Source organism: Lagenorhynchus albirostris, chromosome 4 (genome assembly GCF_949774975.1).
Source record: "Lagenorhynchus albirostris chromosome 4, mLagAlb1.1, whole genome shotgun sequence".
In the NCBI taxonomy this organism is placed as follows: domain Eukaryota; kingdom Metazoa; phylum Chordata; class Mammalia; order Artiodactyla; family Delphinidae; genus Lagenorhynchus; species Lagenorhynchus albirostris.
In genome coordinates, this window is record NC_083098.1 from 143,812,233 (window position 1) to 143,882,999 (window position 70,767).

Here is a 70,767-nt window from a genome sequence, read left to right on the forward strand (position 1 = left end):
GCCTACCTGCGGAACCGGAGCAAGCTGTGGGAGATGGATAGTATGCTCATCCAGATCAAGACGCAGGTGGAGGCCTCGGAGGAGAGCGCGCTCAACCATCTGCAGAACGCGGACGACGGAGTCGAGGGCAGAGGGACCAAACGGTGCGAGAAGGCGGAGGAGAAGGCCAAGGAGATCGCGAAGATGGCAGAGATGCTGGTGGAGCTGGTCCGGCGGATAGAGAAGAGCGAGTCGTCCTGAAGGAGGGTCGGCGGTAAGGCGGGGACCGGCGGGAGCCGCACGGAGGTCCCAGGCGTTGCCCGACGCTTGGGTCAGCTTCGGGGACATTTATTTACTAATGATCCGCGGGGGATGGGAGTTGGGAGAAGAGAATAAAAGCGTGCTCAATTTTCATTTTAGGAGGTGTTAGTGGGTACCGTTTATTTATTTTTGTTACGTCTCTGGTAATTTGGGGGAACACATTGGTTGGTTGGTTGGTTTTGACTTGTACGTGTTTGGTTGAAACCAAAGATCACGATCAATAGGATAACTGTAGGGTAATAAACAACAAAATCACGGTACAGGCCATTGAGCAGAGGGGGGTAGAAATACAGAATTGTCAGAGGGAAGGCCATTATTGGACGCTTCCAGATTTTGCTGGAAGACTGGAAGGGGTCAGGTGGCATGCCGAAGAGGTGGTGTCCTGCGAGGCTGAGTTTGTGAGGGTTTTCTCACTACCTAATGATGAGTTTCTCCCAATTGCACTTCAGGTTTACAGCCAGTGGATTCTGGTCAACTGATGGAGATTGGCTGACACCCTGGAGAAGCTGAAACCAGAGAGCCTTTTGTTTTCTCTTTTTTTCTCTGTCTACACTCTGTCCTCACACTACGTTTCTGCTATGGTCTGTGGTTAATGACCTCAGTATGAGTTTTGACTGTTAAATGTTTCTGTTTGGGGAGGTACCTTTGATTTGGAAAATGCTCTCACGAGAATTAGGGCCTAGATTGTAAGCTGTCGCAGCAGTCACATTTGTTCCTGGGCTTTCGTTATTTCTAAATTTTTGAGGTGCTTTGCTCTTTCTTGTGTGACCTGATAGCTCCCTGGAACTTTGGGTCTGTGTGTAACAGATGAGACTCAGTTGGAGTTCTCCGGCTCTGAAGGTGTTGAAGGAAATGCATTATTTCTGGAAGACGACTCCATGCAGCGATTGCCAACGAAGCTGAAGAACAGACCAGACTTCAATTGGGAATGAGGAGGGGGCTGATCTGGCTGGGACTGATGAACCAAAAGAAGGGCTGCGGGATGGTGGTGTGTTTGGGGACTTTAATTTCTATGTGAGACCAAAGGAGGAGAGATGTATTTTGTTCAAATTTTAGGTTGTATGCGGCACACTGATGTAACTTGTTTGGTCAGATTGTTTGGACAACGTAACTCAGCTTTATGTGACATGGAACCTAGACTAGGAGACGAGATAGGTCTTGGTATTCTGTGTAATGGATGTAATATCCTGATGCATTTCAGGGGATTCTGGACATAAAATGAAAGCGATATTTGCAAAGGCCCTTGAGGGTCTGGGGAAGAAAAACAAGGGCTGTCTGTTTTGGACCCTAAACTGCACAGGGACTAGGTGTCTTCAAGATTCATAAGTTGTCTAGCTGTAAGTTCATTTCAGTAGCAGACCTGACAAGTATTTGAGGTCAAAACCCTACCGTGTGTTTAAAAAAAATTTTACCATGTTAATAAAAGTATTCATTTGCTTGAAAAGACAAGGCTTAAAAGGTTATTGACTGAGAAATATTGTTTCTTTAAAAATGAAATTTTTCTCCTTGAATGTTATCTTCGTTAAATGGGGGGTGAATTTCTTATGGTTTTGGAGGCTCTCAGTAAGCCTTGATCATAGGGAAGGTTCATCTCTCGTGCTGCTGTGGAAACTGGCTGAGGAAAGAGCATGCAGTTGTCCCTCCTATCAGCAGTGGGTTGGTTCCAGGACCCCCCCCCCCTTCCCACAGATACCAAAATCCAGGGCTGCTCAAGTTCGTTATGTCAGATGACACAGTACAGTCGGCCCTCCAGTCCTCTGTGTCTACAGTTGAGCATCCCTCAGAACTTAACCTGTATGCTAATTTTCACCGTAAAGTCTGCTTCCTGGGAATCCAGCTGCTAGCAAGTGTGACACAGTAGTAACCATGTGTCTGTCCCAAGCTGGATACCATGTCTTAGAGCACTGAGTGGGGGAAGGCAAGGAAAGTATTTCAGAGCAAGTAACTGGTGACCTTGGCCTTGAAGGACGGGTACAGCTTCCAAGGAGGAGGAGAGAATGGGGGACATCCCACACATAGGGAACACTAGGAGAAAAAGCCAGCAGTGGGGAGGAGTGGATATGATGAATAAAGAACCAGGAAAAACAACCACCAAAAAAGCTACATTTGCCAAAAGTAGGACCTGTGCTAAGTAGACTACACTTCGTTCTTATTTCACTAGTTTTCTAGTAATTCTTTTTTTCTGTCTCAGGATACCACATTTCATTTGGTAATTTATTTTTAAAAGATGTAATACAAATGGCACAGAATTCAAAAGAAAAAAAAGTGATCCTGGGCTTTCCTGGTGGCGCAGTGGTTGAGAATCCGCCTGCTAATGCAGGGGACACGGGTTTGAGCCCTGGTCTGGGAGGATCCCACATGCCGTGGAGCAACTAGGCCTGTGAGCCACAAGTACTGAGCCTGCGTGTCTGGAGCCTGTGCTCCGCAACAAGAGAGGCCGCGACAGTGAGAGGCCCGCACACCGCGATGAAGAGTGGCCCCTGCTCGCCGCAACTAGAGAAAGCCCTCGCACAGAAACGAAGACCCAACACAGCAAAAATTAATTAATTAATAAACTACCCCCCACATCTTCTTAAAAAAAAAAAGTGATCCCCTCTTCTCCCTAGCATCCTAGGAAGACAGCCATTCACCAGTGCCTTGTATATCCTTGCAAATACTGTGTGTTTACACATGTACATATATAACTCTCCAATCTTTTTTGTACGTAAGTAGAAACACACCTGTGAATGTTCTTTTTTTTTTTCCCCACTTAAAACTATAGTTTGCAAGTTAACCCTAGCCGAACATCCAGACCTGCATTCTTTTTTTACTGGCTGCATGTCCTTCATTGTACTATAAGTATTCAGAGGTGATCCTTACACACCCAGAAGTGTTTGAGAACTATCGTCCTAGATTATTTTCACTCCTTAATTCCTCTTCTTGTGATTTCAGTAACAATTGCAATGCAGCCAACAATGCCCAATTTCCCCAGCTCCTGAAATCAGTCTCGGCTTGCTAGCAGTTGGAGGAGCGACTGAATCTTGTGTTTTCTAAGCAGAGAATGTGGTAAGGATCCATTCTGAGAGGCAGTCTTACCGGGCTGTATAATATTAAATTGAGTCTAGCTAGAGTTGCCAGCATTTTTATTACAGACCCATATGTCCCTCATGGGCCCCAGGCTCTCTCCGTGTCCTGGCTGTTCAGAGGTAGGTCATGGAAAGCTGTGCAGAAAGGCCTGTTGTGGTTCTTGGACAGGTCCCTGACACAGCAGAGGCCCCATGAAGCTGAGGTCTATCTTTGCTCCGATGTGACAAGTGTCCCCTTGTATCAAAGCGCTATTACAGAAAGAAGCACGGGGGCTGTGGGAGCGTGGAGGTCTGGGGAGGCACTCAGGAAGAGAGAAACCAGGTATTATGTAACAACCTCTGAAGAGATACGGATGGAGGCAAAGTGTGCAGAATGCTCAAAATCTGCCGGTCCCCCCCCTTGATCAGAATCGGGCCCGGGAGATCACAAAGTAGTGCTAAAGAGGCTTCTGCGTCTGGTTTCATCAGCTGAGATGACCCCTGGGAAGAAAGCCGATTTAACTCTAGTGGACACTACAGTAGGACTGGCAACAGCCACGGACACATTCACGTCTGGGGCCGGGGGCGTGGGGAGCATTAGTGAAAGTCTGACTCCAGGTGAAGGGAGGTGAGTCTAAAGTGTTTCTAACCTCGCCAGAGATAAAACCTCGGGAGTCCAGGGGGCTGGGAAACAGGAGACCTGGCCCCCAGGCAGCCTGCTCTCTGTGTGATCTTGGGCAGGTACTGGCTTGTCTCTGAGGTTCATTTCCAACCCTGGCATTCTGTATGACTTCTAGATAAAGCTCATCTGCGGTAAAAATGCCGGAGGTATCGTGAGTGCTGTTCACCAAATAAATTCCAATTCCTCATCTTTCACACGTCTAGTCAGATTGTACTCCCTTGCCCCCCGGTGGTGGTGGTGGTGGTGGTGGTGGTGGTGGTGGTGGTGGTGGTGGTGGTGGTGGTGGTGGTGGTGTGTGTGTGTGTGTGTGTGTGTGTGTGTCAGTCATTCTAGCCATGAATTGTGAGGGAAAGTAACATACAGTCACATCCAAGCCACAGCCTCCAACATGAGACCCTCCAAGGTTCTCTTCTGACACAGGGACCAACAACCTTCAAGATGGTGGTGCTCCTTGCCAACCAATGATGAACAGGCAGCACCAACAAGGAAAAACCTGCGTTGTTTTAAGTCACTGAGATCTGGGTATTTTTTGTTAGGATGACACAACCGAGACTGAGATGACTGATACTTTCATCCTTTTCCTATCCTGTGTTTGGATGAAAGGCTTGTCCTTCTCTCTGAGGCCTATATCCTCACTTTTCATCACATGTCCCACTAGCTCAGGGCATTGTCTGAAAAATGATCTTTCTTACTCATTCATTCGTAGCTGTTTGCTCTCCTCTGCCCTCTTTTTTTTTTTTTTTTTGTGGCCGCGCCGCATGGCAAGTGGGATCTTAGTTCCCCGACCAGGGATCAAACCCGAGCCCCTTGCATTGGAAGTACGGAGGACCCCCAGGGAAGCCCCTCCTCTGCCCTCTAATGACTCCAAGGCAAAAGAAAGCCCAAACTCACCCTTCCCCTTCCAGGCAGCAGATAAACAGGAGATTCCACCACCTTCCAGAGATAAGGGGGGATTTGTTATCTGCTTAACACTGTAGCCAGATAACTATAAATGCAAACAGGGCTTGCTTCAGTCGCTGCCCAAAGTAAGACCCTCCCCTGGTCACTTCTATTTTCCCCTTCTCTGATCCCCGTAATGCTCTGTAGTTCCTTTCTCCTCATTTATATCCCTATTCCTCCTTCCTTCAAACTCTCTGTGATTCACAAATCCTCCCATTCTGTTATTCCCAAACTCACCTGTATTTTTTGCCTCTTCAAAGAACGTTTCTTTACCACGTATAACAGTTGAGACTGGACTCCCCCAAGCCTTGGCCTTTCCTGCAGCCTCACTGGTGATGGTCCCTAGCAACTCCCAAATGATCAAGGGCTGCATTTTCTTTTAACATCTTTATTGGAGTATAATTGCTTTACAATGGTGTGTTAGTTTCTGCTGTATGACAAAGTGAATCAGCTAAACATATACATGTATCCCCATATCTCCTCCCTGTTGCGTCTCCCTCCCCCCCCACCCTTCCTATCCGGCCCCTCTAGGTGGTCACAAAGCACCGAGCTGATCTCCCTGTGCTATGCGGCTGCTTCCCACTAGCTATCTATTTTACATTGGGTAGTGTATATATGTCCATGCCACTCTCTCACTTCGTCCCAGCTTACCCTTCTCCCTCCCCGTGTCCTCAAGTCCATTCTCTACGTCTTTGTCTTTATTCCTGTCCTGCCCCTAGGTTCTTCAGAACCACTTGTTGGTTTTTTTTTAGATTCCATATATATGTGTTAGCATACGATATTTGTTTTTCTCTTTCTTACTTCACTCTGTATGACAGACTCTAGGTCCATCCACCTCACTAAAAATAACTCAATTTCGTTTCATTTTATGGCTGAGTAATATTCCATTGTATATATGTGCCACATCTTCTTTATCCATTCGTCTGTCGATGGACACGTAGGTCGCTTCCATCTCCTGGCTATTGTAAATAGAGCTGCAGTGAACATTGTGGTACATGACTCTTTTTGAATTATAGTTTTCTCAGGGTATATGCCCAGTAGTGGGATTGCTGGGTCGTATGGTAGTTCTATTTGTAGTTTTTTAAGGAAGCTCCATACTGTTCTCCATAGTGGCTGTATCAATTTACGTTCCCACCAATGGTGCAAGAGGGTTCCCTTTTCTCCACACCCTCTCCAGAATTTATTGTTTGTAGATTTTTTGATGATGGCCATTCTGACAGGTGTGAGGTGATACCTTATTGTAGTTTTTTGTTTTTTGTTTTTTTTTGCGGTACGCGGGCCTCTCACTGTTGTGGCCTCTCCCATTGCGGAGCACTGGCTCTGGACGCACATGGCTCAGCCGCCATGGCTCACGGGCCCAGCCGCTCCGCGGCATGTGGGGTCTTCCCAGACCGGGGCACGAACCCATGTCCCCTGCATCGGCAGGTGGACTCTCAATCACTGCGCCACCAGGGAAGCCCTCTTACTGTAGTTTTGATTTGCATTTCTCTAATGATTAGTGATGTTGAGCATCCTTTCATGTGTTTGTTGGCAGTCTGTATATCTTCTTTGGAGAAATGTCTACTTAGGTGTTCTGCCCATATTTGGATTGGGTTGTTTGTTTTTTTGATATTGAGTTGCATGAGCTGCTTGTATATTTTGGAGATTAATCCTTTGTCAGTTGATTTGTTTGCAAATATTTTCTCCTATTCTGAGGGTTGTCTTTTCATCTTGTTTATGGCCTCCTTTGCTGTGCAAAAGCTTTTAAATTTCATTAGGTCCCATTTGTTTATTTTTGTAAGGGCTGCATTTTTGACAGAGAGGAGTGGAGGGGAAATAAAAGGAAACAGGAGTAAGAGGTTGGGGTTGTGTTGAGGGCGTTATTGCAGCCATGACCGTGCACAGTAAGTGGATGCTGGGGAAGTGCAGAGCAGGGGAGCTGCAGGAGAAAGCCGTTCAAGGGAGCTGAGGGCCCAGTGAGGTTTTAAAAAGGGTGCCGGGCTTCCCTGGTGGCGCAGTGGTTAAGAGTCCGCCTGCCAGTGCAAGGGACACGGATTCGTGCCCCAGTCCGGGAGGATCCCACATGCCGCGGAGCGGCTAGGCCCGGGAGCCACAACTACTGAGTCTGCGCGTCTGGAGCCTGTGCTCCGCAACGGGAGAGGCCGTGACAGTGAGAGGCCCGCACACCGCGATGAAGCGAGGCCCCGCTCGCCACGACTGGAGAAAGCCCACGCACAGAAACAAAGACCCAACACAGCCAAAAATAAATAAATAAATTTACAAAGGGTGCCAGGGGCTGCCCTCGTGGTGCAGTGGTTAAGAATCCACCTGCCAATGCAGGGGACACGGGTTCGAGCCCTGGACCGGGAAGATCCCACATGCCGCGGAGCAACTAAGTCTGTGCACCACAACTACTGAACCTGCGCTCTAAAGCCCGCGAGCCACAACTACCGAGCCCACGTGCCACAACTACTGAAGCCCGCGCACCTAAAGCCCGTGCTCCGCAACAAGAGAAGCCACTGCGCTGAGAAGCACGTGCACCACAACGAAGAGTAGCTGCTGCTCGCCGCAACTAGAGAAAGCCTGCGCGCGGCAACGAAGACCCAGCACAGCCAAAAATAAATAAATTTATAAATAAATATACTTATTTAAAAAATAAAAAGGGTGGTTGCGACTGTAGTGAAAGCGATGGAAGGATGGGGTCAGAAAAGAGGAGGGCCGAGCAGGTACCGAGCAGATTGGGGGCAGTAACAAGCCCTAAGTCACCCTTGGGAATGAGTGGCCAAGGGGCATGGAGTTGCTTATTGGATATGAAGAGGCCAAGGACCTGGGGGCCCAGGTGTGGAATGGTGACCGTGTGAGCGTGGAACTCACCTAGGATGATGGCGGCAGGATATGGGGCGGGAGGAGAGCCAGGAGCCCCCTGGGAAAGCCTGCAATGAACAAGGAGAATCCAGTGGGTTGGGGGAGGGGTGTTGGAGGATGACAAAGGAAGAGGGCGTTCAGATGAGCAGCAAGGCTCCAAAGGCATGTCACGTTAGACAAGAGGGAGGACAAGGTAGTGTAGCCCCTGCCAGGGGAGGAGGCTGGCCCCAACTCCTGAGCATACGCGAGGAACGCAGGGAAATGAGCAGCTTTCCCTCCACAGGCCTGAGTACAAAGTTGGCCTAATTCTCCGTGGACAGTCCAGCAAGCAGCAAGGTGGGGTGGAGGGCGGGAAGCCGGGCACAAGCTAGCAATGGCTCACTAGCTCCTACAGGCCCAGGAGAGGGCTTGGGGGTGGAGAGCGTTATGGAAACTTGTCGTGAGATTTAGCACCCTAGGCTCTTACTTGCTTCATCCACGGGAGAAACAGGAGTGACAGGCACTGTAAGTTTAGTCCTGAACTTAGTCTCTGAAGGAGGATGGGCATGGCCTTGGCATGAACACCATGATTGAGCCAAAGAAGCAGCAGTTGAAGGTCGTCGCTCAACTGTGCTTCCTGAGTAGCTTCTTTGAAGGAGGTCAAAGAGGCCGCCACTACTGGTCGTTTGGGGTTGAAAATGGCAAGGACGTCTGCACCCCAACCTGAAACAGTTATAAGAGACGGCTCCAGAAGAAACTGTCTTCCAGATGAGATGAGACCGAGGCCCCAAGATCTTTTTCAAGCATCTCCTTTAAAGGTTCTTTCCCAGACAGTGAATGCCAGCCAAGCAGCAAAGACCAGATGATAACTGTCACCTCCCTATCAAAGCCACTTGTTCACATGGACACCACTGAGCTGAAAGAACCAGGAAGGACAGGGCACAGAGACCACTGAACAGAAAACCAGAGTCTTCATGAGATTTTTGTCTGTGATTACCGCACATTGGAGCTGACTGAAAGTAAACAGGAAGCATCGTAGGGTATTGAAGAAATGACATTGCCAAAGGAATTCCAGGCCAGGTGTGGCAAATCCTGCAGTTGTCCAGCGTCTGGAGGAACTCCTGAGTCTGGCGCTTGCAGCAGCAGGAAGCAGGCTTCCAGAGCTGCATTACCGGGACTTCCTTGGTGGTGCAGTGGTTAGGAATCCGCCTGCCAGGGCAGAGGACACGGGTTCAACCCCTGGTCCAGGAAGGTCCCACGTGCCACGGAGCAACTAAGCCCGTGAGCCACAACTACTGAGCCCACGTGCTGCAACTACTGAAGCCTGTGCACCTAGAGTCCGCACTCCGCAACAAGAGAAGCCACCACAAAAGAAAAAAAAAGAGAAGCCACCACAATGAGAAACCCGCGCACCGCAATGAAGAGTAACCCCCCTCTGGCTGCAACTAGAGAAAGCCCACACGCAGCAACAAAGACCCAACGCAGCCCCCAAAATTAAATAAATAAAATGAATAAATAAAAAAGTCTTCTAAAAAAAAAAAAAGCTGCGTTACCCCCAAAAGGGTACACTTCCCAGGGCATATTTCATACATGGCCTGGGAAGATGAGAGAAGGAAGAGACTCCCTTAGATGAAGTATGGGAAGCAAAAACCTTCTGAGGTTCTTAGTCTAGTTATGTTATAAAGTTGAGAGTGGCCCTGTGTGCTGGAACGCTTAAACAGGTCAGCTGCCGTCACCCCATTTTTTCACACAGTGCCCAGGAGACAGGCTTCCAACAGGCCACTCTGAAGCCAACCTTCTTTGGCAGGCAGGGAGTCTGTGAAGTCCCAGGCATTTAGGGCTGCGTGGGTGGGGCTGGGACAAGGTGGTGGTTAGGGGTGGACAAGTGGACGAGGCTCGGGGCCCGGCCCGCCCACCCGCAGCTTTAATCAGAGCAGTCCAGTATTTCTCTGTGTCCAGTAGTAGCTGCGTGGCCTGGGGCCCCAGCATCCCATGTGCCAGACGCCACAAGGCCTTGAGGTGTATTTGTCACTTAATCCTCACACCATCTAGGAGGTAGACAGATGGTATCCCTGTTTTAGAGATGAGCTCAGGTAATTTGCTCACGATCACAGAGTAAGTGACAAAGCCAGGACACAACTGGGCAACTCGAGTCCGAGCCCAAGTCCTTCATCTCTACCGGTTTGCCTCCCAACTGACATGGGGTTGCTCACACCCTCTCATTTTCTCTTTTCCTTCTATTTATCTCCCACGTTGGCCTCTGCACTTCCCCTCTGGCCCTCTCCAGTTCGTTCTCCACAGAGCGGCTGAGTGATCATGAAGTACACATCTTAGCATGTCAGTCCCCTGCTTAAAAACCTCAGTGGCCCCCATTTCTCTTGGGATAAAGGCCGAGGTCCTTACCCTGCTCCCTTCTCATCTCGGGCCACTCTCCTGTTTCTTCTCTGCTGTCAGCCACTCCGGTCTAGTTCAGGCCCTCAGGTGCTCTGTGCCCTCTCCCGCCCTGGGGTCTTTGCACACGCTGTGCCTCCGCTTGGACGGCTCCACGCCGTCCTTCCCCTACCCCTACACCTGTCCTAGGCGACTCCTGTTCACGCTTCAGAACGTAAATGTCTCTTCATGGAGAAACGTCACCTACTACTGTCTGAGAACATCAAGCCCCCAGGGGATATCCTCTCACAGATTGTCATGACTTTTTACGATAAACAGCATTTATCATGGTCTATGATGAATTATTTGTGGGATTATTTGATTAATATTTGCCTTTATGCTAGACTGTGAGTTCCTTGGGTTAAGGAGCTTCTTTGTCTTGTTAACAGTGTATTTCAAGCACATTGTCTGGTTTATATTAGATGCTCAATAAATATTTGGAGAATGGAAAAAAAAAAAGGAAGAGCCTCCCTGAGTAGTTCCCCTTAGAGAGCAAAAGCAGGAGGTGCTGCATGGGCTGAGCTGGGTCTTTGCCCTCCCGCCTGTGGACTTTAAGGGCTCCTGTCAGCTAGAGGTGCCATGTGCCTCCCATTCTTCCCTTTTCTGAATGCAAGTCGTATACAGATGTCTTGTACCAACTCCTAGGCAGGTGGTTTCCCCTAAAGGGAGCGATCCAAGAGAGACAGAGAAAGCACAGGTGAAAGCTGCAGTCTTTTTTTTTTTTTAATTGCACCAAGGGGCTTGTGGGATTTTATTTCCCCGACCAGGGATTGAACCCGCGCCCTGGGCAGTGAGAGCGCAGAGTCTAACCACTGGACCGCCAGGGAATTCCTGAAAAGCTGCAGTCTTTTGACAACTGGATATTACAAGTGAAATGTACCATCACTTCTTCTGTATTCCTTCAGCACGTCGGCCCACGCTCCAAGGAAGGGGAATCAAGTTCCCCCACCTGGGACTTCCCTGGCAGTCCATTGGTTAGGACTGGACGCTTCCACTGTAGGGGGTGTGGTTTCCATCCCTGGTCAGGGAACTAAGATCCCACAGCCAAAAAAAAAAAAGTTCCACCTCTGGACAAGGGAAGTAGCAAAGAATTTGCGGACATATTTTTAAAACCACCACTGATATTATCATTACATTCCAATGAAATGTTTTTGAAACATCATAGATTTGAAAGAATCTAAAGATAAATTATCAGCATTACTAGTAGAGGTTAGCAAGTTTTCTAGAAACAAAATCAATACCTAAAAGTCAGTAGTGTTTCTATTCACCAGAGGAAATATATTTTCTTTTTTTTTCTTTTTCTTTTTCTTTTCTTTCTTTTTTTTTTTTTTGGCTGCACCGCGCAGGGATCGTAGTTCCCTTACCAGGGATTTAACCCGGGCCGTCGTCAGTGAAGCCTTGGAGTTCTAACCACTGGACTGCCAGGGAATTCCCCAAAGAAATATATTTTCTAAAAGCTATCACTTGTAATACCCAAAAAGATTTTTTTATTTTTTCACTGAGGTACAGTTGATGTATAATACTGTGTTCGTTTCAGGTGTATAGCAAAGTGATTCGGTTACATATATATTTTTCAGATTCTTTTTCATTATAGGTTATTAAAACATATTAAATAGAGTTCCCTGTGCTATACAGTAAATCCTTGTTGCTTATCTATTTTATATAATATATAGTGGTGTGTATCTGTTAATCCCATACTCCTAATTTATCCCCCAACCCCACTTTTCTCCTTTGGTAACCATAAGTTGGTTTTCTATGTCTGTGGGTCTATTTCTGTTTTGTAAATAAATTCACTTATATTATTTTTTACATTCCACATATAAGTGATATCATTCGGTATTTGTCTCTCTCTGTCTGACTTACTTCTGAGTAAGTCTGGCTGAGTAGTATTCCATTGTGTATATGGACCACATCTTCTGTATCCGTTCTTCTGTCGATGGACATTTAAGTTGCTTCCTCATCTTGGCTATTGTAAATAGTGCTGCTATGAACATTGGGGTGCATGTACCTTTTTTGTATTAGAGTTTTTCTCCTTATATATGCCCAGGAATGGGATTGCTGGGTCATATGGTAACTCTATTTTTAGTTTTTTAAGGAACCTCCATACTGTTCTCCATAGTGGCTATACCAATCTACATTCCCACTAACAGTGTAGGAGGGGTCCTTTTTCTCCACACCCTCTCCAGCATTTGTTATTTGTAGACTTCTTGATGATGGCCATTCTGACTGGTGTGAAATGATACCTCATTGTAGTTTTGATTTGCATTTCTCTAATAATTAGCAATGTTGACCATCTTTTCATGTGAGTGTTGGCCATCTGCATGCCTTCTTCAGAGAAATGTCTATCTATGTCTTCTACCCATTTTTTGATTGGGTTGTTTGGTTTTTTGATGTTGAGCCGTATGAGCTGTTTGTATATTTTGGAAATTAATACTTTGATGGTTGCTTCATTTGCAAATATTTTCTCCCATTCTGCACGTTGTCTTTTAGTTTTGCTTATGGTTTCCTTTGCTGTGCAAAAGCTTCTAAGTTTGATAAGGTCCCATTTGTTTATTCAAAAAAAATTTTTTAATGGTGGATGATTTTCCTGTGGATACCATAATGGCCACAAACTGGGTGGCTTAGAATAATAGAAATTGATTCTCTCACAGTCCTGCAAGGTACTAGTCAGAAATAAAGGTGTTGGCAGGACCCTGTTCCCTCTGAAGCCTCTAGGAGAGAATCTTTTCTTGCCTCTTCCAGCGTCTGGTGATTGTTGGCAGTCCTTGGCCTTCCTTGACTTGTGGCTACATCAGTCCAATCTTTGTCTCTGTTGTCACACGACCATCTTCCCTGTGTTTCGGCATCTTTGCTTGGCCTTCACGTAAGGACACCCATCATGGATTTAGAGCCCACCCTAATCCAGTATGATCTCATCTTAACTAATTACATCTGCGAAGACCTATTTTCAATAAGGTCACATTCTGAGGGTCAGAGTGGACATGTATTTGGGGAAAGATCACTATTCAATCCAATACAAATGGTAAGTATGAAATTTTAACAAAATGGATGTAAAATCTTTATGCATAAAATTATAAAATTCTATTAAAACACAATGAGGAACAACTAAGTAGACTGAATTAGTATTGTACTTCTTCTCGAAATTGGTCCAATGAATCAATTCAATCCCCCAAAAATCTCATCAGGTGAGTCTGTTTGATCATTTGGGTCAAAATTTAAAAATTGATTCAAATTTTAGATGAACAACAAGCAAAAAAGTCAGGACGTTTCTGAAGAAGATTCAGGAAGGGAATCTGCCATATTTAACCAGATATCAATACTTACTATAAAGCTAATTTAGTAATTGTCAGTGTGATCATAGCCCAGAGATAAAGACCAATGGAACAAATACAGACACAAGGAAAAATAGAGACTTGATACATGACAGATGTTACAATGCAGACCAGAGGGAATGGATAAAGTATTCAGTAAACAGGGCTAGGCTAACTAGCTATACATGTGGAGAAAATTGCAATTAGATTCCTGCCTCAAACCTCATTTCCAGATGGATTATCCATAAATAAGAAAAACCAAACACTAAATATTTTAGAAGAAAATATAAAGGAACATTTTTATGACTTCAGGGTAGAGAAGGATTTCTTAAAATAAGACCCAAAGAAAGCATAAAAGGAAAGCTTTATATTTTGTCTTCATCAAAATTAAACTATTAACTTCTACAAGAATGTTTAGAGCAGCATTATTCATAATAGCCAAAAGATGGAAACAACCCAAATGGCCATCAATGGGGGAATGGATAAACAAATTGTGGTATATCCATGAAATATTATTCAGCCATAAGAAGGAATGAAGTACTGATACATGCGATAACTTGGATGAAACTTGAAAATATTATCTTAACTGAAAGAAGACAGCCACAAAAGGCCACATATTGTATGATTCCTTTTATATGAAATGACCAAAGTAGATTGAATTGTGTCCCCTAAAATTCATATGTTTATACATAAATCTGTTGCACTTCTTTACACTAACAATGAAATATCAGAAAGGGAAAGTAAAAAAAAAAAATCCCTTTTAAAATTGCATCAAAAAAGTAAAATACTTAGGAATAAACCTAACCAAAGAGGGGAAAGATGCTGAGAACTTGATAAAGGATTGATCAACATTGATAAAGGAAATTGAAGATGATTGAAAGAAATGGAAAGATATCCCATGCTCTTGGATTGCAAGATTTAATATTATTAAAATAGCCATACTACCCAAAACAATTTACAGATTTAATGTGATCCCTATCAAATTACCCATGACATTTCACAGAACTAGAACAAATAATCCTAAAGTTTATATGGAACCACAGAAGACCCAGCAATAGTGAGGAAAAAGAACAAAGCTGGAGGTATAACCCTCCCGGACTTCAGACAATACTACAAAGCTACAGTAATCAAAACAGCATGGCATTGGCACCAGAACAGACATGTGGATCAATGGAACAGAATAGAGAGACCAGAAATAAACCCACACACCTACAGTCAATTAATCTTAGACAAAGGTGGCAAGAATATACAATGGAGAAAAGACAGTCTCTTCAGCAAGTGGTGTTGAGAAAGCTGAACAGCTACATGTAAATCAATGAAGTTAGAACACTGCCTCACACCATACACAAAAATAAACTCAAAATGGCTTAAAGGCTTAAATATGAGACATGACACCATAAAAATCCTAGAAGACAACATAGGGAAAACATTCTCTGACATAAATCATAGCAATGTTTTCTTAGGTCAGTCTCCCAAGGCAATAGAAATAAAAGTAAAAATAAACAAATGGGACCTTATGAAACTTAAAAGCTTATGCACAGCAAAGGAAACCATACACAAAACAAAAACAACCTACAGACTGGGAGAAAATATTTGCAAACACTGTAACTGACAAGGGGCTAATTTCCAAAATATACAAACAGCTTATACAACTCAATATCAAAAAAAAAAAACCCAAATGAAAAATGGACAGAAGACCTAAATAGACATTTCTCCAAAGAAGACATACAGATGGCCAACAGGCACATGAAAAAATGCTTAACATCGCTAATTATTAGAGAAAAGCAATTCAAAACTACAATGAGGTTATCACCTCACACTGGTCAGAATGGCATCATAAAAAGTCTACAAATAAAAAATGCTGAAGAGGCTGTGGAGAAAAAGGGACCTTCCTACACTGTTAGTGGGAATGTAAATTGGTTCAGCCACTATGGAAAATGGTATGGAGGTTTCTTAAAAACACAAAAAATAGAGCTACCATATGATCCAGCAATCCCACTCCTAGGCATATATCCAGAGAAAACTCTAATTCAAAAAATACATTCACCCCAATGTTCATAGCAGCACTATTTACAATAGCCAAGACATGGAAACAACCTAAATGTCCATTGACAGATGAATGGATAAAGAAGTTGTGGTACATATATACAATGGAATATTACTCAGCCATAAAAAAGAATGAAATAATGCCATTTGCAGCAACATGGATGGACCTAGAGATTATCATACTGAGTGAAGTAAGTCAGACAGAGAAAGACAAATATCATGTGATATCATTTATATGTGGAATCTAAAAAAATGATACAAATGAACATATTTACAAAACAGAAACAGGGACTTCCCTGGTGGTCCAGTGGTTAAGACTCCGTGCTTCCACCTCAAGGGGCACAGTTTCGATCCCTAGAGGGGGAACTAAGATCCCACATGCCACGTGGCATGGCCAAAAAAAAACCAGAAACAAACTCACAGACATAGAAAACCAATTTATGCTTACCTGAGGGGAAAAGGGGGGAGGGATAAATTAGGAGTTTGGGATTAACAAGTACAAACTGTTTTATATAAAATAGAAAAACAACAAGGTCCTACTGTATAGCACAGGGAAATATATGCAATATCTTGTAATAAACTATAATGGAAAAGAATCTGAAAAATAAATAAATAAATAAAATTCATATGTTGAAACTGTAATCCCAAATGTGACTAAGACTTTGTCTAACATTTGGGCTGTTATAACAAAATACCACAGACTGGGTAGCTTATAAACAGCAGAAGTTTATTTCTCACAGTTCACAGATTTGAAAGAATCTAAAGCTAAATCTTCAGCATCAGTAGCAGAGTTTATCTAGGGTTCTAGAAATAAAATTGGATCAAAGTCCAAGATCAAGGTGCTAGCATGGTCAAGTTCTGCTGAGAGCTCTCTTCCTAGTGTATAGCCAATGTCTTCTCACTGAGTCCTCAGATGGTGGAAAGGGCTAGAGAGTCCTGAGGGGTCTCATTGATAATAGCATTAATCCCATTTATGGGGACTCCACCCTGCCAACTTTAACAATATAACAGCCAGTTATTTTATGAGCAAAACTGAGTTTATTGAGGAATAACCAGAGGAATTGCATTTGGTGTACCACAGGCAAATCCAGAGAACAAGGAAGAGGAAATTGCTTTTATAGGGAAAGAGGGATATCTGGGAGGGGCTATAATAACTAAAGAGTCCAGCGGAGGAGTTGGGAGTCCAATCCAAAGTATGGAGGCTTCTCATTGGTTGGGCTGCTATAGTCTCTGGTTGGCTGGGCTGTCCTCTGGTGGAGAGAAGTTTTCTTCCTGCTGGATAGTAAAGTAGGCAACACCTTCCTGTCTGAGATGTAGGCCTGTTTGGAGTTGTTGACAATGCATGGCCTGTCCTGACTCCAACTTCAGCTGAGGGTTCTTTAATGAATTCCACAACCCTCTTTACCTCCCAAAGGCCCACCTCCTAACACCATCACGTTGGAAGTTAAGATTTCAACATATGAATTTTGAGGAAGACACAAACATTCAGACCATAGTAGCCTTTAAAGAGGTAACTGAGGTTAAATGAGGTTGTAAGGGTGGGGTCCTAATCAAACATGACTGGTGTCCTCATAAGAAGAAGAAGAGATACCAAGGATGGTCATGCACAGAGAAAGGCCATGTGAGGACACAGGGAGAAGACGGCCATCTACAAGCCAAGGAGAGAGGACCCAGAGAAACCAACCTGTCCTCACCTTGATCTTGGACTGCCAGCTGCCAGAACTGTGAGAACATAAATTTCTGCCATTTAAACCATCCGTTCTGTACTATTCCATCGTGGCAGCCCCAGCAGACTAATACACACAATATATCCAGAATAGGTAAATCGATAGGGACAGAAAATAAATTAATGACTTCCAGGGGATGAGGGGAAGGGGAGTGTGGAGTGATTACTTAATGGGTAATGGGTGTTTTTCTGGGGTGATGAAAAAGCTTTAAAACTAGAGAGCTGTTGGTCACACAACATTGTGGATACACTAAACGTCACTGAATTCTACACTTTAAAGTGATTAATTGCATGTTACATGAATTGCACCTCAATTTTTTTTAAAGCTAAAGCATTAAAATTCACAGACTTCCCTGGTGGCGCAGTGGTTAAGGATCCGCCTGCCAATGCAGGGGTCACGGGTTCAAGTCCTGGTCCAGGAAGATCCCACATGCCGCGGAGAAACTAAGCCCGCGAGCCACAACTACTGAGCCCGCGCGCCTAGAGCCCATGCTCTGCAACAAGAGAAGCCGCTGCAATAAGGGGCCCGCACACCGCAACGAAGAGTAGCCTCCGCTCGCGGCAACTAGAGAAGGCCCGCGTGCAGCAACGAAGACCCAACGCAGCCAAAAATTAATTTAAAAAAATTCACAGACACAGAAAGCAGAATGGTGGCTGCCAGTGATTGGGGGAGGGGAATGGGGAGTTATTGGTTGATAGGTAGAGTTTCAATTTGGAAAGATGAAAAGTTCTGGAGATTGATGGTAGTAATGGTTGCACAACAATGTGAATATACTTAATGCCACTGAACTGCACACTTTTAAATGGTTAAAATGGTAGATTTTATGGTATCCATACTTTACCATAATTGTTTTCTAATGTTAAACTACAATCTTGTGTTTATCAAAGAAACCTTCATCAAAGTGAAAAGTTGAACCACATACTCTCTACTATCTTCTCAACTTTTCTGTAAAACAAAGTGTTCTAAAAAATAAAGTCTATTTTGAAAAAATAGTCAGGTCTCAATTGGGAGAAGATACTTGCAACACACATCTTAGCAAAAAAGGAGAGAGGGACTTCCCTGGTGATGCAGTGGATAAAATCCCACACTCCCAATGCAGGGGTCCAGGTTTAATACCTGGTCAGGGAACTAGATCCCACATGCAAGCCTCAACTGAGAGTTCACACGCCACAACTAAGGAGCCTGCCTGCCACAACGAGGACCTGGTGCAACTAACTAAATAAATAAATAAAAAGAGAGAGACACACGCAGACAAAGAGAGACACAGAGAGAGTCCAAAATGAATGAAAAGAGAGGTCAGAGGGGAATTCCCTGGTGGTCCAGTGGTTAGGACTCAGCACTTCCATTGCTGTGGGCCTGAGTTCAATCTCTGGTTGGGGAACTATGATCCCACAAGCCACTCAGTGCAGCCAAGAAAAAAAGAAGAAGAAAGAAAAAAGAGAGAGAGGTCAGAGGAGAATAAGGCAAGGGGATGGGTCTTTATTCCCTTTCCCCCACCCTTAGGCTCATGATCAACTTTCTTCTAACTTTCTATCAATGTTCTGCAGACTAAACTTCAAGCCCCACTTCCAACCAGACCCCTCCTGCACTGGTTTTCTGTTGCTACTGTAACAAACTACCACAATTTTAGCAGTTCAAAACAACAAAGTTTATTATCACAGTTCTGAAAGCCAGGAGTCCCAGTCAGCTTAGCAGGTTTTTCTGCTTTGGGTCTGACAAGGTCAAAAGCAAAGTGTTCGCTGACTGGCATCTTATCAGGAGGCTCTGGGAAGATTCTGCTTCCAGGCTCATTCAGGGTGTTGGCAGAATCTAGTTCCTAGGGGATGTAGGACTGAGGTCCCCATGTCTTTGCTGGCTGTCGGCTGGGGGTCACCCTCAGTTCCTAGAGGCCCCTCTCTTGTCCTTTTTAAACTCTCAGATTTTCAGTAATGGGCATTTTGGGACTTCCCTGCTGGCCAAGTGGTTAAGAATCTGCCTGCAAATGCAGGGGACACGGGTTCGATCCCTAGTCCTGGAAGATCCCACATGCCACAGAGCAATTAAGCCTGTGCACCGCAACTACTGAGCCTGTGCTCTAGAGCCCGAGAGCCACAACTACTGAGCCCATGTGCCACAACTACTGAAGCCTGCGCGCCTAGAGCCCGTGCTCCACAACAAGAGAAGCCACCGCAATGAGAAGCCCACGCACCACAATGAACAGTAGCCCCCGCTTACCACAACTAGAGAAAGCCCGTGCACAGCAGCAAAGACCCAACACAGCCAAAAAAAACAAAAAAACAAAAAGACACATGCACCCCAATGTTCACTGCAGCACTATTTACAATAGCCAGGTCATGGAGGCAACCTAAATGCCCTTTGGCAGACGAATGGATAAAGAAGATGTGGTACATATATACAATGGAATATTACTCAGCTATAAAAAGGAACGAAATTGGGTCATTTTTAGACACGTGGATGGATCTATAGACTGTCATGCCGAGTAAAGTTAAGTCAGGAAGAAAAAAACAAATATTGTATATTAACACATATATGTGGAACCTAGAAAAATGGTACAGATGAACCTGTTTCCAGGGCAGAAATAGAGACACAGATGTAGAGAACAAACGTATGGACACCAAAGGGGGAAGTGGCAGGGGGTGGTGGTGGTGGTGGGATGAATTGGGAGATTGGGATTGACATGTATACACTAATATGTATAAAATGGATAACTAGTAAGAACCTGCTGTATAAAAAAATTAATTAAATAAAACTAAAAAATTCAAAAAAAAAAAAAAGAGTTGTGAGTTCAGTTTTATTTGGGGACCTTACTGAGGACTATAGCCTGGGAAACAGTCTCTCAGATGGCTCTTAAGGATCTGCTCCAAAGAGGCAACAGAGGAGCCAGGCTATATACGAATTATTTTCCTGGAAAAAAAACATGTTTCAAATATCAAAAGATTACCACTAATCACAAAGAAAGAGACATCTCAAGTTAATGACTTCAGTGCTTTTCTGTGCATGGGAAGATGCAAGAATCTGAGGTGAATGAAATTTTTCCTTAGATACGTATCTGAACTATCTCGGGGCTGGTATGTCCAAAGCACAAAATCCTTTCTATTGTTCCATCCCGAATTCCTCTCAGGGCACACCACAGTGAGGTGAGGGGGCAACCACAGTGGCTAATGACTTGATCCTTGTATTAACAGAACTGGAATGGCAGACAATATTTTTTTTTGTTTACATGATCCACTGGAAAACTGAGGCCCAAGTCCACAGCACTTGTGCAAGCAGGGCACACACACACACACACACACACACAGAATCTTTTTTTTTAATGGATCATAAATTTTATTTCAAAATGTAAACGTCGCTAAACACGCATATACGTTAAAACAATAAAATTTACAATTTAGTTAATATTTTTTCTTTTTGCACAGGACATCATTACAATTTAGAATCTATGCCTTACAAAATACATACAAAGTTTTATCCGAGCAAGCCAAGGCCAGACTGGGAATAGTACAACTGTAATACTTCACTGTAGCGATCCAGGATAGACGAAACATGGCCTTCTGAAGCATGGTGTGGTGCTGGTTAAAAAACAACAACAAAAAGTTCCTACAGAAAAGGAAAACGTGTGCTGGATGCAAATGGTCTTGGACCCTTGGATTCTACCTTGGGATTTTGGCAAACAATTCCAGAGAAGCTCCATCAATGGCTTTGAGAGGAGGAGGGGCCCTTTGTGCAGAGTCCTGGGGCGGCCGAGACCCCGCGTGCACCCAGCCCACGCACACAGCCATCCCCGGCCCCCCAGGAGCCACAGCGGCCCGCGCCCGACAACCCCCAGCTGCTCAGGACAGTGACGCCTCCACCCCTCAGGGTCCTGGGCACTTGGCGCAAGGGACTCCCCAAGGCAAGGCGAGGCGAGGCGAGGGAGCAAAGCCTCCCACCCACACACCCAGACGGGCACCCGGACCCAGGAATGGACGCCTGCCCCCGGGTGTCTGAGCCACACTGGGAAGTGGCCCCAGGAGGGCAGGCTAGGGAGGGAGGGGTACGGCCTGGGACAGGTGCCCCAGGGCTGAGTGGGAGAGACGGCCTCCACCCAGATCTGTGGTTGCCCGGCAGGCATTCAGCTTGGTTCCCAAACGAGCACGTGCAGCAGCCTGTCGCCACGTCACTAGGAAGACGGCCCGAGCCCTGGGAGAAAGCTGCTCGTGCGGCCCCGCCGGCCTCCAGGCGTCCTGTGTCCCCGACAGGGAATGCGTGGGCACACGATCTTTAGTGTTACCGTGTCTAGGGGCCACGGGGCGAGAACACGAACTTATCACTCATCCCTGACACACAGGGTGCTTAGAGCTCTCCTCGCAGACATTAGTTTGGTAACGATTTCGTTTTAATAAACTCTCCCTGAGGACCCGCTCCGTGCCAGGTGGCTAGGGCTGAGGCGCCAAATCAACCTTTGCTTTGAGGAGTTCAGGGAGGTGGGGAAGACGGGTAGCCGGGGGCTTCGCAGCCCCTGGTCACAGTGTCTGGTGTAAGTACTTCTAGCGTGGAAAAATCACTATCACAACTCAAGAGTTAAAACCCATGCCCTCAAGACGCAAGGGAAAGCCCGTGACCGGGAAACGGGAAGGGCGGCGGCAACGGCACAACCGCCCCCTCCCGCGGGCACGCGCCAGCTCAGTGTTTCCACCCGGGGCGTGGCCGTAAAGGGGTCCCGGCGTGTCGTGAAAGGGGCTGCAAAGCAACAGAGCGTCGGTACACGGGGCGGGGGCCATTTTGGGTGTGGCTTTCGCGGCTTTCAGGCGAAAAGCAAAGCTTTATCAAAAACAAACGAAACTCAAAAACCTGTTGCCCGCTACAGCGGCGCTTCGCGGAGCTCAACCCCGCGCCCAGAGCTCGCTGTCGGCCGGCCGCCTTCCCGGGGGCGGTGAGCGGGCCCCGAGGCAGCGGGGCGGTGGCGGCGCGAGGCGGCCCGTAGACGCGAAGCTGGAACGTGCGCCCGACGACTCCTGGGAGAGGTTCCCAGGCCCCGCGCTCCACGCCTCCCGCCTGCCCGCCGGGGCGTCGCCGTTCGCGAGCGCGAGCACGTGCGCGCGCATCTGAAGGCGCGCCGGCTGCAGGAGAGGGAGGTGGGGGTCTCGGAGGCCCGCGCCCGGGACCCCGCCCGCAGTGCGGCGCCACGGCGGAAGAGAGGGTGATAAGCCTGTGCGAGGAGGTGGAGGAGGCGGAGGCGGCGGAGGCCGCGCTGACGGCGAGGAGGGCTGCGGACTGCACCGGCGGATGCACGGGAGCGGGTGTGACTGACGACGCGGGGGCGGGTGGGCCCCGGCCCGCGGGGGGAGGGGAGCCCGGCTCGCCCGGCATCGCAGCCTCCGCGCTGGGCGGCGGGGGCAGAACGAGGATAATACCCCGCTCAGCTTCTCGCTTAGATATCGTTTTATTTTTTTAACGTTGGCAATTAGAAGAAAATGATTTGATATGTTGTTGTGAACCGTAAAGATCCCTTCTAGTAAAATATTTGCAGAATGTGGACCAGCTCAGTCGCTGGGGTGAAAACTCCGGCCGTAGGGCCAAAAAAAGAAGAGGGGACGCCTTAGAGACCGGCTGCAATGCGCCTGCACCGTCTCAGATGACCTTAGGGCAAGGGGTCGCATTTTGCACGGGTGGTCGCGGTTTCTTGTTTGCCTCCTCGGTATGAGAGCCTTAGAATTTACGTCGTGTTGATGAACTTCCCCCGCTCGTACTCTCGATTATCAGCTGATGGACTCCGTTCAGCTGGTAAGGAGGATGACTGCGTGGAGAGGCCGAAACCAAGAGTCTTTCGTTTTCTCTCCCTACGTTTCTTTCTGCGTTTTCGCCCTGTTGGACACTAAATCTCCAGTACAAGTATGGTAGATGGTTTCAGTATTATATTGTCATATGTGGATTGTGACTGTTAGGTGCATTCAGCTTGGAAAAGACAGCTTTTAAGTAAATGCCGTTGCGTAAAGGAACAGGAACAGGGCCTAGATTGTAAACTGCTGTGTGGTCCTATTTTTGTTACTGTGATTTTATTGTATTTTTAAAGTTTGAAAGTGTACTGTTGTGCTTTGCTATTTTTTAATGCTCCCTGGAATTTGGGAGCCGAGAAAGAGACTTGAAGTCAGAGTTCTGCAAGAAAGAATGGGGCTTCCCTGGTGGTGCAGTGGTTGAGAGTCCGCCTGCCGATGCAGGGGACACGGGTTCGTGCCCCGGTCCGGGAAGATCCCACATGCCGCGGAGCGGCTGGGCCCGTGAGCCATGGCCGCTGAGCCTGCGCGTCCGGAGCCTGCGCTCCGCAACGGGGGAGGCCACAACAGTGAGAGGCCCGCGTACCGCAAAAAAAAAAAAAGAAAGAAAAAGGAAGGAAGAGACTACTTGACTGCAGCTGCCGAAGCAAGAACCCAAACCCCAATCAAGGGTGTGGATGCCGCTACTTCGGATAAGATTGAGAAGGCCCAGAGGGCTGTTGGGCACGTCGAGTGGTGGCGTGTGAATTTTGGGATTTTGCAGTCCAGCACATCAGCGGAGGGGAGCTGTGTTGCTTTGGTTTTGTTTCTTTGGTTTTTCAGAATTATAATTTTTCTGTGGCATGTTAACTGGTGTACGTCTTGTAACCTGTCTGGTGAGTAACCTGAAATGGGGGATGAGTTCTAGGTACTTCATGTGTTTGCTGACTTGGGGCTAAAATTATTTCATATAGTATAATTATGGTTTGAGGGGCTCCTCTGCAGAAGCCTGGCAGGGTTGGGGAGGAAAGCGTGGAGCTGGCCACGGTAGGCCCCAAACTGATAGTAGGAGGCATCTTCCAGGTTTAGGTGATGTCCAGGCTAGGTCATCAGAGCAGACGTCACAGGGATTGAGGTCAGAGCTCTAGCTTGTCATGATGAAGTTCATTGGCTCGGAAAAACAAATGCTGAAAGCCAGTTTTTAGAGTCTTTGTGCAAATGACCAAAGCCACTGAGTTGGTCAAGAAAAGTTGAGATATATAAACTTTTTTCAGAATGAAAGTGTCTCCTTGATTGTTGCCATTGTCAAAAGGAGGTCAGATACTTCTGATTTGGGAAATGTGTTCAAATTGAGTGTCCCCAGGTACTGGGGAACATCAGGGAACAAAGTGCTTGTACCCTTGGACCTCACATTCATAAGAAACTTAGAACAGTGCCTGACTGTAGTAAAGCAGGGGGAGAAATAACACCGATAGTGGTAAGTTCTGTAGAAAAAGCAAGAAGGGGGCTCTGGAAGATAGGGTGCTGGGGCCGCACTGCTGTCTTATAGAGGATGGTCAGGTGACATCTCTGATATAGTGACATCTGGGCAAAGATGGGTGTGTGGAATATACACAGGGCTATCTAGGGAAAGGACACTCCAGGCAGGCGGACAAGCAGGGCAGAGAGGCGAGGAACAGCCTGAGCCCCGAGTGCTGTGGGACAAGGCAGTAGACGGTGGGCAGAAGGAGCACTTTGGGAAGCAGTTTGAGGGTTTAACCAGAGGAGTGACAGGATCTGACCACATACGCAGAGGCTGTCCGGCTGCTGTGTTGAAAATTGATCACTGTGAGTAGAGCAAGGATGAGAGTGAGGGAAGCAGCCCACGGAGAGCTGGGGCACTTGGGGGCCGAGTGTTCGCTGCGGCGCGGGCACGTGTGTGGACTGCATCCCGAAGGCGGTGCAGATGGGATACGCTGAGGGCCTGGGTGTGGATGTGCGAGGATTCGACCATGGTTCTGGGCCTCATGGCCTGAGCGCCTGTTTAGGGCGGTCATGTCATTTGTCAAACCAAGGCAGTTTTGAAAGTGAAAGGTGTTGGGAGCTCCCTGGCAGGCCAGTGGTTAGGGCTCCAAGCTTTCACTGCAGAAAGCACGGGTTTGATCCCTGGTTGGGGAACTAAGACCCCACAGGCCACGAGGCACGGTGAAAAATGGGGAAAAAAGAAAAGAAAACAAAAGAGAGTGAAGGGTGGCCCTAGTAGTAATTAGTGTGGGATCATAAGTGTAAACCAGGACAGCTGAAAGCATCGAAGAGGTTTGGATACCCCGTGTTTATGCTGCGGTGGGAGCACTGAGGAGAGAGTCACCTGAGCATCGGGGAGTCTGAGGGAAAAAGCTTTCAGACCCAAGGACTCTTGGTCTGGGCCTGGAAGCATAGGCACAACTGCCCAGGCCCAGGGACTAAGGGTACAGTACTGACCCTGGGGTCCATAGGCAGGTAGAAGCGTGGCATGGTGGGGAGGGCTTTGGGGTGTTGTGAGAGAACAGGGAGGCAATGAGGGACATAGGAAGCGTGGCTGTGGAGGTCTTCATACGGCTTTGAAGAGTTTAAACTTGATTTTGTGTGTGTCCATGCTTCTCCACCTGGGGTCTTGTGTTCTGCGCTGTACCTAGATGCGCTGTAGGGTACCTGTTGCCAAGGAATGTATTGATGCATTCTGAATAGTCAACTTACTTGAATGTTTGACAGAAAAAGTATTTTTTTAATTTTTAAAATGACACACCACTGGCTAAGGACGTTTCCCACTCGGAGCTGCTTCTTGCCCTGTCCTGAGCCTCTGGAGCAATGCTGATATTCAAACTTAAAGTGCATCTGAACCCCTGGGGCCTTGTTAAAATGCAGATTCTAATCCTGTGGTTAAGGACCTGACTTAGGCATTTCTCACAAGCTCCCAAGTAATGGCATTGCTGCTGGTTCAGGTACCATGCTTCGGGTAGCAAGGCCTTCTGAAGTTAAGGGTGGTTTGCTGAAAACTTTTGAGAAGCAGAGTAATGGAGACCCATGGAAAGGTTTGAGTAGGTCAACAACACTTTCCTGTTTGTGATTTAGAAAATGCAAATATGGTCGCAGAAAATGGACAGGGCAGGGGTGTGCCGTGAAGGTGGAGGTGTCACTGCGGTAATTGCACAGAAGGGAAATGAGGGCCTGACCCACCTCCCGTGCCTGCTTGTGATGTCTGTCAGAATTGGAACTGCAGCCGCCAGTTTCAGATCCATCCCGCCACCCAAGTCTGTCATCCTTGCTTAGTGAAAGGGTGATTGTGTCTGGTGCCATGGGTTACCCAGTGAATAATACCCGGGACCATTGTGAACGCAGCCAAACAGGGCAGGGGGTGCTAGAGTTGAGGACTGAGGGTCTGCACGTGCCCTCTCTAGGGGGGGACCCTACCCTCCATGGTCCCTGTCCTGGCCAGACAGTGGATGACAGTGCAGCAGTGTCAAGTGGAAAAGGGCAGCTGGTGGAAATACGGGGAATTCTTTGTGAGTTCCTATATTTGATATGGTGTCTGTTGAGGCAAACATGCTTTTAATTCAAAGAAATACATTTCTTTTCTTTTCTTTTTTTTTTTTTTTGTGGTACGCGGGCCTCTCACTGTTGTGGCCTCTCCCGTTGCGGAGCACAGGCTCCGGACGCACAGGCCCAGCGGCCATGGCTCACGGGCCCAGCCGCTCCGCGGCATGTGGGATCTTCCCGGACCGGGGCACGAACCCGTGTCCCCTGCATCGGCAGGCAGACTCTCAACCACTGCGCCACCAGGGAAGTTCCATTTCCTTTCTTTAATAAGTGGTAATTGGGATTGTTACCTTTGCTTTCAGCAAACTCATGAAGGGGGAAATCAGTCTTAGGATATGAGTGGCATGGGATAGGTCAAATTCGAAGATCACTCAAGGGGCCAAAAGTGAAAACAGCATTGATCCTGTTTCTGCTGTTACCCCCTGAGCTGAGTTCCTATACCTGCTGGCCAGTAACAGGATATTGGGTGTGTGAAATGAGAAGCAAAAGTCCGTATGAACAAGAATCTACTTGGGATCAGGCACTTAACATACTTACCTCATTTTCACACATCTCAGGGATCATTTTATTATCCTTATTGTTCGGGTGGGGAAACTTGGGCTGAAAAAACTCTCAGGAACTTGCCCAGGAGCAGTGAACTGGCTGGCGCCCGAGCTATGTCCATAGCATCAGCTGGCGCCTGGCGCACCTCTGCCTCTTGTCTCAGCAACCTGCTCGTCAGCAGTTTTCTAAACGGCAGTCCACGATGCTGAGCGCTCTATAGAGGGATGCAGCAGTGAGCACGGGTTGGCCTCGAGGATGTTGGGAATAGGCTGTGATGGACCCCGTCTAGGCTGAGGAGAAGTGTGAGGAATCCCTGGCGCTCGGTGGGATTAGGGAGCCCAAATGCAGGCGTCCCTCCTTCTACTGAGGCCCCACGTTCCAGGTGTCTGCTGAGTCTCCAGCAGACACTGACCAGCTCGTTTCATAGAGTGCGTTCGCTTATGTATTTGTTCAGTTATTCATTCAGCAAATATTTTGCTGGCGATGTACTAGGTCCCCGGGACACCGCCAAGCAGTTGGTTCCCTAGTGAGAGTCACTGACCTGTTCATTCGCACACTGGAATGTACATGGGAGAGCTAATATGTGCTAGACATTGTAGCCCCAACTCTTCCACAGCTGCTGCCTTCAAAGAGCTTGTACCGTAGTGGGTGAGATGGCCAGTTTAACAGACCCTGCCACAGTGAGTGAGAAGTGCTGAGACTGAGCAAGTGGAGGGGGTGGGAAACAGGAAGGCAGCATTTAACCCAGCCAGGGCGTGGGGAAGGCTCTAGGTGATGCAAACTGTATGGAGAGGTGGGCAGGGGAGAGGAGAAGGTGTGTGGAAGGTTCCAATCTGACTGGCCCCCATCCTCTTAGTACAGAACTGCTGAGGCCTTTGCATCTGGGTGTTTCCTCAGCTAAGCTAGTCCCTTGGACAAAGGCATTTTGGGTCTTAGGCACCATGATGGTGAACTGGCGACAACTAGGTGCATGAAATTTGCACCTTGGGACCCAAGGGCAGTATCTGCTGTCTGAGCCCAGCAGGAGGGAAGATGCTCAGGGGACGAGCTCCTGACTCAGCTGACGGTACAGCAGACAGTGGGTGGTGCAGACGGCATGGGTTGGGGTCGGAGGGCCAGTTCCACTCTCGGCTCTGCCCCTTGCTTATTAATGTGTCACCTTGGACAAGTGACCGTCTCTTTCTGAGCCAAAAAAATGATGGTTTTGCACTGTCTTGTCTTTGAGCTTTCTTGGGGAGTTGGCATTCCATTTGTTCGAGATTCCTGTAAAGTAACCAGCCACCTCGTGGACAATGTTAGCCCTGCCCCCTGAGGCGGAGCTTGGAGAACAGGTGTCTCAGGCCCTTTCGTAGTCTCTCGGGAATTTATTTTTATGGTGCAGCTACACTGGGACTTCCAAATAGGTTCTGTATTTGGACTTAGAGTTTCGTTAGGTGGCAGAAGATGCCTGGGTTCCAGGGAGACCCTGAGACATTCTCTCCAACTGGAAAAAGGCTACTGGACAAATGCCACCCCACGGTCATCTGGTAATACCCATGACATCATTCTTGGTTAGTTAAAGGCATCCTGAACTTGGGGCGGGCTGCACAGTCATTCTTACCATTTATTCACTGTCCTGTACGTCACACCCATTTCACCCACATTCCTTACCTCCCACAGCCATAGTTGCATAAATACTCAGAGAAGAATGGACGAGAGTTCCTTAATGTGGCCCCTTAAATCATCCCTGTCTGATGTCCCAAGTCTTCTTACCTGCCTGAGCAGTCAGTCACGCAGGGAGAGGCTTTGTGGTGGTCACCTGCTCTAGTGGTGGATTTGTCCATCTCTCATTGTAGGTCTGTCAATGTTTTTTGGTTTTTTTTTTTAGTTTTTATATTTATTTTTTTGGCTGCGTTGGGTCTTCATTGCTGCGCGCAGGCTTTCTCTAGTTGCGGTGAGCTGGAGCTACTCATTGCGGTGGCTTCTCGTTGCAGAGCATAGGGTCTAGGCGCGCGGGCTTCAGTAGTTGTGGCGCACGGGCTGCAGTAGTTGCGGCGAACGGGGTCTACTTTTCGTTGCTGTGCGCGGGTTTCTCATTGCAGTGGCTTCTCTTGTTGCAGAGCAAGGCTCTAGGTGCATGGGCTTCAGTAGTTGTGGCCGCACGGGCTCCGTAGTTGTGGCTCACGGGCTCTAGGGCACAGGCTCCGTAGTTGTGAGCACATTTATCCACAAAAAGATATATTGAAGATGGGACTTTCTTGGTGGCTCACAACTACGGAGCCTGCGCTCTTGAGCCAAAACTACTGAGCCCATGTGCCACAACTACCGAAGCCCATGCCCCTAGAGCCCGTGCTCCGCAACAAGAGAAGCCACCGCAATGAGAAGCCTACGCACCACAACAAAAAGTGGCCCCCTCTCGCCGCAACTAGAGAAAGCCCTCATGCAGCACCGAAGATCCAGTGCAGCCAAAAATATAAATAAATAAATAAATTTATTTTAAAAAAGATATATAGAAGAATATTCATAGGAGCTTTTTATAATAGCCCTAAAGCTAAAACAACATAAATGCTTATCAGCCAGAGAATAAGTAAAACAAATAAATTGTAGTATATTCCTTCAATGGTAGATTAATTGTCTGTTGCTGCATAACAGATTACCCCCAAATTTAGCAGCTGAAAACAACAGATACCTATTATCTCACATAGTTTCAGCTTAGGACATTTAATTAGGCTGCAGTCATCACTGGGCTTGAATGGGGTTGAAGGATCCACTTCCTGTTGTTACTGGAAGGAGGCTGTTTTTTGCTGGCTGTTGGTTAAAGACCTCAATTCCTTGCTATGTAGTTTCTCAATAGATGTCCACAAGAAGTCAGAGCAAGTGATTTGAGAGAAAGAGATGAGACGGGCTGGGGCCTGGGACCCTTTGCTGCTGTGTGCACACCTGGGCAGACATCTCCAGCAACAAAATACAAAGAAAAGTAACTGCATGTCCTGCCAGTGCAGGGGACATGGGTTTGAGCCCTGGTTCGGGAAGCTCCCACATGCTGTGGAGCAACTAAGCCTGTGCGCCACAACTACTGAAGCCCACGCGCCTAGAGCCCGTGCTCTGCAACAAGAGAAGCCACCGCAGTGAGAAACCCAAGCACTGCAGTGAAGAGTAGCCCCCGCTCGCCGCAACTAGAGGAAGCCCGCGCGCAGCAACGAAGACCCAACGCAGCCAAAAATAATTAATTAATTAATTAATTTTAAAAAAAAGAAAACTGCATGCATGTGCAGTTGGGGCAAATTATGGACAACAAGATACAAAAAGACTGAAAACCCAACTGCCAATTCTGAAGAGCCGGGAGCAAAAGCAGGGCACCGAGCACGCCCCCTGCACTCAACCCCACCTAAGGGGTGGGCACACCTCCTAAGCCACGCCTCCAGCTGACCCCAGGACACACCTCTACCCTCACCCCATATAAGGAAGCAGCTCGCCCCCTGCCCCACCCCGGGGAGCGAGCAAGGGAACTTGTTACTTGTTCTCCCTACTGCTGCAGCAGAAACCTCAATAAAGCCTTGCCTGAATTTCTTATCTGGCCTCTTATCAATGTCTATAGATCAAGGAGGCCAAGAACCCTGGTGAGTAACAATAACACAACTCCTCTTACGACCTAATCCCTAAGTCACACACCACCACTTCTGCGTTTTTCTATTTATTATGAACAAGTCACTATGTCCAGTACACACTCAACAGGAAGGAATACGCAAGAGTGTGAACAACAAGAGATGGAGATCATTGGGGCTCATCTTGAAGGCTGGCTACCACAGTCTGCTCTCTGGCCCCTAACGATTCATGTCCCTCCAACATGCAAGCCGCACCCCCACCCAAAGGCCCCCAAAATTACACATCCTATTGTAGCCACATCTCCAAGTCCAGAATTTTGCTCTGTAGGTCAGATGTGGATGATCGTAGTTTCTTAGCTCCAGCACCTAGACTGCAGTGCTACTTGATCTGTAGAACTTTAAAGAGACAAGTTATATGCCCCTGACACATCCAATATACAGTTGTGAGACAGGCATAGGATAACCGTTACAAACATTCCTATTCACATAAGGGGTGAAATGGGAGGCACAAAGGAGTCACTGGGGCACAGTAATTCTGCAGTTCAGTCTCAAAGTCTACGAATAATTCTCCATGGCTCTCAACTCTATCATCTGGGCTCTTGGTTCCGCCCTTTGAATCATACTTCCTTTTTCATGATAGGTAGTATGTATTTACAGATGAGTAATTTCCTCAGCATGCTTCATGCTTCTAGAAATTTGGGGTGTCCAGAGGGGTTTCATTTTGTACCATCTCTGTCCCTTCTAGCTGCGGTGTTTCTTCTAATATGATGGTCTTAAAATACTTCATAGGTTTCCTTTGAATCTCATTGGGGTTCACTCTATTGGACCAAAGTCCCAAAGACCCTATTGTTTGAGAGTCTCTGAGAGGCACATCTTTAATCTCTTTAAAGAGTTGCTATTCTGGGGCTTCCCTGGTGGCGCAGTGGTTGAGAATCCGCCTGCCAATGCAGGGGACACAGGTTCGATCCCTGGTCCAGGAAGATCCCACATGCTGTGGAGCAACTAAGCCCGCAAGCCACAACTACTGAGCCTGCGTGCTGCAGCTACTGAAGCCCGTGCGCCTAAAGCCCGTGCTCCACAACAAGAGAAGCCACCACAGTAAGCTGCTCACCGCAACTAAGAGTAGCCCCCGCTCACTGCAACTAGAGAAAGCCTGCGTGCAGCAATGAAGACCCAACACAGCCAAAAATAAATAAAATAAAGTTTAAAAAAAAGAGTTGTTCTGACTGGTACTTTGAGCTGCCGTCTTTGATTTTTCTGAGTTTTTTAAAAAAGATTTTACAACATTTGCCTCTCTGTTTTCTAAGTTTTCCCCATTCAACCCATAATGATTGATCAACTGGAAAATGGGAGGAAATTTTTTAGACAAAGATGATGTTTTCTTATTTAATAAATTGGGCAATCAAAGGGGAGGGGGTTTGATGAATTACAATTACTTTTAGGGCAGGACAAGAAAAAATTTTTAAATACAGTTCTCTCTCTGCCTATGTGGGCCACTATCCCTCTTTAGTATGCATTGTGTATCTACATTTTACAGTAACAAGATTCCCTTAGAAGATGCAGGAGTGTCTGCTTGCCAAAAAAATAAAAAAGCAATTTTCTCCTGGCACTAGCGAGGTAGCTCCTTAGGAGAAAACATTCCTTTTCAATCCTGTAAGGCAGGGGTCCCCAACCCCACCGGTCCTTGGCCTGCTAGGAACCGGGCTGCACAGCAGGAGATGAGCGGCAGGCCAGTGAGCGAAGCTTCGCCTGCCGCTCGCCGTCGCTCGCGTTAGCACCTGAACCATCCCACGCCCCCGTCCGTCTCCCATGAAACCGGTCCCTGGTGCCCAAAATGTTGCAGACCGCTGCCGTTAGGGGTCATGATGACCCACTGCTTGCCTTGCACGTGCAGATCTGGGCTATGTAAACCGTCAATATGTTACTTTGATGTATAATCCTTTGTCTCAAAACCCTATAATTGTGCTTTGACTTCTAAAAGGTGGAACAGTTCTCAGAGCTTTCTGAAAGACTGTCTCCCAGGTTATAATCCTCAGGTTGGCTCAAATAAAATTTTCCATTTCTTTCTTTGATTGACTGTCGATTAAGAGGTATTGTACAGTCACAACTCCTTGTTTTTTTCTGGCAGTGCCCTGGATTTGATCTTTACTATAAAGCTATTTCTTAATTTTGTTTCTTTTTTAAAAAGATTTTTTTGATGTGGCCCATTTTTAAAGTCCTGTCACAATATTGCCTCTGTTCCACGCCTTGGCTTTTTTTTTTTTTTTTGGCCACAAGGCATGCGGGATCCCAGCTCCCCAACCAGGGATCGAACGCGCACCCCCTTCATTGGAAGGTGAAGTCTTAACCACTGGACCGCCAGGGAAGTCCCTAATTTTGTTTCTTTATTTTAGCCATCTGGAGAGGCTGAGAACTTTCAAAGTCATCAAGAATATCAAGGTTTGGGAATTCCCTGGCGGTCCAGTGGTTAGGACTCTGTCCTTCCATTGCAGGGGGCACAGGTTCGATCCCTGGTCGGGGAACTAAGATCCCACGAGTCGCGCGGCCAAAAAAAGAAAAAAATAAAGGTTTAATAGACCTTCCTTTTGCTTATCTCACTTCTCTTTCATTTAACTATAAACAGCAAGAAGAAACTAGGGACAGCAGCCGGGAGACCGTCATGGTTCCTGGACATGTTCTATATCTTGACCTGGTTGGAGGTTATGTGGTTGTATGGATATGTAAAAAATAATCAATGTGTACACTTAAGATACACAAACTTTATTGTATTCCCGTTACACGTTCTTATTTATTTATTTTTGGCTGCATTGGGTCTTCGTTGCTGCGCGTCGGCTTTCTCTAGTTGCAGCGAGCAGGGACTGCTCTTTGTTGCGGTGCACAGGCTTCTCATTGCGGTGGCTTCTCGTTGCAGAGCACGGGCTCTAGGCGCGCGGGCTTCAGTAGTTGTGGTATGTGTGATCAGCAGTTGTGGCTCGCGGGCTCTAGAGCGCAGACTCAGTAGTTGTGGCGCACGGGCTTAGTTGCTCCGCATCATGTTGGATCTTCCCGGACCAGGGCTCAATCCCGGGTCCCCTGGATTGGCAGGCGGATTCTTAACCACTGCGCCACCAGGCAAGTCCCAACACGTTGGGTTTTTTTTTTCCCCCAACACGTTCATGCTTTTTTCCGACACGCTCTGAGCGTGAGCACCTGTGCGCGGAGAGCGCCGCGCGCGTGCATGAGCGTTCCGAGGCTGGAAGCAGAGATGGGTGCGCGTGCACATGCGCGGGGCAGAGGAGGCCAGTAGCAAGGGCGGGTGTGCGTGCGTGTACGTGCTCGCGCAGAGGCTGGAAGTAGTGCTGCGTGCTCTGCGTGCGCATGCGCGCGCAGAGGCTGGAAGCGGGGCTGGTGTTCCGGGTCAGTTGCGAGACATGGAAGGTTTCGCGGAGGGCAGCAGGCTGCCGTGCGAGGGGCCGGCCGAGGAGGCCGAGCCCCAGGTGGCGGCCTGGAGCGGGGACAGCGGTAATGTGTCCCAGAGCCACAGCAGCGCGTCGGTGCCGTGGGAGGATGAGGGCCCGGAGTCGGGCGCGCCCAGCCGGGACTTGCCGCTGCTGCGCCGCGCCGCCTCGGGCTACGCCGCCTGCCTGCTGCCTGGCGCGGGGGCGCGGCCCGAGGTCGAGGAGCTGGACGCGAGCCTGGAGGACCTGCTCACCAGGGTGGACGAGTTTGTGGGCATGCTGGACATGCTGCGCGGCGACTCCTCCCACGTGGTCAGCGAGGGCGTGCCTTGCATTTACGCCAAGGCCACCGAGATGCGGAGAGTGTACAGCAAGATCGACCGGCTGGAGGCCTTCGTCGGGATGATCGGCGCCAGTGTAGCCAGGCTGGAGGAGCAGGTCTCCAGGGCGGAGGCCGAGCTGGGGACGTTCCCCAGTACGTTCAGGAAACTCCTGCGCACAATTAACGTGCCCTCCTTCTTCAACAAGGCGCCTTCCAGCAGGTCCCAGGGGACCAGCTACGAACCCCCTGTCGTGTTTCGAACCGAAGACCACTTTCCTTGTTGCAGCGAAAGATCTCAGGTCTGAGTCCGCGGGACAGCGCTGCCAGAGGACGGGTCTGAAATTCTCTCGGGTAGTAATCAAACCAGTTGAAAATCCTGTAACTAGACATACATGATGTTGGAGTATGGAATTGTAGAGTTTATTTTTTGCACACTTGATTTCTCAGTATCTTCATCATTTCACGAAGGATGTGTGATTTTCTACGTCTTCCAGTTCAAACTTGAAGCTTCAAAGCTGCTTGGTGGGGGGCATCGGGGAAGCAAAATGAATGAACTTACCTGGGCACTGTGGCAGAACCGTTATTTTTATGGATTTTACAGCTCAACTAACAGTATTACCTTTTCAAGATTTGTATATTTGTATACCCTTAGGAAAACTGAGCCTTTAAAGCCTTGTTAATTCGATCCTAATAGAGATTCAGTTTTCAATAGCTTACTTCTAGGATAGGTGGTAAGTTATTTAAAATTATATTAAACTTTCCATATAATGGATTGCAAACCGAAGGAAATTATACAATTTCTGAGAAAACGTATTGATTTATTGCAGCTCATTCTGAAGTTTTTTTGAAAGTATGACCTCACAGTCTAAGTTTGTCCATAGCAAACGTGTCTATATATGATTCCCAACGTTTGGTTTATAATTAAATATTAATAAAAAATTTAAATTTTATTGGAAAGGGTTTCCCTCTGAAAAGGACTGTACGTATTTTCCTTTTTGCTTGTTTGAAAATAGACACGTTGAGTATCTGATTTAAGGAGTGAAATAAAGAAAGTTCACAGGCCTTTCTCACCTTCTGAGATGGCCCATACTCTGTCTATGGAGTGTGTTTCTCTCTAAATAAATCCACTTCTTAAAAAAAAAAAAGTTCACAGCATTAAATATTTATTTCTTCTCAAAGTGAACAGTTAAATTATTTGTGTGGTAATATGACTGGTATTAGGATTTTGTTCTTTCACCCTGACCACGTGGAATCTTAAAGATCCCTTGCAGGTACAGCAGGCTTTGATCTTGATTTTAATCTGTTTTATAAGGTGGTCCTCCTAGGTAGTAGAACTCAAGCATCGAGCTTAGGTTGCTTTTGTGTCATTTATCATAGATCTTTGAGGTTTGTAAAGTAGGTGTATTCTCAGCTGTGCATCGTGAAAAATCTGATTGTGTAATCTCCGACCTTAGCTTTCATGGACCTTCTGTGTCACACATTTATATATATATATATATATTTTTTTAATTTATTTTATTTTTGGCTGCGTTGAGTCTTTGCTTCGCGCAAGCTTTCTCTAGTTTCGGCGAGCGGAGGCTACTCTTCATTGTGGTGCGCAGGCTTCTCATTGCCGTGGCTTCTCTTTTTGCAGAGCACGGGCTCTAGGTGCGTGAGCTCAGTAGCTGTGGCTCACGGGCTCTAGAGCGCAGGCTCAGTAGTTGTGGCGCACGGGCTTGGTTGCTCCGCGGCATGTGGGATCTTTCCAGACCAGGGCCTGAACCCGTGTCCCCTGCATTGGCAGGCGGATTCTTAACCACTGCGCCACCAGGGAAGCCCTGGAAGATAATTTACATCATTATCTGTGCACCTTATATCTAAGGGACCTTGGGTTCTGAAATTCTCTTAGTCGTTCGGTGTTGTTTCTGAGGTTTCTACTAGAGATTAGTGCAGGGCCTCATTGGGAGTGGGGACTGGAAGCTGGTTTGCATAGTACAAGACAGATGTTAGACCCAGGTCATCTTTCTGTCTCCAGAATGGAGGCTGGGGGGGCCAGGCACACCCCGCTCTGTTTGGCACTGCCCCCTTCACCTTCTCCTGGTTCCCTCCTCTCCCACCCCTGACCAGCTGGAGAGTTAAGAGGGCCCTTCTGGATCTCAGAAAACTGTCCTTCCACCTCTTATGAAGTCAGTAGCAAAGTTGGGAGGGAGGCCCCCAGTGCTGAGGCTGGGGGAGAGCGGGGTGTGTTGTCATTCTGGTGACTCCTGCAGACTGTCTGCTGCCGGGGTCTAGAGTTCCCCCACCTTCTAGAAGAATAAGCAGGGATGGGCATGGGGTCGCATAAAGGCTGAGAGGAGCACACCACCCGTCACCCTAGAGACGATTAGCTTTTTTTATTTTAATTTTAATTGGAGTCTCGTTGATGTACAATGTTGTGTTTCTGCTGTACAGCACAGTGAATCAGCTATACGTATACGTACAACCACTGTATTTTTTAGATTCTTTTCCCATATAGGTCATTACAGAGTATTGAGTAGAGTGCCCTGTGCAATTAGCTTGTTCTTCATTCCTACACCCAAGAGCACAGTAGCCACTTAGAGATTTCAGGAGTACCTAGGACATCCCCTCGTGCGTCCAAAGGCAGCCTCGGGCATACAGGAGTCACCCTGGAAGCACACATAAAATTGGGTGCTATTTATTCACACATAAAATTCACACATGTGGGACTTCCTTGGTGGCGCAGTGGCAAAGACTCCACGCTGCCAATGCAGGGGGTCCGGGTTCGATCCCTGGTCAGGGAACTAGATCCCACATGCATGCTGCAACTAACAGTTCGCATGCCACAACTAAGGAGCCCACATGCAGCAAGTAAGACCCGGAACAACCAAATAAAGAAATAAATAAAATTCACACGTGAAATAAGGTGGTTAAGTACCTTGTGGCTTTTTATCCTCCAAGCCAGAACTTTCAGGAATATGAGCCTTGGACCATATGTAAGGAGGTGTGTCCATCATGAACCTGAGAGTAGGGGTCCTGGAGTCACACAGCTCGGGACATACGAAGGACATACTGAGAGGAAAAAACTAATAATGGTCTGAACTTAAAGTTTTAAACTAGCTTAGCTAAACAGCTGTCAGAAGGGGCAGCATAGGAAGAGGTGAAGCGTTATTTCGTAAGGATTTCTTCCAGCTGCTGAAAGTGACTAAGGAGAAAGGTGGGCTCAGGGTGGCAGATGGGATCCACGTCACCAGCCGTCCTTGGCTGTGACACAAGTAACAAGCAAGTGCAGCGCAGCTGCAATTCTCAACTTGTTACTGACTTAGGAAGAGGTGGAAGGACAGTTTTCTGAGATCCAGAAGGGCCCTCTTAACTCTCCAGCTGGTCAGGGGTGGGAGAGGAGGGAACCAGGAGAAGGTGAAGGGGGCAGTGCCAAACAGAGCGGGGTGTGCCTGGCCCCCCCAGCCTCCATTCTGGAGACAGAAAAATGACCTTGGGCCAACATCTGTCCTGTCTGCCTCGTCACCCCTGCTTTCTTTACCAGGAACTTTGCCTCATGATCTCATGGCGGTATCACTTCTGAAGACTTTGCCTAGGAGTGATGTGCTGTGAATAGTAAGAGCGCACATCCAATTCATCAGTGTGCCTCCCAGCACCCCCGAAAACATCCTCAGTGCGTCCTCTGTGTCTGTCCCCACCGCCGCCCCGTCTCACCTGGGCCACTCAGCCCTCTCTTAAGTGGTTTCCTGCTTCCCCCATCCCCTCTCCAAGCCACTTTTCATATAGCACACAGCGGCACAAGGGATCTTTCCAGAAATCAAATATATTGAGTTTTGCCTGAAACGCCCATCAGTTTCTCTTGTTATGTTTGAATAAAATCCAAAGTCTGTCCTATGGCCGTCCAGGCCTGCAGGATCTGGCCCCTACGCCCTCACTGGTCCTGGGCCTCTCCCCTCTCACTCATTCACATCTCTCCAGCTTCACCTGGATCCTGGGAGATGCCCAGCGTGTTCCCCTCATAGCACTCACCACCACTGTGTCTGGGTCGTTATTAGATGGCTGTCGGCCCACGTCCAGGCGGGCATGGGCTCTGGCAGTCCCACTTCTCCTCGGATGTATTCTCACCGTGCCCGGCACACTCAGATACCTGTTGAATGAATGACTCACACTGGCGGAGAGGATGAACAGCTAGACGAGAGCCAGGCACCCCAAAAGGAATAGGAGGCAAAACAGATACAGTAACTCAATCCCATGTTTGCTGGGAAATCAATCACCACAGGTGGGCGGAGGACCCCAAGGGAAATAAGACGTGGTTCTTCTCCCAAGAGCTTGACGGCCAGTGGGAGACAAGGTCAGACACCAACCTAATCCAATCCAAATTTCATGGACGGAACTTGCTAAACCCGTACAAGCAATCCTGTGGGCTCCCGTGCCTCAGGGATATTGATATAGAACTTGCAGAGCTATCTAAAGAGACTCTGAAAAAGTCAAAAACTTAAAAACTATTTGTTAAAAAAAATATTTTACAAAGTGACCTAAATCCTTAGTCCCAGTAATAGAAAAGGAAATGCATTTCTTTTAGAATGAGAGATTTTTCGTTACGATTTTCATCCTCAAAGGGGAGGGGTCAGTCTGTGGTCACATGAGACCCTGGAGCCAGAGGAAGGGAATAACCGGAACTGTCGCCCCTGTAACTAAGGGATTGCCCTCGGCTGCAGGAGCAGCTCCTTTCCAGCAGAGGGAGCTGTGGGAACAGGAACAGCCGCCTGAAAGCAGCTGGTCCAGCCCAGCCTTCGGGAAATAAACACACCAGCACCGGGCAGTCAGAGCCACCAGGCCCTGTCTGCCCAAGGGGCTCACAGTGTGAGGACCACAGCTGTACTCCAAGGCACTGCTGGCTGCTTTTCTTGCCCGGGGCATGGGAGGGTGGACGTGGTAGCTGAGGGCAATGCCCCTCACCCTGCTTGCTGTCCTCGCAGCTCTTCTCTCTACCGTGCTGGGTGCAGGGTAGGCACTCCAAACGTGTCTGCTGGATGAATGAAAGGGGACAGACAGGAGGATGAGCAAGACGCAGAGAACCAGGAGGGCGGAAATGGCGAGGGCCACATCCTTCAGGCTCCTCCGATGTTAATTCAGCTCCTTGTCCTGGCAAAACCAGAAAAACGAGTTCAGTCTTTTCTTGGAAAAAAAAAAAAAGCAGACCCCCCCCCCACACACACACGTTACCTTCCTTCCCCCTCACCCCCAAATATCCGTCACTTTCTAGATTGTGAAAATGCTTACCCATAGACTTTCTTAATAGCACATTGTTCCCTGTGACATTATTAATTGAGACAGGAACCAGCAGGATGGAAGGTTTGGGGGGGTGATGTGCTATTAGTGATGTCACGATTCTCAGTAGTTTGGGGCACCTGAGTTTCAGGTGTCAGCACTATTGCTTTATAAGATTGTTCAGGAAGGCATCTGAGTTGTGAAGGTAAGTGTTCTTTTATTTTTGTTAACTGATTTTTTAGTTCAATCATTGTTTTTATTCTTTTTTCCAAAAAAAAATTGTGGTGAAATACACATAATATAAATCTACCATCGTAACCACTTTTCAGTGTCCAGTTCAGTGGCATTAAGTACTTTCACACTGCTGTGCAGCCGTCGCCACCATGCATCTCCACAACTCTTCATTTTGCAAAACAGAAACTCTGTCCCCATGAAACACCTCTGCACTCCCTCCCCTCCCCCAGCCCCTGGTGGCCACCATTACAGTTTCTGTCTCTGGACTTGACTGCTCTAAGGAAGGACCTCATACGAGCGCATTCACATAAGTATTTGTCTTTTTGCGACTGGCTTGTTTCACTGAGCATAATGTCTTCAAGTTTCATTCCTGTTGTAGTGTGTGACAGGATTTCCTTCCTTTCTAAGGCTAAATCATATTCCATTGTATGGGTAGACCACGCTTTGCTTATCCATCCATCTGTTTTTTTGTTTTTGTTTTTGGCCATGCCGTGTGACTTGCGGGATCTTAGTTCCCCAACCAGGGATCGAACCCGAGCTCACAGCAGTGAAAGTGTTACCGAGTCCAGCAGGCCAATAAATCGGGAGATGAGGTGATGAGGCAAACGGAATATGACTTTATTTGGAAAGCCGGCAGACTGAGAAGATGGCAGACTAATGTCTCCAAAACACCATCTTCTCAGGGTTTGGATGCCAGTTTCTTTTAGAGAACAGACAGGGAGAGGAGGTGGGGAAGTAAAGTAAGAAGACCGTAAGTCTCGCAAATACCTCCTAGAAGGGCCAGCTTCGGGGAGGGGTGTGTTAATTTCATCTTTCTTGCAGCCATGCACAGGTGGACAGGCTCAGGACGCTTCCCTGACCAAAGGCACTTTGGTTTAACATTCAGACAGAGTGGCAGGGTTCCCCGAAGCAGGCCATTATGTAGAGGCTGTATCCTTTTAGCGAACAAAAGCAACGGGAAGCAAAGGTGAAAGTAAAGAAGCAGATCCAACATGGAGTCAGGATTGGCTCTTTCCTGTTACAAAAACACCAAGTCCTAAGCACTGGGCCTCCGGGGAATTCCTGATAGCCATCCACCTGTCGATGGGCACTTGGGCGGCTTCCACCTTTTGGCCATCGTGAATAACACTGCTATGAACATGGGGGTATAAATATCTCTTTGAGATCCTGTTTTCGATCTTGCGGGGTAAGTACCTGGAAGTAGAACTGCTGGATCACATGGTGGTTCTATTTTCAGTTTTTTTGAGGAACCACCATGCTGTTTCCCACCCAGCTGTTCTATTGACATCCCCACCATCAGTGCACGAGGGTTCCAGTTCCTGCACATCCTCACCGACACTTGTTCTGACAGTGGCCATCCTGATGGCGTGAGGTGGTGAGGAGGTAAAGTTTTCTCAGGGTAGATGGTGATGGTGATGATGGGGAAGCGCCACCAGGGAATAACAACCACCGTAGCGGGCGCTCCGTGCGCCTGTCTTCCTGTTCACCTTCTCCCCCACCACCCAGGGGGAGGAGTGATTTATCAGGGTACTGTGTGCGAGCCTCGGGCACCCCTGGTTCATTTCTCAGCTGGGTGGAGTTACGGAATTACAGCCATTCTGACCGGAGTGAGGTGATTATTTTTTTTTTTTTTTTTGGCCGTACGCGGGCCTCTCACTGCTGTGGCCTCTCCCGTTGCGGAGCACAGGCTCCGGACGCGCTGGCTCAGCGGCCATGGCTCACGGGCCCAGCCGCTCCGCGGCATGTGGGATCTTCCCGGACCGGGGCACAAACCCACGTCCCGTGCATCGGCAGGCGGACTCTCAACCACTGCGCCACCAGGGAAGCCCCGCTCACTGTGATTTTTTTTTTTTTTTTCCTCACTGTGATTTTGATTTGCATTTCCCTGGTGACTAGTGATACTGAGCATCTTTTCGTGTCCCTGTTGGCCATCTGTGCTTTACTCTGGATTTTCTCTTCTTTTTCTAAAAGCTGAAATGATTGATTTTAGATGTCTTCTAATACATTCAATTCTATAAATTTCCCTCTGAGAACTGCTTTCATTGCATCCCACAAACTGTAGTAAGTTGCATTTTCACTCTCATTTAGTTCAAAATCTTTTAACATTTCTCTTGAGATTTCTTCTTTGACTCACGTGTTATTTAGAAGAGTGTTGTTTAATCTCCAAGTATCTTGGGCTTTTCCTACTATCTTTCTGTTACTGATTTCTAGTTTAATTCCATTGAGATCTGAGAGTATACATTATATGATCTGTATTCTCTTATTTTTTTAATCTTTAAATTTTTATTTATTTATTTTTCTAGCCACACTGCACAGCTTGCAGGATCTTAATTCCCCGACCAGGGATCGAACCCATTCCCCCCTGCAGTGGAAGCATAGAGTCCTAACCGATGGACCGCCAGGGAATTCCCAATCTGTATTTTAAATTTAAGGTGTATTTTGTGGTCTATCTTGGTGAAAGTTCCATGTGAACTTGAGAAGAGTGTATATTCTGCTGTTGTTGGATGAAGTACTCCTAGCATTTTTATTTTGAAGTAGTTTTAGACTTGCAGAGAAGTTGCAAAAATAATTCAGAGAACTCTCCTGTGCCCTTCACCCAGCTCCCCCAGTGACAGCATCTTACAAAACCATAATGCGGTGGCCAAGACCTGGAAAACACTGGCATGATACTACTAACTAAACCACAGACCTTACTTGGATTTCTCCTGTTTTTCCATGCACTTACTTTTCTCTTTGTATATAGTTCTATGAATTTTATTGCACATAGATTTGTGTAACCACCACCCCAACCAGGACACAGAACTGCTCCATCATTCCAAAAAAATCCCCTTATGCTATTCCCTATGGCCATGCCCCCCCATCCCAACCCCTGCAACCACTGATCTGCTCTCCACAGTACCATATATACACACACACACACACACACACACACACACACAGTTGTTGTTAATTTTGAGAGTGTTATGTAAATGGAATCACAGCATGTGCTCTTTTGACGGTGGCTTTGTCCACACTGCACAAGCCCCTGAGCTCCACCCAGGCTGTGTCCAGAGTTCATTCCTTTTGGTCTCATGAGTCTAAGACAGAGACTTGACCCCTTTCCTCTCCCCCAGGTTCCAGGCTCTGTGCTGGCTGGATGCCCTGCTCCAGGCACCAGAACCCTGGGCTCTGTGGCCTCAACTCCCAGGGGCCCTGGCCAGCGATTCCCTTCTGCCTCTCTCCACATTCCACAGCCAGCATAGACTCTACCAGCTGAGGACCCAGAGGTGATCCCCACTTTTCAGATGGGGAGCAGAAGCACAGAGAAGATGTCATTCGCTTCTGATCTGGCTGTGAGCGGAGGTGCCCTGCATACTGGAAAAGCACTCCAGCCACGCCCCCGTCCCCCCACTCCCGGGATGGCCCAGGATGGAGAAGGCCTCTGGCAGGTGATACCGTCCATGCTGAGACCTGAACCAGGAGAGGGAGACAGCCCGAGCGTGATGGGGAGCAGAGCAGGGAACAGGGAACAACAAGGGGTGGCACCAGTGCCTCGGTGAGGTTTCGAGTGAGGACGGAGACGAAGGCCCTGGTGTCGGGTGTTTCTCCCCTGCGTGTGGGGATTCCACTTCCTGGCCATTTGTCCTGACTTTCGCTGGATAAACCTGGGACAGTGACAGTGGAGCTCACCCAGGACCCTTGCACAGAGAGAGAGGACAGAAGGCCACACTCTTTCAGGTGGAGGTACACGCACGTGTGCGTGTCTGCGCATGTGCATGTGTGTGTTGAGACGCAGTCCCCTGCATACTGAAGTATAGAGGACTGTGAGGGCTGTGGGAGACCCAGCCACGGGGAGCGAGAGGCTGAATCTCCAGAAGGCAGGGAATGGCAAACAACGGGTCGTACAGTGAAGCGTCTGAGTGACTGGTTCAAGGGCCAGACTGCGTGGGTTCAAATCCCAGCTCCACCACTTTGCAGCTGTCTTCCCCTGGGAAACAGTTTCCCCATCTATAAAATGTCAATGATCATACTCATAAAGGATCACGTGAGGATTCAATGAGCTAATCGATTTTCTGGCCCGTAGTTAGCACTTCAGGAGGGCAGGACTTACATTTCCTGGAAGGGAGCAGGGAGGGGACCTGCTCTCGGCCACACCCAGCTACGTCAAGGCTCCGACTCCAGGGTGCTTTCTGCATCTCAGTGTTCCCATTGTATTTTATACTTTTTTATGTTTCCTCCCAGTCTTAGAATCAGCTGGGATAAAAAAAAGTACTCACTGCTGGATGAAAATGCATGGATAAGAGCTGGCCCACTCCTTTCAGACTCTCCTAGCCTTTGAGATGATTGAGGCCCAGAGAAGTCAAGGAAAGTATCTAAGGTCACACAGCCTATTCATTAGTGGCAAAAATGGAAGTTGGACCCAGGCAGGCTGGTTCCAGCATCTGAGCTCTTAGCCACGCCCCTGGATGGTCTCATTTCTACAGGCAATTCTTTATTCATTCACTCAACAAACACTGTTTTGAGTTCATAACACGTGCTGGGTGCTGGTCTGGGCATGGAGGACACAGATGTGAATAAGACCCAGTTCCTGACCTCAAGGGACAGTGAGGAGAGAGACAGCTAAAGAGTCATCTAGGTTGTCACATGAAAAAACTTGGCCTTCTATATGAGGTCCGGGGTTGGGGTGGGCAGTCAGGGAAGGCTCCCTGGAGGAGGTGATGACTGAGCTGAACCTTGCCGGATGAGTAGAAGAGAGAGATTTGACGGGAAGGGCAGTCCTGGCAGAGGGAACAGCAAGTGCAAACACACAGAGACAGAGACAGAGAGAGCATGTAATACAGTGGGGTCATAATTGTGCAATCAACTTATGATAATTCAGTTTGGCAAACTGCATTTTACATTCTTAAAAGAAAAAGAAGTAGGCTAAGCACGAGATGGGAGCAAGGAGCCTGCAGCTGGGCTGTTGGTCTGGCTCCCACAGGGCTGCAGAACTTGGGCCTCTTGTTCTGCTGATGCTGGACTTAAAGTGGTGGGAACCTCTGGGCTCTTGACAATTTGAGGTTGAGGGGGAGGATGGGGGTGGGTGGGGCCTCCCAAGCCACTTCAAAGACTGTGGCCTTTATCCTGGGGACCACGGGAGTCACTGATGGCTTCCTCAAATAAGTCAGAGTGGACTTTAACCCTGTGACCATTCGGTCACCCCACGGCCACTCAGCAGGTCCAGTCTGTACCACACTACCTCTAGTGGAGATCTCTAAGGATGTCACTGATGGGAGGGTCACCAGGATGACCGAGACTGACGACATAAATGTGCGCTGACCCCACTCTACGGAACCTGCCGAGGTTCAAGAGTTTGCCCGCTGGTCCAGGAGAGGCAGGGTCAGCCCCGCCCCCGCTCCCCCCCCCCCCCCCCCCCCGCCCCGTCCCCCCCACCGCCGTCCACACCGGCTCTCAGGCCTCGGCTCCTGGACATGCCGCCTCTGGCCACTAGGGGCCAGTGTCCTGCAGTGGAACTGGCGTCCCACATGTGAGGGCCTTGAGCGAGTACCCTGGGCCTCAGTTTCCTCTTCTGGAAGCTGCAGCGGGGCTATGTGGGCTCAACAGAGCAGCAGAAACGTCCTGAGAACCTGCTGGGGGCTGGCCCTGGATCTTCCTAAATGACCTTCCCTACATAGCTCCCACCAAGCAGTCGGGGGGGGTCCATGCCCCCCACCCCTTGGAGCGCCCCTCCACCTGTTTTTTGGCTGATGGCATGTGGGATCTTCGTTCCCCCACCAGGGACGGAACCCGCACCCCCTTTAGTGGAAGTGCAGAATCCTAACCACTGGACCGCCAAGGAAGTCCCAGACCGCCTACATCTTGAAGTGGGTGCTGCCCCCCCTGCTAGCCCACGTGGAGGGCCCACTGGACAGCCAGCATCGACCGCGCGACCTGAACAAACCTCCAGGTGACCCCAGCTGAGGCCCCAGACAAGCCCAAACTCCCAGCCCACGGAATCTGTGAATTTAAGAAGTGGTGGTTTCAGGCCACGAAGTCTTGGGGTAATTTGTTCCACAGCCAGAGTAATGGGACCCCCATCCTACCCTTGGGAGGGGAGCAGCCCAGGAGTGGGACAGCAGAGTCACCCATCCCCACTGTGACCAGCACTGGGCAGGGGAAGTGCAAGGGCCTGGGGGCCGGGCGGAGGGGACGGAACCCTCCCCCTCCCCCTCCCCCTCCCCCCTCCCGGTGGAGCTGCCGCGGCAAGGATGCCGGCAGAGAGTCCGCAGGAGCACAGGCAGGGAGAGGTTCCTGAGAGTGCCAAGTCCAAAGTCGGGGGAGGCGGGAGGTGAGGGAGAGAAGGGGCGGGCCCAGCGGCCTTGGAATTTGTCCCCAGGAAGCTCTAAACAAGGCGAAGGGCGGGGCGGACTGGGGTGGATTTGATTGAGAGACTCTCTGAGGACGGGAGAGGGAGTGGGGGGAGTGGGGGAGGGTCCCGGTCAGAGGCCAGTGAACTGTGAGGTTACAGCCCCATAAACACTGGATCCCCCTTCCCAGGTAGGTGGGTCTGCCTTAGGATGGGGACATTCTGCAGGCTCCCCCCTCCCCTCCCCCCTCTCTCCCTTCCCTCCGCCCCCCAGGCTCCGTTCCGTTTCCTGCCCAGCAGCCTTCCAGGGGCTGACCCAGCTCCCCAGACCCTTGACCCCATGAAGGAAATGCCCCAGACTGAAGCAGGCGCTCTGTTCTGGTCACTGACAGGGGGCACTTAGAGGGTACTTTTCCCCGACAGTTGCAGGGAGTAAGCCCACCCCGCGCGTCGTCCTGACCAAGTCGGATTTCTGAATGCCCCCTGGAACAACCAGACACACACACACACACACGCGTGCGCGCGCACACACGCACCCCATGGTGGTGAAATACATGGGTACAGGGCTCAGACAGGCCTGGGTTCCATCCCTGTCCATCATTTACCAGCTGTGAACCCGGCCAAGTCCCAGACCCTCTCTGACCCTCAGTTTCCTCGTCTGCAGAGTGGGGTTTCTAAAGGCAACTGTTTCATGGGATTGTTGAAGAGCACCTGAGCCCCGGGGCACAGAGGCCCTCACGTGGTCGGCATTATTCACCAGCCAGCACCTTTCAAGTAAGGATTTTAGAAATTCTCTCTGAGCTAGCGGAGGGAGGAGGAGGTGTTGCCGAAGTATCAGCTCCCCTGGGCACCGGGCCGAACAGAAATAGAGACAAGGATTTTGGAGGAAGAGAGAGATGGCTTTATTTTTCTGCCAGGCAGAAGGGAAGACACAGCAGGCTAGCGCCTCCAGAGCTGTGCCCCCCCTCCTTGGGAATCAATTACATGTGAGGCTCGCAGTCCGGGGGTCTGTGATAAGGATCAAAGTAGTGAAGGTCTTGCATTCTTCCTTTCCTTTGCATTATTTCAAAAGAGTCATAGCTGGCGTCACAGCCCCATTAACACTGGATCCCCCTTCCCAGGTAGGCGGGTCTGCCTTAGGGTGAGGGGATTACCATACAATATAGCGTGGTAATGATTACCATACAGTATAACCTAAGAAGATTTATTACACATTTGACAACACTTCCCATGTAATTTTTTTTTTTTTTGCGGTACGCGGGCCTCTCACCGCTGTGGCCTCTTCCGTTGCGGAGCACAGGCTCCGGACGCGCAGGCTCAGAGGCCATGGCTCACGGGCCCAGCCGCTCCGCGGTAATTGGGGTCCGACAGTCTGGTAATTGCGTCCGCTTGCCTCTGGTTTATTGGCCGGTGACCTTGTTTCTGAAATGCAAAAACTGTAGGGGGTGATTTCTTACGAGGGGCATGTAGAATGTAAGTGCCCGGACATAATAAGGTTAGGGGGTGAGAGGCACGGGATGTAACTCACACAGAGTTAGGGGTGATGGGTACCGAATGTGAATTGCACAGTGTCAGGGAGTGAGGTTAGCTTTCTAAAGTACAAATCTAGTTACTACAAATTAGTGACAGTTAAAGTAAACCAAGGCGTGATTAACTCTTTCAGGCCAGGTTATGTTTCTTCTCTAGCCTATTCACTGTTCCCTTTATTTTCCTTGTTCTCAGGGGAGGGAAAACTTCATTTCTATTTTTGCTGCAACAAATTCCCCACTGCTGGTTCATTCCCTCCATATCAATGGAGGAAGGGAAGCGGGCGTCGTTCCTGTCTGGCTGAGGACAAAACTTCAGTTTTGCTCCACTTGACAAACACCAGCTGTCCGGCCCAGGGGCCCACCTATCTCCTATTTCAAATCCCCCCCTGAGAGACGTGAACCCCAAGAAATCTTTACTGGGAGGATGAGGGACGACGGTCTGTCTTCTGTCGCTTCCTCAGGCTGGCAAGGGGTTCGTAGACCCTACCTACTTGGGGTCACAGAGCTCTCGCCCTGTCTTATTAAGGGCCCCAGGGTGACTTCTGTTGTTGTTTTGGCAGCATCTGTTCTGAGAAATGGCTGGAATCTTTGCGTCATCATTATCTTGATGTGAACCTATTGTAATCTGGAAGAGACAGAACTTAGCAAGTAGTTTAAAAAGACAGAGGCCAAAGATTAATAAAAGAACCATTGTAGCTGGGGGCCCAAGCAGGATGAAGAGCCATGGAACGTTTGGTAGTAATTTTGATCCTGATCTAGATAGAGACAGCGCTTGTGTTACCCTGTCTAAAGGAATGCAGTCATTTGGTGATATATATATAATTCTGTGTCCTCTTCTATTAGCCCATTGTGGTTGATGTAGGTGTGACAGACCCTGTTAGAAGTATTTGGAGGCGTGACAACCTAAACGTTAATAGACAAAATAGATCTCATTTCTTTTTAGGAGAATAAGCCTGAAACCCAGTCTAGGCCTGGTGCTTTGGGGAGACTTGTAGCCAGGTAGCCGGTTATCTAGTTTCATCAAAGTAGGTTTTAACCTTTGTTGTGGTATTAACATATAGATAACAGGAGCTATTGGTCACTACATATGTGTTTTCTCTTTTTGTTAACATATGATCTAAAGCAATTTTATCGTCTAAAAGTGTAATAGCTACAAGAGGAGACCTTTAAGAAGTAAGGTTGCAGTTACCAGCTGTCAGCAGACATTGTTTTGAAATTGGCCGGTGGCATCCCATATCTAAAACAGCTCAGAAAACTCAAGTTCTTAGCAATAAAAGGACTTGCCTAAAATCACACCATAGTGTCACCGTTAATGGTGTCAGTGTTTCTCTGGGTATGAGAAGATGCAAGAACTGGGGCTCGTAAAATCTTCTCCTGAAATTATTTAACTATCTCAAGGCCTGTCCTGTCAGTTTTTCCCAGCGCACAGAGTCCCTCGTTTCAGCTCTTCACCCGGAAGTCCTTGTAGAGGGTGTTGAAGGTCACCAGCTACAACAGCTCATGATTTAATCCTTGTAGACGTAGATGGCAAGTGCCGGTTTTCAGTCAGCAGGGCCCCTTTATGGTCGTAATTTCAACCATGGTTTGGGGCATTTCCTGACCATTTTGTCCCATGGTGTTAGGAATGCGCCTTCCCAGGTCTGGTGAAGATTTTGCTGATAAGCCATTCCATGGGCTATTACTGGCCTAGGCCTTTACTAGTATCCAGAAGTCTCTGGACCACCTGTCTTCCTAGTCTCTTATGGTCCAGGACAATACTCCCTCTTGTTGCTTCTTCTCATATCTAGAGTTAGACTGTTGCAATCATTGATCTCATATGGAACTCTATATCATCATTTTATCAGAGGCCCAGTCACACACTTGGTAACACAAGAAACAATCATTCTTTTTTGAAATAGGCAGAATACAAATAACATAGCTGGCAGTATTCATAAAGTCATAAGGAAGAAGTCAGCCAAGAACTTCCATTAGGGGCAGCCCAGTATATCCCAGGTCGTCTGACTTAGTCTGTGCTGTACCAATCCCTATTCCTCAGGGAAATTATATATTGGCAGTGTCCACAAGGTACTCAGCCCAGTTTTTCAGCGTTACTAGACTGATTATCCTTAGTATGATTGAATTGTTCCCAGCCTTTAGAGGAGCCTTTAACCTTAAATTACCATAGCCTGGTGTTAATTACATAAATACATCCCATAATTTTATTCCTCGGCTGAAATTTTGCTTGTTGCTCTGATTGAACTTTGAGTAATAGAGGAAAATGCATACGTATCGTCAGGGTCAGAGCAGGTGTTATTAATTGGTCAGGTGAGGGGATCTCATCCAGTCATATCAGTAGTGGCCTGAACATGACTATAATTTTCCTTTTAAGATAAATTTCCTAAGAGGCAGCCAATTAGAGCCTTGGAGTGGAGAAGTCCACTCAGGTAACCCAGAAGTACTAGACATAGGTAATTGGCCACAAACCCAACAACTGGATTGATTTTTAAAACTAGCATAGGGGCTTCCCTGGTGGCGCAGTGGTTGAGAGTCTGCCTGCCGATGCAGGGGACGCGGGTTTGTGCCCCGGTCCGGGAAGATCCCACATGCCGCGGAGCGGCTGGGCCCGTGCGCCATAGCCCCTGAGCCTGCGCATCCGGAGCCTGTGCTCCGCAACGGGAGGGGCCACAGCGGTGAGAGGCCCGCGCACCGCAAAAACAACAACAACAACAAAAACTGTCATAGCATCGTGCCTATGATAGAAAAACATTTGATTCATATGCAAAGGTCCAAGAAGTGAAGAAAACATTATAAATGAGCGTATGAGTCAGGTCCAGGATCTTGGGGAAGCTGTCTACTTCTGATGTTGTCTTTTTCTCATCCTCGCGTGAGTGTAGTTTCTCCTCTGTTTGAGCATTGTTTTAAGGTGATTTTGAGGTCAGCCATCCTCTCCATGGGCCAGTCCAGTGCAGGGGCCCTTTGTGAGTGGAAATTAATCCAAGAGTTAATTCCCTTTAGTTTTACTGTGTATGAGCTAGTTAAGAGTACCTGATAAGGGTGCTTCCATCCAGTCTGGAGATAGTCCTTTAAATTATGTCTTTTCCAGTATGTATAATCCCCTGGTTGTAGGTCGTGGGGTATCTGATCTTCATCCAAAGAAAAATGACGGAGATAAGCTTTAGAAACAAACTTAGAGCGCCCTTTAATAATTCAATTAAACTTTTTAGCAATAGAACATAACTGCAAGGAACTATCTGGGAAGGGAGTCTCGGTAAACACAGACCTTAATGAACAAACCTAGAATTTAATATTCAGTAAAACATAATTGATTTTCTTCATTGTGAGGGCATTAACCCCGCAGCCAGGGAAGGCTTTATCCCATCAAATAAAAAATGAGGTTTATCAGGGAGCCGGAAAAAGCCAGGCAGCCCTCTTGGATTTTCCATAGCCCTGACTGTTTGATTGACAGCTATTGTTTACCCATTTTAAATTCCCTGATTTAGGAGTAGACTGTTGTCATGTTTAAGGACAGTCAGGATGGCAAAAGTCTGACAATGAGAGGTTAATTTTTGTAGAAGCAGAATGAATTTTATCTACGGGTGCCAAGATCTTCATAGATCATTGTGAGATAGTACTTATTTACTTTACCTAAGTAACAAAAGATTTTAAAAGCAAATGTGAATCACTTAAAGGCAAAGAAATTTACATAGTCTGTTATTAAAGCAGCATCCCAAGAAAGCTTTGTTCTCTAACAGAGAGAGAGAACCAAATTTCAGTCTGGTCTCAATAAACTTGGCCTGATGATTTCTACAACTGTAATGTATCATACAGGCTTTTTGCTTCCTGAAACTTTTATAAGGAGTCTCAGACTGAACTTTTAAAAGACCTCTCAGGAAAGTCCCACCAAAGGCTTGTCACAGATTTCGCTTACCAGATATAGGTGAATTCCTCCCTTTTCAAGGTTCCGAAAATACCTTGAGATTTCTGTACCTGTTAGTGAGGTAGCCTTCCTAATTTATCTGATAAAGGTGCTGGGGACCTAAGAGTTTCCAATCTCTGGAGGGAGCAAATAGAGAGAAAAGATAAATGTTTTAATTTTACCCGTAGGTGTAAATTACCAAATTGTTGTAAACCACAAGTAGCTTGAGGAGAAGAGCTTCTTTATATCCAGTTTAGCATTATGGGCTGAAAGTCAGAAACTTGTATTTATCCAAAAGTTCTTTTTATAAATCTTCTTGAAGAAGAAGCATCTTTGCAAAAGCTTCAGAGTGAAACTGTGTCTCTAATGACAAAAGACTTATGGCAAGTTTAAAACTCTGATTACAATGTAATTTACAAGGTAACTTGGTTACTGTTGTGACATATGATGCTTAAGATAATAACTAGAATTATGACTGATAACATTTTACCAGGACATCAGAATATTTTTGAAACTCCATATGATTTCTAGAATATCTATATTAGTAACAATTACCATACAATATAACCTAAGAAGATTTATTACACATTTGACAACACTTCCCGTGTAATTTTAACATACCAAATGAACATAATTAGTGTAACATCTCTCTTTGGGATGTTTCAGAGACTGTTTGAAGCACCCCAAAGTTAGCTAGAGGTCAAAGAAACTTCATTACAATTTGATTTGGGAAGTTTTATCAAAAACACAAAAGGGTTTAGAACACTCAGTCAGAGAAGATCATACATCGCTGTGAAACGATTGCTTTTCACTTACCCAAAGGACAATAAAAGATTTAAAGGCAAATATCGAACTGATCACTTAAAAGGTAAAGAAGCTTAAAATCTGTCATCCAAGGCAGTTCAACACCTTAAGAAAACTTGTACCATGCATAAAACTCTTTTCCCAGGGTCCACTTTCCACAAACCTTTTTTATCACTTTCTGTATCCATCACTTTATTTTCCCATTCAGAAACAGCCACCTGTAAATCAGACCTGCTTCCTTTTCCCTTAATAAAATGCAATTCCATTGCTCATACCTTCTTTACTAAAAACACACATCCTACTTTCCTTAAGCAACCATGAACTGTCCTTTATATCAGCACTCTGTAGACCAGTAAACGTACATCCAAATAATATTTAAAGAATGTGTTTTCTTATAGAAAATATCTCAGTGTGGCACCAAACACATTTTTTAATAGTTCTAAACCTTTTGTTTCTCTGTACAAGGAAGCCGAGGTTCAGTAATTAATGTTTCAGTATCTTATTTTATTTGGAAATGGCCTAGTTATTTAATAACTTGCATCCTTTAACTTAATTTAGCACAACTCTAAATTTTCAAGTTGTCAGATATCTGGAGAGGTCATTTTTAAGTAAATATTCCTAAAACGTAAGTATTCCTAAAAAGTTCACCCAAAGCTCTTATCTCATTTGCAATTTTTTTTTCTTAAAAGTTTCTTCACATCGAGTTATTTTCACTGCTGACAAATTTGTAACAGATATAATAAGATCTTATTTAGTTTATATTAACCTAGGCACAATAAAAGTATTATCCTTAATGTTGATGGCTCTAAAGACATGTCTATATTAATTAGATTAACAAACATTAATACCAGGTATTTTTAATATTGAGTAATTCCCAGGTCACGTGAACCTGACATTTAATTTTTTTTGTATTTAGAATTGTTTGATTTGTAAGTGCTTTTCTTTTAAGCCAATTAAATAGAGCTCATTTACAAATTATCCCCAGCAATATTATCCAAAGACAGAAACATATACTGAGACATACACAGGTATCCAGACAGACAGAGATCTCATAGTTTCCACTTGAGATTTAAAATGTCTCTTTGCCTCTTTTTTTTTTCTTGGCTTGAAGTTCTACTAATTAACCCAAGGCGGAAGTCTCAGGCAAAGTGGGCTTTGTTTGTAGCTCAAGGACATGATAACAGTTAACTTCAAGCTTTGTCCTAGGCGTATTTTTGTTCTCTCAGGGTCAGAATTTTGGAGAAAAGTATTTTAACAAGCTAGCTTTTTCTAACTGCACATGCAAAAAGGACTGGTTTTGCAATTTTAAGAAAAGCTTTATTTGAACCAGTTTTCTCCAGAGTCTGAAGAATATTGTGGCCATACTGTCAAAAATCATCTTTCTCTTCCTGTGGTCATGGTTGCACAGCTAAAATTTAAACCAGAGAGTGCTCAAATTGGCTCTGATAACAGGAGCAGACTGGCTGATAAACTTGTCCCAGCAGGGATTGTCCTTCTGGGGAGGTGCGGTCTTAGTTTGATCAGAAGAATCTGGGGGTGAGGGAATTTGCAGGACTGGGGAAACCTTCCCACTCCCCTGAGAGTTGGGAGAAGTTAGAAGAGGATCCTTTAGAATGTCAGGAGAGTTTCGTTTCTTTTCTTTTCTTTTCTGATTCCTCAGGCTTTTGATTATGGGGCCACCTACAGCAGGATTATAATAAAAGGGGCATAAAGTCCTGAACATAAGGGAACCTCAGTCCATTTTTCCCATCCCATGGCCATAAAGATCTAATTGTAGGAGACCCATTTTCAGGCCATTTCCTTTGTCATTGGATCATAGCTATAGGTGGACCAGTCATTTAAAATTTTCCCTAAGTGTTCCCAGGTGGGTGGAACCTTAGAGGAAGCGCTTCCCATTTTGGCTCGAGCAGTTGGTAACAGACATTTGATATTAGCACGCTCAAATCAAAACAAACCTTCACCTCATCAGCTGGAAGTCACACATAAAACATAAACCATAAAAGGAAACAGCAAAGGGATGCTCAAAAAAGAAAAAGAGAATCATATGGCGGAGACCCGCCCAAACGTGATTTGAGTCCCACTCGACCTGGACCGTTGCCCCAAGGCGGCGTCTTACATCAAATCTCCCTTTGCAGGGAGCATTCCACATCAGGATTTCCCTTTGCACGAAATCCTCAAATTGGTACCTTAGTTCCCCTTAAGGGGACCGTCGAAGGTCACGGAGCGCAGTCCGGGAGACTCACCGTAGGTGCTGACGGGTGCGTCGCGACTTCCCTACGTCCTCTTTCTGACCCTCCAATATTCAGTGTTTTCTCGGAGTGGAAGTCCAGGCCGGCGCGGCCAAGAGAAGAGAAGGTGTCCTCAAGGCAAAATGAGCCTCGGCAGCTGCTAGGTCAGCCTCTCCCCCGTTCTCCGCCGCAGCCGACAGGCCGGGTGTGATGGGGCACAGCCCTGCGGCAGGGAGTCCCTGACGATCTGGCCTCAGAGAAATCCTCCAACCCTCCGCTCTCCCGAAGGAGCCTGGCGTGCAGAGAGATCCCCGAGCTTCCGATCAAGCCAAGGGGCCCTGCGGGGCTGCCTGTACGCGAGCAGACCCCGGACGAGCCCCCATTTTGTTGCCGAAGCATCAGCTTCCCTGTGCACCGAGGCCGAACCGAAATACAGAGACAGGGATTTTGGAGGAAGAGAGAGATGGCTTTATTTTTCTGCCAGGCAGAAGGGAAGACAGCAGGCTAGCGCCTCCAGAGCTGTGCCCCCCCTCCTTGGGAATCAGGGAAGGTTTTATATGTGAGGCTCGCAGTCCGGGGTCTATGATAAGGATCAAAGTAGCGAAGGTCTTGCATTCTTCCTTTCCTTTGCATTATTTCAAAACAGTCATAGCTGGCGTCAGGCCACCCCGGTAATTGGGGTCCGGCAGTCTGATAATTGTGTCCGTTTGCCTCTGGTTTATTGGCCAGTGACCTTGTTTCTGAAATGCAAAAACTATAGGGGGTGATTTCTTTTCTTTTTTTTTATAAATAACAATGGAATTTATTTATTCTTTTTACATCTTTATTGGAGTATAATTGCTTTACTATGGTGTGTTAGTTTCTGCTTTATAACAAAGTGAATCAGTTATATATATACATATGTTCCCATATCTCTTCCCTCTTGCGTCTCCCTCCCTCCCACCCTCCCTATCCCACCCCTAGGGGGTGATTTCTTACGAGGGGCATATAGAATGTAAGTGCCCGGACATAATAAGGTTAGGGGGTGAGAGGCGCGGGATGTAACTCACACAGAGTTAGGGGTGATGGGTACCGAATGTAAATTACGTAGGGTCAGGGAGTGAGGTTAGCTTCCTAAAGTACAAATCTAGTTACTACAAATTAGCAACAGTTAAAGTAAACCGAGGGGTGATTAACTCTTTCAGGCTAGGTTATGTTTCTTCTCTCGCCTGTTCGCTGTTCCCTTTGCTTTAGTTGCTCTCTAGAGAAGGAAGAAAAGTCTCACTTCTATTTACATTGCAACATGATTAACTCTTTCAGGCCAGGTTATGTTTCTTCTCTAGCCTGTTCATTGTTCCCTTTATCTTCCTTGTTCTCAGGGAAGGGAAGACTTCACTTCTCTTTTTGCTGCAACAGAGGGAAGGGAGCCAGGCGTGTGTGTGTGTGTGTGTGTGTGTGTGTGTGTGTGTGTGTGTGTGTGTGAACCCCCCTGTGGATCATAAATGTGGACTCGCTGTGTCTATACTCGCCTGTGGCTCTGTGTCCAGTCCCCACCCCTGTGAAGCCTCGGGAAGGTTGCAGATGGACAGCCCGGCGTGTCCTCCGTTTCAGGCCGTGCCGGGCCTCCCTGTAATAAAGACCTGTTTCTTCCTGGCCGCGCACTTGGCCTGGAGACTGAGGGTTCACTGAGCAATTCTGAGCTCCCGCCTGCCCGCCCCGGACACACTCGGGCCTTCTGTTTGCCCACAGCGGCCTGTGGGACGCTCACAATGCGGCCCTGTTCTCCCCTCCGCTCAGCCGCCGCCCCTCCGGGCTCTCTGGGAGGAGGCTGTGCACGCTGGGGGAGGCTGCCGTTACCGGTTTCCAGGAAGACACGCGCGCGCGCGCTGTGTGTGGCTGGAGACAGGGCACCTCCCCGTTGGCAGCCCCTTGGAATTAGGGGGTGATTTGTTAAGGGCAAAACACGTGTTCCTCAGGCAGGGCCGCCGGTCAGCTCGCTCAAGGGCAGGCTTCCCTCTGCTGAGCCCGGCACGTGCTGAGCCCACTCGGACACTGGGCCTCGGCATGGGCTGTTCCTCTGATCTTCGCGGGGCTGCCTCTCGGTCGCCTGCAAGCCTGAGCTTAAGCGGTTCCTCCTTGGGTTGGGATCTGCCGCCATTGACCGCTGTCTGTCTCGCGGCCCTGTTGGATTTCCCCCAAATATTTAGCATCTCTCTTGTCCCTCGAGAGGGTGAGCTTCGCGGATCACAGAGCTGTCTTGTTCATGCGCGTCCCCAAAGTGCAGCACAGTGCCTGGCTCAAGAAGGCCACAGTCGAATCTAAACTATGACACAGATGAACCTATCTACGAAACGTAGGGAAGAGTCTTGTGGTTGCCAAGGGGGAGGGGGTTCGGGGAGGGATGGAGTGGGAGTTTGGGATGAGCAGATGCAAACTATTGTATAGAGAATGGGTCAACAACAAGGTCCTACTGTAGAGCCCAGGGAGCTATGTTTAATATCCTGGGATAAACCATACTGGAAAAGAATATGAAAAAGAATATATATATTTGTATAACTGAATCACTTTGTTGTATAGCAGAAATTCACACATTGTACATCAACTATACTTCACTAAAATTAAAAAAAAGAAAAAGGCCGCAGTCAAGATTTACTAGATGAACGAATGAATAAACCAACCACCCTATTGAGAAATCAACCTATGAGTCAGAGAGGCCAGGATTCAATGGATCAATTACTGCGTTAATGAGATCAGGGCACACAGGCAGGAATCCTTGCCTGATACGTCTGTCTTTAATCGTCTGATCTTCCCCACTTCACCTCTAAGCCCTTCCAGGGCAGTGGAGGGGCCAGGGGATGGCACAGAGGCACAGATGGAGCTAAAGCCATGAGAGAAGGAGACAGGCAGGAAAAGAGGCCGGTGCTTCCCTGGAGGCGCCGGGACTGGGAATGGGGCTCTTAAGGGAGGGCTGGTCAGGGAAGGCTCCCTGGGGGAGGTGAGATAATCCCTGGGTGGAATCCCAAGAGAGATACTGCCGTTCAGCAGGGGGTGGGAGCTGTGTGGCTCTAGCCTTGGGCTCAGCAGGGTTGGTGCAAGAATGAGGCCTGGATTTGCTCTGCACGGTCTCAAGAAAACCAGGGTCAGTGGAGGACGCCCAGGAGGACCCATTTCATTTCAACACAGGGGGACTTGTCCCAGGACAGAGCCATGCAAAGATGGAATGAACTGTCAGAGAAAGGAATGAGCTCTCTGTCCCTGGAGGTATGTAAAGCTACATAAGGAGAGGAGGGAGGGGTTAGCCTAGGCAGAAAAGCTGCAAAATCTGTTGTAATCCAGAGAATCTACAGATCTATAATAGAAACCTGTCTAATACAGGCAGAGGAGGTATTTATCAGGTAATAACCGTACACTACTAATATAAATACGCATACAGATGATCATTACAGGTTTTTTTACTTTTTTAATAATGGAAAACATCCTGTCTCCTAAATTCCACCTTTTGAAAGTTATCTTTATGCAATCAGCATGTGTGTATTCAGGCCCTTGGCTGTAAGAATGCTCAATGCAGTATTGTTTGCAACAGAGGAAAAATTGGAGACAGCCTGAAAGTTCATTTATATGTTCATTTTCTGTCTCCCTCTAGATTGAGCTCCAAGAGGGTGGGCCCTTGTCTGTCTCATTCACTGCTCTATCTGTCATATCTAGTGGGTATACGAGATACAATGCAATCTTTTTTTTTTAAGTTTTGTATTCTTTGATGAGAGGGAGGGAAAGGGAGAGTGGGAGAGAGAAATGCAAGAAGTGCATCAAAATGTTAACAGCGATTGTTCCTGGGAGATGGAATTAAATTTTGTTTTATGCTTTGTTGTACTATCTACAAAAAACATGTATTATGTTTATAATGTGAAAAAACTTTAAGTAAAAATAGAATGACATCAGGGTAAAAAAAATTGCTTCATTTGCTGAGCTCTGAGAATAGATTTTTAAAGCCAAACTGAATCGCGTAAGACTATCAGAGCGTCCCTGGTGGCAGCCTTTTGCCATCTGGCTAGGATAACACGAGAACAATCCAACTCATCTGGGTGGGGAAGAAAATAATTTGCAGTTTCGCAGTGGCCGCCCCTAAAACCATGCCCTCCTCCCAAGGTGGCTTTTTTTTTTTTTTTTTTTTTGCGGTACGCGTGCCTCTCACTGTTGTGGCCTCTCCCATTGCGGAGCACAGGCTCCGGATGCGCAGGCTCAGCGGCCATGGCTCACGGGCCCAGCCGCTCCGCGGCATGTGGGATCTTCCCGGACCGGGGCACGAACCCACGTCCCCTGCATCAGCAGGCGGACTCTCAACCACTGCGCCACCAGGGAAGCCCCCAAGGTGGCTTTTTTATAACCTCCTTTGGGTGTAGACTTGACATTTATCTGTGCAAACAAGGCATCCATGCTGTTTGGGTATTCCAAAGCACTTCTGTTCAAGGCAGATAACAAAACACAGATAACTCCACTAACAGGTCTCTGCCTTCGAATTTGTCTTCCAAAACAAGCAAGCTCTCTCACTGTTTGGGGAGAAACCAACCTGTTTTGAATTGTTCAAGACTGTGAGATGGCCCTCTCCATTTCTCCAGGGCCAGAGGGATTAGCTTCCACGCAGGGCGCTCAGAAGGATGGCGGTCACCCGCTGGAAGTCACCATCACCACTTACCATCCGGGAAGGTACAGAGCCCCCTATCGCTGGAGGTGTACCAGCCAAGGCGGGGAAACCCCTTGTCAGGGCCATTATGTAGGGAATTCGAGGGTCAGGTTAGGGGCCGTGCCAAGGGCTGAATTGTGTTTCCTCCAAATCCAGATGCTGCAGCCCTAACCCCCTGTACCACAGAATGTGACTTTAAAGAGGTGATCAAGTTAAAATGAGGTCACTAGGGTGGGCCTTAAGCCAATAGGACTAGTGTCCTCATAAGAAGAGATTAGGACCCAGACACACACACAGAGAAGGTGATACGGAGACACAGGGAGAAGAGAGGCTTCACCTTGATCTTGGACTTCCAGCCTCCAAAACTGTGAGCACATGAGTTTCTGTTGTTTAAGCCCTGTCTCTGTGGTCCTGTGTTATGGCAGCCCTGGCAGAGAGGGTACTAGTGTCTCCACTGTCCGGGTGAGAGAGCCATGCTGGTGGGGCAGGGGGAGGGCGAAGTGATACGCCCAGGGTCCCACAGCTACTGGCAAGTCCAGATTCTAGTCCAGGCAGACCTGCCCCAAGTCTTTCTGCTGTACTTGTGATTCGCCATGACGGACGCCCTGGCAGGACTTTGTACAAGATTCTAGAACTGTCTAGAGGAGGAAGGGGACTCGGGGACACCCAGGGAAGCCTTCCTAAAAGAGGTGTCGCTTAAACCAGGCTTGGAGGAAGAAACCCTCAGCAGGAGAGAGGAGGAGGCTGTCATCCTCCAGGACAGCACAGAACCTCCTGCCAATCCCGGGGCTCGGCTCCCGGGAGCGTGTGCATGTGCTAGCACGTGACAGGATGTCCTGTCACGTTGCACAGAGAGAAGCATGTGCAGACACCACCCACCCCGGCAGTGGGCTCCCAGGTTCTGACTCCTGGAAAGAGACCTGGTTCTAATCGCAGCCCTGCCTCTTTCTGGCTGTGTGCTCTCAGAGGAGTTATACAGCCTGTCTGAAAAAACTGTGGAAAGTAAACGCCCTTCACAGGATGCATTCATTCCTCAGGTGTGTATTTCTCGTGCACCTGCTGTGCGCCAGGCGCTGCTGTAGGCACTAAGGAAAGAACAGGGGACAGAGTACTGCTCCGGACCTATCATTCTAGCCAAGGACCCACAGGGAGGAGGGGAATGTAGCCACGTGGCCAGGGAGGCCTCTCTGCAGAGGGGCACTCTGCAGAAGTCTGTGGGTGGAGACAAGAAACAGCGATGAGGGCGCGGTGCTCACCGCCGGCCTGCATCCGTGCTGTTATTTCTAGACACGCCCCCTCTTCCTGCCGCTGCAGCTTCCGTCCGGCCACTCCTAGGATCGACCATCCCAAGCGCCTCTCCAAACCACCTGCTACTTTCTTGACATCAAATCCAAGAAACAAGCCCTCCTCTTGGCTTAAACCTGAAGTGCTAGTGACCAGAAGGGACCTCAGAAAGGACCGCACGTCTCTCTCACCTCCAATGAGCTCCTCGTTTGCCCCGACCTGGGGACCGAGGGCCCCTGTCTGGTGTCCCTGCTGTTGAAGAGATGGCTTCCCAGGGAGCTGGCACCCCATATTGGAGGGAGGCTGAGGCAGCCAGCCGGCTCTGATGAGCCCTGCTCAGATCCAAGGGCTGGTTCCCCTGCCAGGGTGACAGAGCCATTCCCGCAGCTGGGGGTGTGCAGAGTCCTCCAGGGGAAGCTGGAACCAGGCCAGTCAAGGAGAGGCAGGCAAAGGAGCCCACTAGCTCTCTCTGGGTTCTCACTTTTCTTTCAAAGCCTCCAGCCCATTGCCCGGGGTGGCGGGGTGGGGGGCAAGGTGCACTCAGCCTGCTGGAAAAGTCCAGGCTTCCTCCTTGCCAGCTGCCTCCTTCTTGGAGAAGCCTCCGTGCTTGGAAAAGCCAGGGTGCGCAGAGCCCGGTGGGACCTGAAGATCAAACCTACCAAGGCCTTTCCCTGTTTTTACATCAAGTTGTTTGGGAACTTTTGGTTGTTGAGTTGTAATAGTTCTTTATATAGTCTGGATTTTAATTTCTTATCAGATGTATGATCTGCAAATATTTTCTTCCATGCGTTGTCTTTTCACTCTGTTGATGGTGTCCTTTGATGCATAAAAGTTTTTAATCTTGATAAAGTCCAATGTACCTATTTTTTCTTTTGTTGTCTGTGCTTTTGGTGTCATATCCAAGAAATCATTGCCAAATCCAATGTCATAAAGCTTTTCCCCAACGTTCTCTTCTAAGCGTTTTATACTTTTAGGCCTATGTTTAGATCCATTTTGCAAGCTGTGCCGTGTTGCAATCAGGCTTCCGTTTGAAAAATAATCTTCTCTATAGCTTTAAAGTGATAACTTTGTACCGGCGATGCTTTGTACCGGCATTGTACCGGCAATGGTGTTAAATAAGGGTCCGACTTTTTTGTTTGTATGTGGATATTCAGTTTTCCCAGCACTGTTTGTTAAAAAGACTGTCCTTTCCCCATTGGATGCTCTTGACACTCTTATTGAAAATCATTTGCCCATGTATTCGAGGTTTTATTTCTCGGCTCTTTATTCTATTCCATTGGTCTACATGTCTGTCTTTAAGCCATTACCACGCTGTTTTGATAACTGGAGTTTTATAATAAGTTTTGAAATCAGGAAGTGTGAGACTCCTAACATTGTTCTTTTTCAAGATTGTTTTCACTATTCAGGGTCTGTGAGATTCTATATGAATTTTAGGATGGATTTTTCTATTTCTATAATAAATGTTATTGGGATTTTTGTGGGAGTTGCACTGACTCTGTAGATCACTTTGGGTAGTATTGATGTCTTAACAATATTAAAGATAAATTTTTTTAAATGGCCTCTAGTCATGCAGCTGCTGTGGAAAACAGTTTGACAGTTCCCCAGAAAGTGAAACAGAATTACCAGATGACCCAGCAATTCCACTCCTAGGTATGTACCCAAAAGAGCTGAAAGCAGGAATCCAACAGATACTTATACACCAGTGTTCAGCATTATTCACAACAGCCAAAAAGATGGAAGCAGCCAAAGCGTCCATCAGTGGATGACTAAACAAAACATGGTCAATCCATATGATGGAATATTATTCGGCCATAAAAAGGAATGAAGTTCTGACACATGCTACACAATGGATGTACCTTGAAAACACCGTGCTAAGTGAAATAAGCCAGACACAAAAGAGCAAATACTGTATGATTCTACTTACGTGAGATACCTAGAATAGACAAATTCACAGAGGCAGAAAGTAGAATAGAGGTTATGTGGGGTGGAGGGCAGGGAGGAGTGGGGAGTTATTACTCAGTGTGTCAGAGTTTTTGTTTGGGATGATGAAAACAGTTGCGGAAATAAATAATGGTGATGGTTACACAACATCAGGCTATTATAATTTTTTAATTTTTTTTTAACTCTTGTTTTTCTCTTAGGCAAATTAAAAGTTCATCAAAATGCGAATAAGTGTGCTCCTGCTGGGGTGAGATTAGAGGTGAATTTTTTCTTTCTTTCCCTATTTTATTTTATTTTTTATTTTTTGGACGTGCCACCCGGCTTGTGGGGTCTTAGTTCCCCGACCGGGGATCGAACCTGTGCCCCCTGCCGTGGAAGTGCGCAGTCCTAACCACTGGACTGCCAGGGAATTCCCTTTCTTTTCCTATTTAAAAAATGTCGATGTGCTTTATTGTATTGCTTTTATGATCAACTCTATGTACATGTAATTGTCAACACATCCAATGGAGGTACTTTCCTTATCACCTTCCCACCCTTCCAGCCCGACCCCGGATACCCGGGACCTGAGCTTATCCGGGGAGCACGGTATGCAGTTGACAACTGTCCTTTCTTGTTATTCTGAGTCAGCAAGATTCAGGCAGGGAACAAGGCACCCAGGTGAAAGCGCAGGCCTGACCTCCCCACATCTTGGTGACTCAGTGGCTGTAAGCGCCTCTCCTCCTCCCAGCCCCTGCCCTGCACAGATCAGCCTCCAGGCTGGAGAGGATGAGCACAAAGAATGTCTGTTTCCCCACAGGCCGGGAACGGCCTTCTCCACCCAGATGCGGATTCCTGAAAACGCCGTGGCACGGAAGCTCTAATGAAACGGGAAGGCACCCTGTGTCAGCTATCAGTGATGCCACCACAGAACAAGATCTGCAGGCTCATCAGCCCCGTGGCTTCCCGATCAGGGGAGGAGAAAAGGTTTGGGAGTCCATTTAGGGCTGCTGACTCTGTTCCTCCCCAGCAAGGACATTTTGCTTAAGACTTTCATCTAGTGGCTTCCCTGACGGTGCAGTGGTTAAGACTCCGCACTTCCACGGCAGGGGGCACAGGTTCGATCCCTGGCCGGGGAGCTAAGATCCCACATGCCGCCTTGCCATGCGGCGAGGCCAAAAAATAAATAAATACATAAAGACTTTCCTCTAGAGTCACCATTATTTCCTAAAAGAAAAAACATTTAAACATAGGAAGGACTTAACCTCAGAAGAGGGAAAATGAAAGGAGAGTTGTCAACTGCACACTGTTTCCAAAATAATTTTGGAACAATGTATCTTAAAAGTTTGTTTGGGGGCTTCCCTGGTGGCGCAGTGGTTGGGAGTCCGCCTGCCGTTGCAGGGGACATGGGTTTGTGCCCCGGTCCGGGAAGATCCCACATGCCACGGAGCGGCTGGGTCCGTGAGCCATGGCCGCTGAGCCTGCGCATCCGGAGCCTGTGCTCCACAACGGGAGAAGCCACAGCAGTGAGAGGCCCGCGTACCGCAAAAAAAAAAAAAAGTTTGTTTGAAACAACCCAAGTAGTCATTGCCAGATGAATAGGTAAACAAAATGTGGGATAGCCATACAATGGAATATGATTCCCTCAGAGTCCTGATACGTATGAAGGTGTGCAGAACCTCAAACACCTGGCGCTCAGTGAAAGAAGCTAGACACAAAGGGCCACATACCGTATGATTCCATTTATCAGAAATGTCCAACATAGGCAAATCGATAGAAACAGGGAGGAGATTGGTGGTTGCCAGGGGCTGGGGGAGGGAGGAATGGCGAGTGACTGTTCATGGGTACAAGGTTTCTTTTGGGGGTGATGAGAATGTTCTAGAATTAGACAGTGGTGATGGCGGCACAGCCTTGTGAATATGTCAAAAACCACCGAACTGCGTACAGTACTGTAAAATGACAAAGTTTATGTTTTGTGAATTATCCCTAAATTAAAAGTACGGTTTAAAAAAGTAAATGTAGGAAAACAGTTTTGAATGTACCAAAACGACAGTCTTGAGTTATCCTGTGATCCTCGAGGCACAGGGCACTGGGAACCCTCTTCACTGACCGTTCATCTTGAGTTGTTCTGCTGCACGGATTTTGTAACTGTTACAGATCCGCTTTCACAGATATGATTCATCGGAATAGAAGTGAGAGAGCTCACTTGTCCACTCAAGGCAGAATATTCTGAGCTGTCAGTGGTCACGGGCTGGTGGCGTGGGGTCAGCCCGGCAATTCTGGTCCGCCCTGAACTTGGCAGAGGGCAGAGAGGGGTGGCCAGGTACAGACCACGGCAGCGGTGTACTCGGACGTCTACGTCTGGACGTCTTCAGCGCGGATGGTGGGCACTGCTCCTTTGGCCCTTTCTGCCCGGCCCTCCCCGGATCCCCTGAGGCTGTCCACGGATCCTCTGTCCACGATCCTGTTGGGAGTGGATTTTTGGTGTCCAGCGTAAACCGGGAGCTGCATGTCGCACGGGGACCAACAGGGAGCAGCAGGGTCGCACAAGGCAGTGGGCCCGCCGCGCAGAAACCCTGGGTGGAGGCTTTCTGAAGGCTGGGGCCCTGGCTGCCCGTCTGGGTTGCGGAATGAATGCGGAGGTGGTGGTGGTGGGGAGGCAGAATCAGCTCTGAAGCAGGGGTTGTGCAGCCCCTGCAGGCAAGCGTCCACTCTGCTGAAGCTCTAGGAGGTCCGGACCCCTCCGGGTGATTCAGGGGTACTTGTGGGCCACGGCACCAGCAGCCTCAGGGGACAGAGTCCCAGGCATGCGCCTGCCTGGTCTGTTCTCGCCTCCCCAGCAGACGGGAGCCCCAGGTCATGCCAGCCACGTGTACGCGGGGCTGAGTGGAGCACGGGCACACGTGCAGTTGTGAGTGATGGTGAGTGTGTGTGAGTGTGTGAATGCCGCGTGTGCATGAAGGGTGTCGGTGAGCACGTGTGTGTTTGCTGGGGAGCGAGAGAGAGTGTGAGGGTTTTCCACGGCTGGGGACAGGGCTGGGAACAGGGAGGAGGGGGCTGCTGGGGGGCTGCAGGGGGTCTCCCCACCTCCAGCATCTGCCTAGGCTTCTGTGTGCTCTGGTGGGGCTGCCCAGCCCTTGGTGGCCAGGCTGTTCTCTCCAGGCCGCCTCTCCCTCCTCCCTTCCCCGCCTACACCCCACCTCCACCCCCGGGCGCCCCCGTAGTCTCTCTCTCTGTCTCCCGCCCTGTCTGTGGGCCTTCAGACCTCCATCTCTCTCCTTTCCCCCCTCCCCCCCTCCGTCTGCCTCTCTGTGTCTGTCTGTCTCTCTCATTCACCTCCCCTGGAAGGAAGGGCTGACCCAGGCCCTGCCAGGCTCTCTGGCGGCAACAATCCGGCTGTTCGCAGGTTTTAGGGGCCCCAATGACTGCATTCAGGCGGATGGGCCACTCTGGATGTGGGGACAGACACGATCATTAAAGATGGTGCCGGCAGCCAGCACAGATGGCACCGGGGCGCCCGGGAGAGCGAATGAAAGGGAGCTGTCTGCTCCGGATGCCCCACAAGCCCGCCCACGGAGCCTGGGGGCTCCAGAGAGCCCAGACCGAGAAGCTGCAGGAGCGCAGCCTTGTGTCTGCTCACCCAGCCGCAGAGCCCTGTGCGCGCCCCCGGGCACACTGCGGTCACAACCCCATCTCATGGGTGGGAAGACTGAGGCCACACAGCACAGTGAGGGCCGTTGAGACTGGGGAGAGCCCCACTCACCTCTTGAGTGAGAGGAAGGCCTGGTAGCCAAGGGGGACCGTCCACCCTTCAGTCACCAAACGTCCCCTGACGCTTCCATCACCACCTAAGAGGCCCGACTAAGTAACCTCCCAGAGCTGAGTTCTCTCCCTGGGAAGAATTCTGAGTCGGATATAAAGATACTGAAAAGTTCTCCACCCTGTCTCATTCACTCACTCATTCATTTATTCCATGAACACGCACTGGGCCCTCCCAAACCCCAGGCGTGCGTTGGGCCCTGGGGACCCACAATGAACCTGGACTTGAAAAGTGGTGATGGGGGGGCCATGGGGCCCTCCAAGGCCCAGCCTAAGGCCGCTGCCTCAGGAAAGCCTTGCCTGACCCCTCCCCAAGCCCCGGCCCTCCCACCTGCCTTTCGGTGGAGGGCGCTGGCTGCGGCTGTCCCTCTGTGTCCCCTGGCCTGTGGCCTCGTGGGCCCAGCATGGGGCCTGCCCATGGCAGCAGCTCAACTGTGCTGTTTGTATAAGCGGTGCTGACAGCATTTTCTAGGTGAAATGCGAGGGTTCATGCACTGGTGAGAGGTTATGAGAGTTAGTGCTTCAGACTGGTGGGGGGAGGGAGGGGAAGCAGGGGCAGGGGTGGCGTCGGAGGCCAGGGCAGTGGCCTGGCCTTGGACCGCGAGGACGCTGCTTCTGACCTGGAGCCGCCCCAGACGGGCCCTGCCCTCCTGGGCTGACCTTGGCCTTTCCCGGAGGCCGGCCACCCCACACTCCAGAGCCTAGGGATGCACTCGTGCTAGATGTTCGCAGACGGGGAACCTGAGGTTCAAAGAAGTAATCCGTCCAGATGCACAGCTGCCCAGAAGCAGAACTGGAATTCAAATCCAGATGCGTCTGACTTCTCCCACTGAATGAAACAGCCTCCTGTGGGTCAAGCCTAACAAAGTAATAATAATAGGAGCAACAGCAACAACGGTCCTCTGCAGATGAGCTTCCCGTGTTTAAACGCACTTTCTCTGGGACACACCGGGCGGTCCAGTGGTTAGGACTCCGCTCTCCCACTGAAGGGGGCCCCGGTTCGATCCCTGGTCAGGGAACTGAGATCCTGCAAACCGCATGGTGTGGGCAAAAAGTTAAAATTTAAAAAGAGAAATAAACACATGCACTTTCTCAAACTTTATCTCCCTGGAAGCTCACTGCAGAGCTGTAGGGAAACAGCCTCAGAGGGGCCGCGCTCTTGGCCCATTCCCTTGGCAGGAAGGGGCAGATCCAGAGCACGTGAGGCCGGCCTGGTTCCTGGGCGGAGCTGCGTCAGGACCGCTGGGCAAGGAAGGGGGAGCAGCCCTCCGGCTCCCCTCAGAGGCCAGCCAGCCACGACTGCCTGCAAACTCACTGGGAGGCCTGGACATCAGGGTGGGAGTAGCAGCCCCTGGGAGGCGGGGGAGCAGCCCGGTCACACACTCCTGCCCAGCACACCCCCTCCTCCGCTCGGGCTGCGTGTCCCAGCCAAGCTCGCGTGCAAAGCCGCCAGGGTCCATCCCACTCTGACCTGTTTTCCTGTCAGCTGCTGTCGGGGTTAGGTCAGGCCAGCTCTGGGTGTCCTGCCAAAGCAGAGGTGGCCGTGGTGTCAGATGCAGCGTCCTCTGCCCTCCCTGCCGTTGCACACCCCATCCCGTCCACGGCCGAGAAGTCTTTCTCTCCTCAGCTCTCTTGTCAAACTCTGACGCAGCTGTCGCAACCCTGCCGGAATGACACCGTCTCCAGGAAGCTTCTGGACTCCCCCAGGTGGAATTATCCTGGCAGCTCTGTCCCTGCTGTTATTGCCATTTCGGGTTTAGCCATCTCTCTGGCCGTCGTGGTTACGGCAGAGGTCCCCAACCCTGTCGGGCGGCTTGACTCACTCTTTTTCCTGGGGGGGGGTCACTTTAAATCAGGGCATGTGAGGGTATGGGGGTTCCAGACTCAAGTGTGGGTCACGCAGAGAGAGAGAGCTACGGAGATGTCCAGTCAGGTTGAGAGGCTCAACGGCCACTTCACGATGGGAGGAGGCCTGGCTGCCACCACACGGCCCAAAATCCAACAGCCTCTGCTGCGATGGGTCAGGGTGCCCTGCTCTGCCCGGCAGCTCAGCTGACCCCTTAAGAAGCTCAATTTCCTTGAATAAGCAGACATCAGACATACTCTGGACCACGCATGGTTCACTTGCTCCCCTTGGCAGTCATGCAAGGTGGGTAGCACCATTGTACCCATTTTACAGATGCGGAAACTGGGGGCACAGAGACGTCAGGAAGCTTGCTCGAGGTCACATTGCTAGTATGTGGCAGAACTGGGATTGAAGCTCTGGCCCTGTGGTGCTGCTGCCCATCTCCTTCACGAAAGCCCTTTGTTCATCACCGAGGACCAGCTCCCCCTGGCAATCAGAACCCAGGGCAGGGAGGGCAGGCGTGGGGGCCAGGAGTACTGGTGTCAAATGTGACAGTCCAGCCTCCATCGGCAAGCATCTTTCTGCCTGTGTGGCTTTAGGCAAGTTGCTTAACCTCTCTGGGCCTCAGATGTCTCCATTCTAGAATAAGGATAGGACAATACCATCCATTCAGCATGCACTGAACACCTCCTGTGTGCCGGACCCAGTTCCAGAACCCGGGAACACAGGCGTGATCAGGACAGGCAATACTGTCTCCCCAGGAGGTAGGAAGGACAGAGCTGTGGCCATACCTCGTCCACCGCAGCCAGAACAAACACCTTCAGAGGTGGGCGGCTCTGTTTAATGCTCCACCGGGTCTTGCTGATTGTGTCTGAGGAGAGTGAGGATTTGGAAAATGCAGGGGGGAGGGGATGCCAGGTGGGAGCAGTGCATAAGTAAAGGCAAGGTGGCCGGGATGGGTGGGCAGCCCAGGGTGAGGTGCCCCTGCTCTAGGTACTGAACGTGAGGCCCTGGGGTTGCAGTGTCCTCTCTGCATCCCTGGGTTGGGGGTGAGGTGACAAATGGCAGCGTCAGGCTGGCAGTCCCTGGGCATGTCCCTCGGTGCTGGAACCCCCGTCTGATAGCTTCCCCATGTGTTCCCTGGACTGGTCCCAGCAGATCAAACCCACCTGCCTGGCCGGGCCCAAAGCAGAAACACCCATGGGTCCCAGCTGAGAAAATCTGTCTTTTGTTTTCAGAATCACTTTCTCTCTGAATATAAAAGCAATAATTGTTTGTCGTCAAAATAAAGTTGGAAAAGCTAGAAGGAGGCCAAACTCATATGAAAAATCACGTGATCACCCCATCCAGACCCCCCAGAGACAAACCTTATTAATATGTTGGCAAACAGGCCCTCCCCACCCCACACCGGGTGTCTCCTGTACCCTTTTCAAGACGGTTGAGATCAAGCTGTACCTGGAATTTTGGGTTCAGCTCTTCTCACATAACATATAACACGTCAGCATCTAAAATCATTCCTGATTCTTTCCGATTACAAAATTATGATCTTCTCATTGCAAAAACAAATCAAGTGGGACTTCCCTGGTGGCGCAGTGGTTAAGAATCCACCTGCCAATTCAGGGGACACAGGTTCGAGCCCTGGTTCGGGAAGATCCCACATGCCGCGGAACAACGAAGCCCGTGAGCCACAGCTACTGAGCCTGTGCGCCACAACTACTGAGTCCACGTGCCACAACTACTGAAGCCCACGCACCTAGAGCTCGTGCTCCGCAACAAGAGAAGCCACCGCAAGGAGAAGCCCACGCACCGCAACGAAGAGTGGCCCCCGCTTGCCGCAACTAGAGAAAGCCCATGCGCAGCAACAAAAGACCCAACGCAGCCAAAAAATAAATAAATAAAATTTAAAACAAACAAAAATACAAGTCAAGCACTTACAGAGATGTGGAACAGAGAAAGCCCAAGAGAAAAAGGAAAGGGAAAGTGTTTCACAGTCCCCAGCTGGGAGGCGATGTCACTAAGGATAGCTGTGTCAGCCCCCCGCGAGTGTACACCAGCAGAGGCTTCCGGATCACGTGGTCTGGGTTCAGATCCTGCCTCCACAGGCAGCTCATTAGCTAACCTCTCTGGGCCTAGTTTTTGTTTTGTTTTGTTTTTTAAAGTTTGTTTTTATTTTTTATTTTATTTTTGGCCGCACCGCGCAACTTGTGAGATCTTAGTTCCCCGACCAGGGATTGAACCCGGTCCCTCAGCAGTGAGAGTGCTGAGCCCTAACCACTGACGGCCAGGGAATTCCCCTGGGCCTAGTTTTTTATAAAGTGGAATTGATCACTGAGACCTACCTCATAAAGTTGCTGGAGGAATTAATGAATGGAAGACATTTCCATAAATGACTGAAAACAGGTAAGCGCTGAGAACAGTACACAGCAAGTGCTCAATCAATGTTAGGTTGTTTAGTGAACACCCAGCCGAAGCTGTAGTGGAGTGTCGTGGCGTGCCAGGTAATG

At 48.5% G+C, this 70,767-nt stretch overlaps 2 protein-coding genes and 3 long non-coding RNA genes across 5 annotated transcripts in view; 4 read left to right on the plus strand and 1 right to left on the minus strand.

Annotated features, from left to right (window-relative positions):
* Positions 1-1,749, plus strand: part of LOC132520046 (MORF4 family-associated protein 1) — a 2,147-nt gene extending 398 nt beyond the window's left edge. The window contains exons 2-3 of the mRNA XM_060148752.1: positions 1-253; positions 750-1,749. The exon at positions 1-253 is cut by the window's left edge and continues 182 nt beyond it. Coding sequence (XP_060004735.1) covers positions 1-240 — 240 coding nt within the window. The 3' untranslated portion in view covers positions 241-253; positions 750-1,749. The remainder of the gene's footprint in view (positions 254-749) is intronic.
* A 20,280-nt stretch (positions 1,750-22,029) lies between these two features.
* Positions 22,030-30,682, plus strand: LOC132520047 (uncharacterized). The gene is made up of 2 exons (XR_009540424.1): positions 22,030-23,930; positions 29,955-30,682. It is a non-coding gene; the product is annotated as an uncharacterized LOC132520047 (long non-coding RNA).
* Positions 30,683-33,624: 2,942 nt separating this feature from the next.
* BLOC1S4 (biogenesis of lysosomal organelles complex 1 subunit 4) lies at positions 33,625-35,432 on the plus strand. The gene has a single exon (XM_060147449.1). The coding sequence runs from the start codon at positions 33,977-33,979 to the stop codon at positions 34,778-34,780; it is 804 nt and encodes a 267-aa protein (XP_060003432.1). The 5' UTR covers positions 33,625-33,976; the 3' UTR covers positions 34,781-35,432.
* A 15,178-nt stretch (positions 35,433-50,610) lies between these two features.
* LOC132519523 (uncharacterized) lies at positions 50,611-55,609 on the minus strand. The gene is made up of 3 exons (XR_009540181.1): positions 54,753-55,609; positions 51,718-51,840; positions 50,611-50,932 (listed from the first exon to the last, which is right to left on the minus strand). It is a non-coding gene; the product is annotated as an uncharacterized LOC132519523 (long non-coding RNA).
* Positions 55,610-57,529: 1,920 nt separating this feature from the next.
* LOC132519524 (uncharacterized) lies at positions 57,530-59,599 on the plus strand. The gene is made up of 3 exons (XR_009540182.1): positions 57,530-57,977; positions 59,333-59,420; positions 59,554-59,599. It is a non-coding gene; the product is annotated as an uncharacterized LOC132519524 (long non-coding RNA).
* The last annotated feature ends 11,168 nt before the right edge of the window (positions 59,600-70,767 follow it).

What these genes read in the sequence shown, in the direction of transcription:
- BLOC1S4 (XM_060147449.1), top strand. Translation starts at nt 33,977, where the DNA reads ATGCGCGGGGCAGAGGAGGCCAGTAGCAAGGGCGGGTGTGCGTGCGTG.